The following is a 72089-nucleotide window of genomic DNA, read 5'->3' on the forward strand; positions in this document are numbered from 1 at the left end:
GTAAAAGAAATTATTCAGGTAGTGAAGGGAGACGAAAATTTAATAGTCATGGGTGACTGGAAATCGAGTGTAGGAAAAGGGAGAGAAGAAAACGTAGTAGGTGAATATGGATTAGGGCTAAGAAATGAAAGAGGAAGCCGCCTGGTAGAGTTTTGCACAGAGCACAACTTAATCATAGCTAACACTTGGTTTAAGAATCATGATAGAAGGTTGTATACATGGAAGAACCCAGGAGATATTAAAAGGTATCAGATAGATTATATAATAGTAAGACAGAGATTTAGGAACCAGGTTTTAAATTGTAAGACATTTCCAGGGGCAGATGTGGACTCTGACCGCAATCTGTTGGTTATGACATGTAGATTAAAACTGAAGAAACTGCAAAAAGGTTGGAATTTAAGGAGATGGGACCTGAATAAACTGAAAGAACCAGAGGTTGTACAGAGTTTCAGGGAGAGCATAAGGGAACAATTGACAGGAATGGGGGAAAGAAATACAGTAGAAGAAGAATGGGCAGCTTTGAGGGATGAAGTAGTGAAGGCAGCAGAGGATCAAGTAGGTAAAAAGAAGAGGGCTATTAGAAACCCTTGGGTAACAGAAGAAATATTGAATTTAATTGATGAAAGGAGAAAATATAAAAATGCAGTAAATGAAGCAGGCAAAAAGGAATACAAACGTCTCAAAAATGAGATCGACAGGAAGTGAAAAATGGCTAAGCAGGGATGGCTCGAGGACAAATGTAAGGATGTAGAGGCTTATCTCACTAGGGGTAAGATAGATACCGCGTACAGGAAAATTAAAGACACCTTTGAAGAAAAGAGAACCACTTGCATGAACATCAAGAGCTCAGATGGAAACCCAGTTCTAAGCAAAGAAGGGAAAGCAGAAAGGTGGAAGGAGTATATAGAGGGTCTATACAAGGGCGATGTACTTGAGGACAATATTATGGAAATGGAAGAAGATGTAGAGGAAGATGAAATGGGAGATGCGATACTGCGTGAAGAGTTTGACAGAGCACTGAAAGACCTGAGTCGAAACAAGGCCCCCGGAGTAGACAACATTCCATTGGAACTACTGACGGCCTTGGGAGAGCCAATCCTGACAAAACTCTACCATCTGGTGAGCAAGATGTATGATACAGGCTAAATGCTCTCAGACTTCAAGAAGAATATAATAATTCCAATCCCAAAGAAAGCAGGTGTTGACAGATGTGAGAATTACCGAACAATCAGTTTAATAAGCCACAGCTGCAAAATACTAACACGAATTCTTTACAGACGAATGGAAAAACTAGTAGAAGCCGACCTCGGGGAAGATCAGTTTGGATTCCGTAGAAATACTGGAACACGTGAGGCAATACTGACCTTACGACTTATCTTAGAAGAAAGATTAAGGAAAGGCAAACCTACGTTTCTAGCATTTGTAGAGAAAGCTTTTGACAATGTTGACTGGAATACTCTCTTTCAAATTCTGAAGGTGGCAGGGGTAAAATACAGGGAGCGAAAGGCTATTTACAATTTGTACAGAAACCAGATGGCAATTATAAGAGTCGAGGGACATGAAAGGGAAGCAGTGGTTGGGAAGGGAGTAAGACAGGGTTGTAGCCTCTCCCCAATGTTATTCAATCTGTATATTGAGCAAGCAGTAAAGGAAACAAAAGATAAATTCGGAGTAGGTATTAAAATCCATGGCGAAAAATAAAAACTTTGAGGTTCGCCGATGACATTGTAATTCTGTCGGAGACAGCAAAGGACTTGGAAGAGCAGTTGAACGGAATGGATGGTGTCTTGAAGGGAGGATATAAGATGAACATCAACAAAAGCAAAACGAGGATAATGGAATGTAGTCGAATTAAGTCGGGTGATGCTGAGGGAATTAGATTAGGAAATGAGACACTTAAATTAGTAAAGGAGTTTTGCTATTTGGGGAGCAAAATAACTGATGATGGTCGAAGTAGAGAGGATATAAAATGTAGACTGGCAATGGCAAGGAAAGCGTTTCTGAAGAAGAGAAATTTTTTGTCATCGAGTATAGATTTAAATGTCAGGAAGTTGTTCCTGAAAGTATTTGTATGGAGTGTGGCCATGTATGGAAGTGAAACATGGACGATAACTAGTTTGGACAAGAAGAGAATAGAGGCTTTCGAAATGTGGTGGTACAGAAGAATGCTGAAGATTAGATGGGTAGATCACATAACTAATGAGGAGGTACTGAATAGGACTGGGGAGAAGAGGAGTTTGTGGCACAACTTGACCAGAAGAAGGGATTGGTTGGTAATACATATTCTGAGGCATCAAGGGATCACCAATTTAGTATTGGAGGGCAGCGTGGAGGGTAAAAATCGTAGGGGGAGACCAAGAGATGAATACACTAAGCAGATTCAGAAGGATGTAGGTTGCAGTAGGTACTGGGAGATGAAGAAGCTTGCACAGGATAGAGTAGCATGGAGATCTGCATCAAACCAGTCTCAGGACTGAAGACCACAACAACAACAACAACAAGTCCATGTAGCTTTCCGATCAAACAATACCCTCAAATTGTTTTTCGTGATAGGATTGGGCGCCCGATGGCGTCCCAGATATTTTACATCGGATTCACATCAGGGGAATTTGGTGTGATATACATGAACGTGATACACAGTCATACTCTTCAAACTACTGTAAAGCAGTTCTCGTCTACTGGCAGAGAGAGTTCTTCTGCTCAATGATGCCATCACTGTCGAGAAGACATCATGCATGAAGGGTTACAGGTGGTCCGCAATAATGATCACTCAGTCCTCAGCTATCATTGTACCTTCGATTATTATCACAGGTATCACAGATGCCTAGCTGAATGCTGATTGTCCTCATAACATAATATTACCATCACCTGCCTGCGTCCGTGTCACGGGTATGGTTCGAGCAACCGATCGCCGAAACGACGGCTTATCTGGACACTACCATCGACTTGGTTTCCCAAGAAACGTGATTCAGCAGATCAAACGACAAATATAACTTGATAGATGATCCAATACAGATTGTCTCTTCCCCTGCAGTAGCAACTGACGATGTCGTTGGGTCAAGTAATTTTCTCACGGAGACTAGGGAAATTGAAACACTGGATTTCCATAGCTCCTAATCAGAAAGAAATTAAAGTTTACTTCCACATATAATTGAATGGCCACGCCCATGTATAATCTCTGTGCCTTAGGAACGACTGTCCGATTGACTACACAGTCATGTTTACATATCACTTACTCTGTATTTCTGGGAAACATTGTGTAACTAGAAGATAACAAGGCACTCTACATCAAATTAGTGTACTTCTACTGTTCTTAATCTTATTCTATCAACATACTTTATAGGTGTCGTGCGTTAGCATATATGTTGTTGTTACTTGTGGCCAGCTACTTCGTGGTCTACATTGTAATATTAACCCTTATATTTAAATGTAATGTCTAGGCTGTCAGACTGACTGACTGCACATCATCAACCAGCCCAAAACGCTAAGGACCGAAACCTGAAATTTGGAAACGGTTTTGATCTTTGTATTGAAGGTATCGTTTAGTAAGAGAGTGCCAGAAATTACTCGGCTAAGGGGGTAAAGAAGGGAATGAAATGCTTTTTGAACAATGTTGCAATTAAGGCAATTTTTAAGCTAGATCTAAGAAAATTTGTGTTTAATTTCTTTGTTAGAAATACAAAAAGTATGGTTCCATATTTTCGGCAATTCAGCAACTAAGGGGGTAACATAGTGGGAGACAATTTTCTAAATAAATCATTCTTAAAATACTAATTAGGATACTTCTATGAAAAGTGGTATTTGACTTCTCAATTAGAAACAAATAATACTTGCGTCATTTTTTTCAGAAATTCAGTTCCTAAGGGGGTGAAATAACAGATCAAAGTTTTTATGGGAGCATTTCATTACGAAAGGTTTTTTTGAAAATAGAGTACTGAAATTTTGTATTTTGCTTCTCGGTCAGAAATAAAAGAAATACGTGTTTTAGCGTTTTTTGGAAATTCTACTTTTAAGGAGATTAAATAGGAGTCGACATTTATTATGAAAACATTTGGTTGTAATAAAACATTTTTAAATTCAAATCCATGAAATCGGTGATTTGGCTTCTAAGGAAATATGTTTTAGGGGATGAATGCTTCTAGAGGATTATCACCAAAAGAACTCAAAAGATAGGATAAACAAATATACTCGAGTCCAGATACTAGAAACGCTTTTTGATCAGACGTTTATCAGGAAAATACCATGATTCTATTGCCTTAAATAGCGTGCAAAATTAAGGAAATGTTGCAGTTTGTGAACAACATAAAAATTCGATTAAAGGAAAACAAGAAAACCTATGCAGACTACACAGTCTACACGAGCAAAGCAGCGGGCGCTAAGCTATTTTTTTATAATTGTTATATACTGTACTAGTCAAATTTAAACAACAACATAATAATAATTACTACATGTGATGCTTTTATCTCAGCCTGTGTGGCGGTATATGAAATCAGAAAAAAAAAATGTATAGCATGGACCAAAGAAATTCAACTTCTCCACTACATTTTAGCTAACAACAGTAATCATGAAACCATAATAAACAAAGCTATGTTAAAGGACGTGGAATATGAGTTAATATAAAAAAGGGATATATTAGTTTTATCAGAACTGCGGCAACGAAATTGAGCATCAAAATTAAAACAAAAATATTCCTACAGGACAGAGCGGGGAAAATATACAGCCGGAGCCCTGATTTGCAGCAAGACCATTAAAAACTATATCACGTGTAGTAAATAGACAAACAACCACATCTTTTTATTTGCCGACAATCGGTTTCAAACTGCGTTTCAAGTCATCTCCAGGTCTAGGTTGGAACAAAAACGGCGGGAACAATAATGATTTTACGCAAGTGCGACATTATGGACATTTGCCTTACAGTTAGTAGAAATAAAAACAAAGCTTTATGAACTCACACATACCTGGCTCCCCAAGGAGCAGTTTTTCAATGTCATTTGAAACTAACATAAAAACCAATGATATGGTGGGAAAAAATTTTCGTACAATCATGTGACATTGCGTAAATCATGCATGAATACCTTAGAACAGTGTAAAACGATTTCTACAAATATAATTAAATTAAAAATTATTAGCAATTCATTCTTACTGTAAGTTAAAGAGAAAAGTATCCTTCACATTCTGACTACGAGGCGGAGATACAGATGACCTCTACGAAGAGATTAACAGATGTTAACCTACAGGAGGAAGTAGTGACAAAGGATCTTCTGGCAATGTACTCAGTGCTCCTTTAGTTTTCTGGCTTGACTCAGTAATACACTACGGAAATATGTTTGATCAGTTCACAACAAAAAACACCCGATATCTTCAATTTAGTGATAGTAGATATACAAGTTTATTATGACATCAATTGGCCATTGTTATTAACTAATGGTTAATAAAGCTAGTAAAACTTTTTTACCCAAGATGTACGGCGAGAAAACGATTGTAAGAAGCTTCTGATGTAAGCAGTTTCACTTCAGTCACTAGGAGAGAATTTGTTATCTGTCTCATAAAATTCATATGTAGTGTACCCCTCGTGTTCGTCAGTTTGTCCCGTGGCAGGTAGTGAGGAATGCGATTGACATGTCGTGGTCAAAACCTTTAGGGCCCTGCATGACATGTGTGTCAGACTCCGTTTGAAGTGCTGCAAAGACTACAAAGCGCATCTTTTGTGCTTAACGCCTGGTGTGACACATCAGTTGACGCCTCCCTAGCGATTTCTCGTGGCGTTCATATGAATCAGTGGAGCGAACAAAGCGCACCGAAGAAATGTCCCCCTAACATGCTTGTTTCTGATGAAAATGATGCTGAAGGCTGCTTAGCTGTAGAAGCTGAGGAACCCGTATAGGTGTACGACAACGTCGCAGAAAAGTTTGATCGACTACAGTGGAAGAAGGGAGATTTTGCACCAGTCATTCAGTCCTTTGTTCTTCTTCCTATATCAGTTACTACTGCATTAATGAGTCTTCCGGAATATTTCAAAACTTTGGAGCCGGATGATATGGTTCACGACTTGGTAGACCAGTCAATGCAGAACTACATGACTTACGAAAATGTCTAGCTCTCGCTGCTACTATAAGACCACGTAGACCACTCATTGGTTTGTGACGTTATGGCACGAAATATATTTTGAAAATTGTTGAGCGTCTCCCACTTCGAAAATAATTTATTAGCACCTGATGAAACTAAAACTAATGATAAGCTTTGGAAAATTCGACCACGGCTGAATCAGTTCTGAAAAAACTGTATGAAAGAAGTTCCAGAAGAGCCACAGTGTCTAAGAAGTAATGATTGCTTTTAATGGCAGAAGCACTTTGAAACAATTTATGCGTAAAAAAACCACAAGATGTCAAACCAAATGCCAGGTAGAACAGGCTCTTATGGCTACTTACATAACTTTGCCATTTATCAGGACCAAGCAGGAAAAAAATCTAAAAGGGAAGAAAGGAGATGGGAAAGGGCTCGCATATGATGTGGTCATAAAATTAGCAGACACGTTACCAGAAAACCACAATTTCAAGGTATATGTCGAAAACTGTTTTATGGGCGATTTACTTGTTCATTACCTGTTGAATTGAGGTATCTATTTCATTAGAACAGTAAGAGCAAATAGGCTGAAAGACTGTGACCTGCCCAACGAAAAAGACATGAAGACCAACGGACGAGGAGCAATAGCCAGGCTAGTAGACCACACAGAACGAGTCATTGTAATGATGTGATTCGACAACAAACCTGTTACTCTGCTGTCTCCTTTCGTTGGTGTTAAGCACCAGGAAAAGGCAGATAAGTGGGACAAGTAACAAAAAGAATATGTGCAAGTCCTTATCCCAGCTTTGTTCGTGGCATTGATCTGATAGACGTGTCATAACTATAGAAATACCGCATAAACTCCAGAAGGTGGTATTTATACATCTTCTGGGACGCAGTTACATTTTCGGTAGTCAACAGTTGGCTCAAATACTGTAAGGATACAAGACTTCAAAAACAATACATTCCACAGCCGAAATTCTAAGCAGAAATTGCGGTTTCACTGCTACCGGCAAGGCAAGACAAATCAAAGTAAAGACGATGTGTGAGAAAAGAAGAAGCTGAAGAAGACTGCCACAACAGTTCTGCCAACTGCAACCTGCCATAAGGAAAAGTATGATCATTAGCCTATATTGAAGGGAATAAGAGGACGATGCAAGATATGTATCAAAACGGTGTCATGGATGTCGTATGATATATGTGATGTATTTTTGCGCTAAAATGAAGATAAAAATTGTTTCCGGAGATTTCACACATAAAAGCTGACAAACTAAATTCGCTAGTAATTTCAGATGCTTTTATATCTTCTTTTCTGAAAAGGAATTAACAATTTTGCATAATGTACTCTTTAGTGAATCAGACGTGGTTTCACAGCCTATAACAACGTGACTGTGCAGAACTGATAAACTGTTATACATATGGTGACTTGCTGCTGTACGATAATAATCAATCATTTACTTCATCGTATATGTATTAATTATAAATAAATGGGTTTAAAGGTAAGTTGATATTAACACAATCATTCTTGAAAACAGAATTTTCCATAAAAAGTAGAAAAAACAGCTTTTGCTAATAAAACCTATAAATTAAATTAAGAACATAAGAGAATGTCCTCCCATCCAATATTTTATACTGTACATTTCCCAGTGTGACAAATATGTCGTATTAAAATTATCAGTTGTAAAATGTTAAGAATTAGATCTGTACAAGAAGTAGTAAAAAGAGGCCATAATAAGAGGTTTTGGTGAAATAAAATTTTTTGGGACTATGCTACACGGTAGATACAAAATAAATCAAAAAATAGAAGTTTGATGAAGGCATATATGTTGTGAAGACAACTGTACTATGAGCGCTACATGAATTCGAAATCCACATCATCCTAAAAATTTGTCAGAAAACCTTTAACATACTTGGTTTCACGTAAAACCTGTAAATGGAACAAAGTCCTGTATCAGGAACGTTGATTTTGACGGCAACGAGAAGAAAGACGATAAACTGAAGACTGTATACTAAATTCAATCTCCTGAAATTGTTTAACTAAAGTTCACACTGCAGTTCGTACAATGCTTCTTCCAATAGGCATCTCACGTAATAGATAATACAGCAAAATCAGAGAACGTTGTGCTAATGCAGTGGCAGCAGATGTGCTTCTCCCGCTTCTCATTTGCGAATGGAATTAAAAAAAAAAAAAAAAAAAAAAAGAGAGCTGAAGCGTATGAGTCGGTCCATCATCTACTGCCTACCACAAACCACACAGTAAGTTGTGGAGAGAAATTACAGAATACGATTAATATCGGCAAATTCCACTACCAAAGGTACGTTTCAAATGTTAGTGCGCAAGGAGGACAATCATCAAAATTTATTACATATTAGCGACAACAAGTAATATTTCGGAAACTTTCCCTACTGATTTTCCAGAATTAACATAACTTCAGAACACACTATGATTCGTTCGACCATGTACCATTCCTGTCCGAAAACGATTATAAAGAAGCTCACAAAGTGTATGTTCACGTAAACTTGATTTATCTGTGTGTCCGTTTCGGTAATGACCGACCCATCTTCTGTCAAGAAAGCTCGTCGCAACAGCATAATGATAACGCGGGAGATGGGCGTCATCCGGACAGTTGTTTACATCTGCTGTCCTTTGCTCTGGCTGAGGCATATAACGGCTACGATCGGTATCTGGCACAGGCCGTTAAGATGCAATCCTAGGGGGGCGGGTGTGAAAATTACAACCGCGCGATCCGTGTAGGAGGATAGGAGCCGCGCTTTTACCCAGCTGTACATCTTCCAATTCTGCAACACCCTGTCGCTCTGTGTACGTAACGACTGTGCGCTGCTGCAGGATGGCAGCCTTTGGAAACTGCGCCGGTCAAAATAAAACACACAGTCGTAAAATAACAATACTACTTTGTTTACGTAGCCATCGTCCGCAACAAGTACAGAAATATTAGTTTTGTAAGAAACAAAAGAACAAAATGATCTCTTTTTCTTCCTGGAATGTATTTCATTTGTTCGAGGCGTGTTTCGCTATTTACTTTAAGGCATCGTCGGTGGAATTTATGATGATACTCTTGTGTTTTGATATGCGATATTTGCAGATAATAAAACAGTTCATGTCTTGTTCTCTACGTAATTAAGTAATTACTTACACTTATTCGAGTTTTTGGTTGGCATCTGCGTTTCCTCTCATTTAGTCAGACGCTGGGGTCGCACTATAACTTCAGTTATGAGCCATCAGTACATTTTCATGATACGACCTTTTTCTTCACGATTTTCATGTTCTTTGCGCTAACTGTTGTGGAGCAATATTCGTCTTCTGTCACTAATTGTAAATATTTTACCGAAAACTGTTATTTAAAGTCTAACCACTGTGTGTTCACTTCATGTCTCTTCCTGTGTAGTTTGTTTACGTATGTATTTCCAGCCAAACGAAGTATATGCTGAAATTAACGTCTGTTCATATCGATATCTCTCTCTCTCTCTCTCTCTCTCTCTCTCTCTCTCTCTCTCTCTCTCTCTCTCTCAAGCGCCAATCTAATCTCATCTCTCTCATATATACTCAGAAGTGCCAAAGGCATGTGTATATGCAGAGATATGTAAACAGGCGGAATACGGCGCTGCGGTCGGCAACGCCTATGTAAGACAGTAAGTTTCTGGTGCAGTTGTTAGGTCGATTACTGCTGCTACAATGGCAGGTTATCAAAATTTAAGTGAATTTGAACGTGGTTTTATAGCCGGCGCACGAGTGGAGGGACATAGAATCTCCGAGGTAGCGAAGCAGTGGGGAACTTCCCGTACGACCATTTCACGAGTGAACCGTAAATATAAGGAATCCGGTAAAACACCAAATCTCCGACATCGTCGCGGACTGAAAAAGATCCTGCAAGTACGGAACCAGCGACCACCGAAGAGAATCGTTCAATGTGAAAGAAGTGCAACCCTTCCGCAAATTGCTGGGCCATCAACAAGTGTCAGCGTGTGAACCATTCAACGAAACATTATCGATATCGACTTTCGGAGCCGAAGGCCCACTCGTATACCCTTGATGACTGCGCAACAAAAAGCTTTATGCCTTGCCTGGGCCCGTCAACACCGACTGGGGACTGTTGATGACTGCAAACATGTTGCCTGGTCGGACGAGTCTCAAATTGTATCGAGACGATGGACATGTACGGGTATGGAGACAACTTCATGAATCCATGGGCCTTACGTATCAGTACTGGAGTAATGTGGGACCCTTGATACGTCTAGATACGACTCTGACAGGTGACACGTACCTAAGCATCCTGTCTGATCATCTGCTTCCATTCATGTCCATCGTGCATTCCGACGGATGGACGGACGGCACTTCCAGGCCTAATGCGACACCCGACACGTACAGTATGGCTACAGAGTGGCTCCAGGAACATTTTACTGTGTTTAAACACTTCCGCTGACAAACCAAACTCTCAAGACATGAACATTATTGGGCATACATGGGATGCCTTGCAACGTGCTTTTCAGAAGAGATCTCCACCCCCTCTTACTATCAGGGATTTAGGACAGCCGTGCTGGATGTATGGTGTCAGTTCCCTCGAGGACTGCTTCAGACATTATTTGAGTCCATGCCACGTCCGGTTGTGGTACTTCTGCGTGCTCACGGAGGCGCTACACGAAATTAGGCATGTGCATTAGTTTCTTTGGCTCTTCACTGTAGATTGTGTGTGTGTGTGTGTGTGTGTGTGTGTGTGTGTGTGTGTGTGTGTGTGTGTGCGCACGCGCGTGTGTGTGCGCGCACGCGCGTGTGCATGTGTGTGGGTCAGTGGGTAAGTGGTACCTTAGCGCGAGTTGTCGAAAGTTGAATATGTATGTAGTAGCTGTCAGAGAATGGTTGAAAATTTTGATTTTCAACTGATTTGGGATTTCGTTTAAATGTTTTGTGTTGGGGTTCATGGATGTTATACTAAAAGAGATTGGGCGTATTATCATGATAATAAGCCTCTGTTGAAATGTTACTCAACAATTTTATCTATGAATGTAAACAGTGAGTTGTTTGTCATGTGTATTTGATCATTGAACATGATTTCCTTTCAGCTTTAGTTTCTCATATGTGTTAATTTTCTTACAGGATTAGGATTAGGAGGTGTTTTTATTGTAATTTCTAACTTTTTTCATAATTCCTTCTCTAGAGATTGGTTTATGGTTGTCTTCTCTTAGATAATCTGCAAAGGCGGAATGTTGTAGCCCATACTTCCATTCTACCATGTGTTCTTTGAATCTGATATCAAACTTTCTTCCTGCTTGTCCTATGTATTTTCCATCACAAATGTTACACTGCGATTGATATATACCTACTTTCTGGTATATGTCTATGACTTTCGTCAGTTTTGACATGTATTTTTGGAAAGAACTGTCTGTAGTGTATGTTATGTTTGTGCTCTTTGTTTTGAAAATGCTAGTGATTGTATGTGAGAGTTTTGGGTTTGTATGTCATTGTGAACCATCTTGATTCATCTCTTTTTTTTTTATTGTTCTTTGTAGTTGTTATGGTACTGAGCGTTTCTGATTGTGTTTGGTTCTGTTGTGTTGTTGCCTGTTGTTTTGTGTTTCCTGTTTCTTCCTTTTAATTTTGTTGTTTCAAATGGCTCTGAGCACTATGGGACTTAACTTCTGAGGTCATCAGTCCCCTAGAACTTAGAACTACTTAAACCTACCTAACCTAAGGATATCACAAACATCCATGCCGGAGGCAGGATTCGAACCTGCAACTGTAGCGGTCGCGCGGTTCCCGACTGTAGCGCCTACAACCGCTCGGCCACCACGGCTGGCTGTTGTTTAACTTTGGAAATATATGACTATTGTAACCATTTTTTCAGTTACCTGCATTATTATGTCAGATTCTTTTTGTTAGTTTTCTTTGTTGAGTGGCACTGTGTTGACTCTATGGAACATGTGTCAGAGTTCTGCTTGGATTGTTCAAGGATTGAGGAATGATAAAGTCAGTTGCTGTTGTTTATTGTAAATTTCAGAGATTTACTTATTGTTTTGTTTTTTGATTGTTATATTGCAAAAGTTAATTTGGTTATTATGTTCTTCTTCAGTTGTGAACTTTATATTTTTATGTAATCAATTGATATTAGCATGCAGTTTTGCAGATTTTGTTTGTGGTTTGTGTATTAAGCAGGGTTTGTCATCCATCTATGTGAACCAATATACTATGTTGAATTCTATTGTTCCTATGTTTATGAAAATCATCTGTTAAATATGGCTTATAAAAATATTTGGTAGGGCTCCTGAAACTTAGGAGCCCATTGGTAACCCATCATCTTGTAAATTCAATTCATCATTGGAATGGAAATCCTTTGTCTTGTTATGAGCTTCATTAATGTGACTATTTCATTAATCTTTTCAGCGAGTTGACTGTTTTCTTGCTTATATCCTTGAACCCTCTTGTTTCTGGTACCAGTATGTTGGAATTCATGCTTCCTGTATCAAGTGAGAGGACTATTGCCCTGTCTGAGATTTTTATATCTTTTATTTGTAATATTAACTTTGTATCATTCTTAATGTTTCTGTCTCTTTGTACTTTGAATTTATCAGACACTAATTTTAACATGTACCCTGCAAGCTTTTAAGTGAGAGTTTCTCTGATTTCCAGTATCACTATAACAGGGATATTTGGTTCATAGAACTTAGGTTGGCTCTGGAGGACAGTTGCAGTGGAGTTGTTGTGTGTTGACTTCATTTTATGCATGTTATCCATTATGATTTCTATATTTTACAGAGTGTTATTTACTTTAGTCTGGAATCTTTTTGTTGGGTTTGATTTTACTATTGTAATGTTATTTTCTTCTAGTACTAGTGTGTTCCCCCTGTCTGCTTTTAAAATGATGACTTTTCATTTTGAAGTTTTTCCTAAGTGTTCTGAGTGTTATGGATTCTGTGTTTGTGTTGTATTTGTCTTGTACGTTTTTCATGTTGGTTACTGTATTATAGATTTCTTGTTTTATTAGTTATCCACTTATTCCACTGTTTACACTGCTGTTTTCTCCCCTATCTTCCTTTGTTAATAGACTTTTTGCTTCTATAATTAGATTTTACATGTAACCTTCATCAATTTCTGAATCTGTATTGTCCTTTAATCCTTCCTTCAACAGCTGCCTTTCTTTATTGTTTATTTGTGTGTACATAATGTTCACTATTCTGGATAGAGTTTGTGTGTGTGTGTGTGTGTGTGTGTGTGTGTGTGTGTGTGTGTGTGTGTGTGTGTGTGTGTGTGTATGTGTGTCTTTGTTAGCTGCGTGTTGTTGTTGTTGTTGAATTTCTGGGTAGACTAATGTTTCTTCTAAGAACTGTTTCCATTCTTTATGTATCAATTTTTGTGTGACTTTCGATCTTGTTAACCAGATGAGAGGAAACTGCCATACTATAATGGTTTTTGCAAGTTTCTAATATATCTTATATAATTCACAAATTAGCTCTTGTTTTGTACAGTACAGGGATTTGATGTCGAATTTTAACCACATTTTCTGAGTAGCATGAATTGTTGTTTAATCGCTGGGTGAATTGTTTTTAAACTTTACATTGGTGAATGTAGGTAAAAGATCAATACTTTTGCATTTGGTGTTGAGTTTTACGTGTTTTGTGGTTTTATGAATATTCAGGTGAAGTCTTCCGAATTTATGGTGTAGACCATATGTGTATGTCCGACATGGTATGAGTAACAAGTTTTTTGCATGGCAATCATCTGCAGCAGAAACAGAAATATTAGTTCATTTTTTAAAAAACTCCTTTTTCTTGCTGCAATGTATTTCAATTGATAAACACATATTTCTTCTTTAACTTTAAGGCAAGTTCTGTGAAATCTAGACTGATACAGTTTTGCTTTCATCTCCGAAACTTGTAGATTATAAAACAGTTCATCTATTGTATTTTACGTAAATAAGTCACGTTTTTGGCTGACATCTGTATTTTCCAGCAACTTCACAATAAAAAAAATTTCCAAAGCAGACAGTAAATTGGAAAAGCACAGTATTTCACAAAATAACACTGTAAAATGAAAATCAGACCCAAGAGACAGATTACAGACAAAAGTAAAAATCACTCTGAAATGTAAAGACATCTTACTGGATAACATGGATACAACAGAGTTGACATAGAATAATAGCAGTACACCTGTCCTCTGAGCCAACCATTGACACAAGAACTGAAGATCTCTGTGAGGCAGATACTGGATTTCAGAAAATCCCCCACATGCAAGTTTTCATAGTGGATATTAAAACTACTGTGTGGAAAATTCAAAGTACAAGACGATAGAACCATTAATCCCCTACTCAGCTAATAAATAAAATAAAAGATATCAAAATCTCAGAAACAGCCACACTGACCCCATTCATACAGAAAACATGTATTCCAACATATCAGCACCAGAAACAATAGACATCATAGACATAAACCAGGAAACACGTAGTCAACTCGCTGAATAGATTAATGAAATACATTAGTAAAGCTTATAACAGAACAAAATTACTTTCAGTTAAATAATGAATCTTATTTACAAGAAAATGTCTTTTGTGGGCAAGCGCTCTGAAGTGTGAGCTACCCAAGCACGACCCACGGCCCATCCTCACAGGTTCAATTCCGCCAGTACCTGGTATGCTACCCGCCAAATTTCACAGGACCTGTCCTGCAGACGTTGCAGTATTAGCATTCCCGAAAGAAAAGATACTTCGGAGACGTGGCTTAGCCACAGTCTGAGGGATGTTTTCAGAGTGAAATGTAACTTCCTGGAAAATTAAAACTGTGCGCCGGACCGAGACTCCAACTCGGGAACTTTGCCTTTGATGGGCAAGCTGTGAGGATGGGTCTTGAGTCATGCCTGGGTAGTTTAGATGGTAGAGCACTTGTCCACAAAAGGCAAATGTCCTGAGTTCGGATCTCGGTCCGGCACACAGTTTTAATCTGCAGTAAGTTCATATCAGAGCATACCCCCCCACAGAGAGGAAATTTCGTCTACTGGAAAATAGATTACCAATGGGGTTCACAGTTTCAGGAGCCTTACCAATTACTTTTATAAACCACATTCAACAGATCATTTTCACAAATATGGTACCAAAGAATAAAACATAATTTATTGGTTCAGGTATTTGGATGACACCCTATGCATAATACACAAACCTCAAACAAAAATTAAAATGCTACATGCTAATATCAAAAAGGTACATAGAAATCTACATTTTATATCCTCTTTACTTCAACCATCATCAGTTAGTTTCCTCCTCAAACAGCAATATTCATCTACCACTTTAAGTGTCTCATTTCCTAACCTAATTCCCTCAGTATCATCTGACTTAATTTGACTATATTCAATTATCCTCGTTTTGCTTTTGTTGATGTTCACCTTATATCCGCCTTTCAAGGCACTGTCCATTGCGTTCGACTGCTCTTCCAGGACTTTTGCTGCCTCTGACAGAATTACTATGTCATCGGCGAACCTCATGGTTTTTATTTCTTCTCCGTGGATTTTAATTCCTACTCCGAATTTTTCTTTTGTTTCCTTTACTGCTTGCTCACTATAAAGATTGAATAATATCGGGGATGGGCTACAACCCTGTCTCACTCCCTTCCCAACCACTCCTTCCCTTTCATGCCTCTCGACTCTTATGACTGCCATCTGGTTTCTGTACAAATTGTAAATAGCCTTTCGATCCCAGTATTTTATTCCTGCCACCTTCAGAATTTGAAATAGGGTGTTCCAATCAACATTTTCGAAAGCTTTCTCTAAGTCTACAAATGCTTGAAACGTAGGTTTGCCTTTCCTTAATCTATCTTCTAAGATAAGTCGTAGGGTCATTATTACCTGTCGTGTTCCAACATTCCTACGGAATCGAAACTGATCTTCCCCGACGTCGCATTCTACCAGTTTTTCCATTCGTCTGTAATGTATTCGTGTTAGTATTTTGCAGTTGTGACTTATTTAACTGCCAGTTCGGTTGTTTTCACACCTGCAACACCTGATTTCATTGGAATTGGAATAGCCATATTGTACTTGAAGTCTGACGGTATTTCACATGTTTGACACACGTTGCTCACCAGATGGTAGAGTTTTGTCATGGCTGGCTTTCCCGAGGCTGTCAGCAGTTCTAATGGAATGTTGTCTATTTCCAGGGACTTGCTTCGACTTAGGTCTTCCAGTGATTTGTCAAATTCTTCTCGCAGTATCATATCTCAAGTACATCGTCCTTGTATAGACGCTCTATATACTACTTCTACCATTCTGCTTTCCCTTCTTTGCTTAAGACTGCGCTCTTGATATTCATGGAGGTGGTTCTCTTTTCTCCGAAGGTCTCTGTAAGTTTCTTTATATCTATCTTACCTCTACTGATATATGCCTCTAAACCTTACATTGCAAAAACAGACATCATGTAAGATGGGATAAAGCAATCACTGACTATACAACGTTCCTTATAATCCGCCTTGATTGCAAAAATGTTTATTCACATGAGTAAACATTTTTGCATTCAAGACGGATTATAAGTAACATTGTATCCTTACAGTTGTCCTCTAGCCATCCATGCTTAGCCGTTTTGCACTTACTGTCGATGCATTTTCGAGACGTTTGTATTCATTTTCACCAGCTTTATTTACTGCATTTATATTATCGAAATTACGAGAGAGCACATTCCGGGAAGAGATGGGCAACATATTACTACCGCCCACATATATCTCGCGTAATGATCACAACGAAAAGATCCGAGAAATTAGAGCAAATACGGAGACTTACAAGCAGTCGTTCTTTCCACGCACAATTCGTGAATGGAACAGGGAAGGGGGGATCAGATAGTGGTACAATAAGTACCCTCCGCCACACACCGTAAGGTGGCTCGCGGAGTATAGATGTAGATGTAGATGTAGATGTATATATTTTCTCCTTTCGTGTCGATCCCATTTTCGAGACGTTTGTATTCCTTTTCACCTGGTTTATTTACTGCATTTTTATATTTTCTGCTTTCATCTTTTAAATTCAATCTCTCTTCTGTTACTCAAGAATTTCCACTAGCCCTTGCCTTTTTACCTACTTGGTTATCTGCTACCTTCACTATTTTATCTCTCAAAGCTACCCATTCTTCTTCTACCGTATTTTTTTCCCTGTTGTTGTCAATCTTTCCCTAATGGTCTCTCTAAAACTCTCTACAACCTCTAGTTCTTTCAGTTTATCCAGACCCCATATCCTGTCTTACCATTACATAATCTATGTGAAACTTTCCAGTGTCTCCAAGCCTCTTCCGCGTATACGACCTTCTTTCATGTTTCTTAAACCAAGTGTTAGTTATGATTAGGTTATGCTCCGTGCAAAATTCTACAAAGTGGATTTCTCTTTCATGCCTTACTCCCAGTCCATATTCACCTACTACTTTTCCTTCTCTTCCTTTTTTTTTACTATCAAATTCCGGTCTCCCATGATTATCAGATTTTTGTCTCGCTTAACTCTCTGAATAATTTCTTCTATCGCATTATACATTTCCTCAATCTCTTCATCATCTCTGGAACTAGTTGGTATATAAACTTGTACTGCTGTGGTAAGTGTGGGCTTCGTGTCTATCTTGACTACAATAATGCGTTCACTATGCTGTTCACAGTAGCTTATCAGCTATCTTACTTTTTTTATTCATTATTAAACCAACTCCTGCATTACCCCTATTGGATTTTGTATTTATGACCGTGTATTAACCTGACCAGAAGTCTTGTTCCTCCTGTCATCTAATTTCGCTAATTCCCTCTATGTGTAACTGTAACCTATCCATTTCCCTTTTTAAACTTTCTAACCTGCCTGTCCGATTAAGGGATCTTACAGTCCACGCTCCGATGCGTAGAAAGCCAGTTTTCTTTCTCATGACAACAACGTTCTCCTGAGTAGCCCCCGCCCGGAGATCCGAATGGGGGACTATTTTACCTCCGGTATATTTTACCCAAGAGGACGCCATCATCATTTAACCACACAGTGAAGCAGCATGCCCTCGGGAAAAATTACGGCTATAGTTTCCCCTTGCCTTCAACCGTTCGCAGTACTGGTACAGCAAGGTCGTTAGATAAAAGGGCCAATCAGCATACATTTAGACTAACCAAACCGAATCGGGTTACACAATCACTTGCTGCTATTTTGGGACAGACACATCTGGCCATCTTCAGGTGTGTACTGGTGAAAGTACTCTGATCTCGCCTGTTTAAGTTCCCGCTGTCGCGTACATGGGGTGCTCAGTTGTCAGTGTACATGCGTCGCTGAAGCGGTCCTGCTGCAGGACTGTGCGCTGATGTGACCGCCCTCCGTGGTTAAAGCACATCCCTGTGATATCAGATGGAAGTCCTCACACTGTAAAATCACAGAACGACGCCGAATATGCAGACCACAAAGTTCTTATATAACAGCATTCCATGCATTATCAAACTGGAAACCGCCGGCCAGATTGATATAAGTGTCGGAGAGTCGCATTTCTCCTGATTCATTGAAAACATAAGTGTGAGCTATAAATTTACTATAGTTCATCGAATGTCCAGCAGAAATCTGCTATAGTGCATTTGCTGGATTGGAGGAGGTGACTATACCGCGTGTGTCCCAAGATGCGCTCCTGAATGGAGTGCGTCATTTGTCCTATACGTATAATTTGACGCATTCACGTGGACTCTTATGAACACTTGCCTTGCGCAGCTGTCAGTCGTCTTTGATCCCAGAAGAATCGAAATTTGATGAGGGAAGAAAGATCACGTTTATTTTCAGAGCACTTCGAAGATGTAACACGTCTACTAAAGAAACTGTCTACACTTCTCTCATACGTTCTCTTCTGGATTATTTCTCCGCAGTATGGGGTCCTTACCTCATAGGATTGGCGGAGGACATCGAAATAGTTCAAAGAAGGGCAGGCTATTTTCTATTATTTTGAAACTGGGGAGAGAATGTCAAGGAACGGATACGTCAGTTGTGGTGCCAATCACTAAAACAAAGTCGTTCTTCAAAGCGGCGAGACCTTGTCACGAAATTTCAATCACCAACTTTCTCTCCGAATGCGAAAATATTTTTTTAACGCCTACCTCAATACAGAGGCATTATCATCCCAATAAAATAGGGGAAATCAGAGCTTGCACGAGAAGATGTATGTGTTGGTTTTTACCGCGCGCTGTTCGAGACACTAGAATGGCAAGAAACGGTGGAAATGATATGTTTTCTTAGTACTCTGCCCATTTTAGCTCAAACATTTCCAACGCATGGCAGGTTGGCTGTCGTCTTGAAGCTCCCGTCTTATTCCTTGGTGTGCCGTTGTTTGTTTGAAGCACTAACCCTTTCCGCTGAAATTTACATCCATTTTTCAAGAACACAATTTGGAAGTATTCCGATTCCGCTTGCAGGTTATCGGCAACTGACATGGTACGAGCTCGGCGAATTAAGATCTTCAGAATGCCCATTGTCTGAACCAGATGATGACAACTAGCTGCTTGTAAACAGAGATATGTATGAGTGGACTTTTTAAATAGCGAATGTCCAAATATACCATCGATGTTACGTCGCAAAAAGACGTATAAAAACGGCAAACAACTTTCTTTCTCCACCTACTTAGTAAATTTTACATTTTTCGTGTGTGGAGTTTAGATGATTAATAGACCTAGGAGACTTTCCAAACCGTAAGACAAACTACAAAAGGACCATCAACGGATCGTCAAAAGACTTTGTTTTAAAACTGCTAAGTCGAGTGCCCACTCCCCAAAATCTTCCATAAAAACGTTGGGCGCTGGGAGAAACCAACGACTGCTTATGGCGAATCTGTCGTACTTTTCATAAAACTCGTTGTTAAATAGAAATTTAAATGTCCAAAATTTCTTGGAACAATCTGTACGCCTCGAAAGGTTTAAATTTCACACCTTTGATGGATGATTTGTTATTATCGCTAACAAGCGCATAGCTAGTAATGTAAGTACGTATTTTATGCGTCTTTGATGAACCAAGTTGGCGCATTACCGTGTGAGAAGGAATCCACGGTGGGAAATGTCAAATGAGGCTGTAGAAGCGCAGTGCATCGGAAGCCGAATGAAGATGCCGATCGGTCAATGGCCTGACGTCACAGTGAATGGTCCCCAACACCGGCGCTCCGCAATGAAAGGACGCCTCACTGACGGTGCCGCAGCGCTTGAGGTGAGGAACGACGGCAGAATCGAGGTCTGCTAGGTTTCAAGGTGAGCATGTCTCCATTTGTTTCCTGTTATGCTTTCTATCTTCAATGAATTTGTTAACTCTATAATTATCTGTTGTCCGAGAGACATCGTTTATTTGTTCTAATTCTCTAGGGAAAAATATTTCTCTTTCATTTTCTCTAGCGTCTGTTGAAATGCCAAACTTTGATTTTCATCTTCATAAATGGGATCACAAATACTTGTTAGAAACTCTGGACGCGGATTCATGAAACCAAAACAAGAATATAATTTTAAAACACATTCCCGAAACGCCTCCTGGTCTATAGGATCTCCTAACACGTCTTACAGGTGATGTCTACAACGAAATTCTACATCTACGTGACCAATGTGGAATTCATATCTAAGTGCCTGGCAGAGGGTTAATCGAACCATATTTATTTCGACTAATTTTCAACCGATCCATTCTCCAACGCTGGGGAAGTCGCACACTTAAAACTTTTCGTGAAAGCTCTGGTTTCTCTCATTTTATTACGATGATGATTTCTCCCTGTGTAGGTGGGAGTCAACAAAATATTTTAGCATTCGGAGCACAAATCGGGTAATTGAATTTTTGTGAAAAGGTCGCGTTGCAACGAAGAACGCCTTTGTTTTAATTATTGACACCACAACTTGCATATAAGATCAGCGACTTTCTCTGCCCTGTTTCACAACAATACAGAACGAGCTGTCCTCTTCTGAACTTTTTTGATGTCCTCCGTCAGTCCTCTCAGGTAAGGATCTCATACTGCGCAGCGGTACTCCAGTAGAGGCACAAAAGCATGATGTAGACAACCTCTTCAGCAAACATGATATATTTTCTTAGTTTTATGTTGATAAAACGCAGTCTTTTGTCCGCCTTCGTCGCAAATTTATCTACGTCATCGATTCCATTTTAAGTTTTTTGTATTTGTAATTTCAAGGTATTTAGTTGAATTAAGAAACATCAGAGTTGTTTTATTTCTCTTGTAGCCGACGTTTAACTGATTCCGGTTAGTATTCATGTGGACGACTTCACAATTTTTATTATTTGTGATCAACGGGCCCTTTTAACACCATATAGATATCTTGAGTAAATCATTTTGCAGTTGCTTTTGATCGTCTGATGACCCTAATACACGGTAAATGACAGTATTATCGACAAACAATGTAAGAGGTCCCCTAGTATTGTCTCCTAAACCACCTCAATAAATTAACAACCGCAGACAGCCTATAACACTTCCTGGGGAACGCTATGTACCACGTTGTTTCACTTAATGACTTCCCTTCAGTTACTACGAATCGTAATTTTTTGTCAGTAATATTATGAGAACATTCTTTAGGAACTGCTACACGATGTGCCTCTGCACTTAAGATGCATAGTTGAGCTACAGAAGATTTCAGTCATTTTGTTAAAAATGTGCTGAGCTGTTTCTACCAATTGTGATGGACGCGTACGAGACCTATAGTCACAGCAAACAGCCGCACTTGCCAAACCTTTACCCTCGGCACCACAACATTTGCCGTTGACTGTCCTATGATAACGGCCATTCACGCTAGATTTTGTTTCCATTGTTACTTCTGCACGCTTAATATTTTATCTCTTATTGTTATTCTCTATTGTGTGTCACGTCATACTGAACGAAGGCAGGAGCAAGTTCGTCAGATATTCACAGGAAAAATTCTAAGGGGTTCTCTCGATCAGAGGATTGCCGTACGAGTTCATTCAAGAGAATTGGTTTGCGGGTTTCATTCCTAAACCGTCAATGACTGTTCTTGAAAACGCTTCCATCCATTCTGTTGTTGCTGACAAGATGCCGCCCGCTGGAAAACGAAAGTCGGTGAAGATTGACTGGCTTCATCTTCGCATCGTCGAAGCCAAAAAGTTGGAGCTTACAGAACAAAAAACCTCTCGATAAGTGGGGTTCCTAGGACACGAAACCAACGATCTGACGAAACCGTGCGGACATGCAGGCATTAGGCTGCTGCCTTATTAATACGATTTCAAACCCCTCGTATTAATAGTTACGTTGCCATCAATAAGAACGAAGCTATTTAGAAAAATCAGTAGAGGATATGATTATGCCACTGTTTATCTACAGTGATATCGTCACTTCAGGAATAAATTATTATGGTGAGATTAGTGCCAGTAAAACTTTACAATGTAACCTCATTAGGAGATGGAGGAGGAGGAGGAGATCAGTGTTAATGTCCCGTCGACAACGAGGTCATTGGAGACGGAGCGCAAGCTCGGGTTAGGGAAGGACGGGGAAGGAAATCGGCCGCGCCCGTTCAAAGGAACCATCCCGACATTTGCCTGAAACGATATAGGGAAATCACGGAAAACCTAAATCAGGACGGCCGGAGACGGGATTGAACCGTCGTCCTCCCGAATGTGAGTCCAGTGTGCTAACCACTGTGCCACCTTGCTCGGACATTAGGAGATGATGAGTTCTCATCAATATTTAGAGAGTGAGGATGAATTATCAACATAGCAAAATTATGTCTTAGAATTTTCGGACTGTTAATATGATGTCTCTTATGAGTAACTGACTCTGAATGGAGCTCCTCACAGGAATTCAGCTTTTATCACAAGAAAAAATCTCTCTCACTGTTTGCAAATAAAATTGTTGTAAACTTAATTTTGCAATGCTAATTCTGTCACCTCCAAATCCACAGCCTGATCACGTTGAATAACAGATGTAATCTTTGATTCAGTCTGCAATAAGTAAGAATTTTTAACAGCAAATCTAATAATAAGTCGCTTAAAAGTCTAGCGATCTCTTTCTCTTCATGAAACTAAACCAGCCAACTCCCAGCTTTTGCCGTGGAAGGGTAGCATTGCACGTAACATTTCACTCAAGTTATCCCGTGTAAATGATCTCTGACAGAGTTCCTATTTGGGAGAGATTAAAATATGGCATATTCTTCAGGTCTCATTCGTATGCCGTGTTCAGCTGAAGTGAGTAACAGAAGTTTACCGAACTTCGAAATACCGTTAACGACGTCAGGAAATTCACTTGCTTAAACTGCTCGTATAACATCTTAATAATTTGATGACGTAAATAAAACTAAATTCGTAGTGCAGATTTTCCAGAGCACGTCGATACCAGCTCCATCTTTATGTTACGAACTGTTTGAACGAGTCTCAACCAGTTAAATGATATGTAAGATAACGCGTGCATTCTGGCGAAACATGGCGACTGTGCTCCAAGCCTCCTGTTGCTGTTGCCGAAATGTCAACCCTAAAGTGATTTTTAACAGAGTATAGTTTCATGGCCTGCATGTTCCCCTAAGTGCTCTAAATTAATAAAAATGATAACACGTAAAATAGCTGGTTCAGACGGCTGACGCTTCTGATGTAGAGACACTTCAAAAACGTATCGTAGAAGCATGTGATGCAGTTCGACATTGTCCAAGGGTGTTTGAAAAGGTGCGACAGTCCACGACAGGACGATTTCACGTATGCGCAGAAGCCAGCGTAGGTCACTATGGACATATGTTACGAAATTTTCTGAAAGATGATTGTGATGCCTCTTGGACGTAATTTATTGATATCTGACAGCAACTGGCTCTGATTTCTATAATAGTATTTAAATTTTCTTTGCACATTTACAGACGATGTGTTATTAACCGACGTTTAATTATAAAAAATCTCACCTAGGGTGAAAACCTTACTTGCACTTATGTCTTAAAATGACGTACTGCCATAGCAAGCAACGTACAACACGGGAACAACCGAAATATGATGAACCCAATACGGCGTCTCAAACGTAGCGAGCGAGGAACGTCACTTGATCGCCTTCCAGTTACAGCCAAATACCAGACGTACTTCCAATCTTTGGTCACTCGCGTACAAATCAAGCGCATGCCGCCAATTTTCTGTCAACATACACAGCGTTTGCTATAAGTGTGTCCCTCTCACAGAAGATCTCACACATTCTTAGGTCTGTTGTCTTACATTCGCTGTAACTGCAGTGAGGATCACAATGATTTTACGAATGCAGTGAGCTATTGGCAACGAATAAGTACGTGTTTTTGTTCGATATACCATAATACTTTATCGCAATGTTGCAGTGTATCAGGAGCACAATGAAATGCCTACACTCAGTACAAATTGAGCAGAAACGCACCGTCGCGCTATTTGTGTCTATCTCAGTTCATGTTCCTGCTCAGACCATCGTGTATCCTCAGAACTGACGCCACTCTTTGGTGTGAAACTGATATGGAATCTCTGTCCTCGAATTCTGTCAAATAAAGGGTCCGGGAAGGCAAGACCTCCTTATGAAGGCGTGCGGTGGGCAGCCAATGGAAGATGAGGAAACTTATTTATCTGTCTTTTCACGTAATCGCTCATCCGCACACCACGCGAACAGGTTGCAGTACGTTTCCCACAGGGATTTAACCCATAATGCATAACATTTCATATCCCATAGGCGACACTTAACCATCATTATTAGGCTAGCATTTTTGTGAATTAAAGATCACAATATCTACAAAAAATAAGCTATTAAGACAAACAATTTACAAAAATATACACAATAACATCAAAATTCTGATACAACAATATGAAAATAGGTAACATTTCTGCCGGAAAATTATTTGGTATATCAGTACGTAGAAGCTTGTGTTCGTAGCAATGTATGACCAAACATCCAGCGTCACGTCTAATCTGACAATGAACTTCTGAAGTAAGTATGTCGCGAGCCATGTTGTGTTTCGACATCTACATCTCTCATAAATGTGATTGGTCTTTTCCAACCTGTTCTCTGTGACAAATCTTAAGGCCACATAATCTCACGTGATCGTACGAGCGACTTACATGGAGCCTGAATTAAGGATCAGTGAAGAGCAACAATACAGAATAACGCTTCACAGACGATGGGCTTACTGATCAAAGTAGCGAAGACGAAGTTCACGCAGTATTCAAGGAGCTTCGGGAAACAATGCAAGTAACTACCCGACAGTATGAAAATTAAAGTACTAAAACAATATGAGAACTAATTCTTTGTTGCAATAAGGATGAAAAGAATATCCACAGAATCAACAATCTGATTGTAGGTGTTCTTACAAGTAGTAAAGCAATAATACGAAGACTCATAAAATGAAGAAAGATCGTAAGTAATATACTGATTTTACAGCTACATAACTACCAAAACACCGTTTCGTGGACGAAGAAGTGAAAATTAAGAATTCACTATCTTGTTTCGAATAGCAACAAAACACAGGTAAGACTATGCACTTTGGGTTAAGTGTATTCAACTCGAATATTTGAAAGTCATTGTCCCAACAGCGTTAAAAATTGACATATCTCTAATTTAACCTAATTTATTATCAGATGTTTATTTTCTACCTTTTTATATATTTGTGAATTTAAAAATCAATCTTCAGTATTGCGTATTAGAAGATCTCATCATCATTTACGACTTCATAGAGAATCGACTGCGTTATCTTAGCTCTCGATCCCTACTTACCATATTTTTTTGTCTTAATGTTCCCTTGCAGACTATTTTGCTCTTTACGATGGTGCTATGAGATTCAAAATATAATAAAAATAATATATTAATAAATTACATCAGCATCGAACTCGTCATTATGGCTGTTATCTTATGAGGTGGATGCTAAATTCAGTAACCACAAATTATATTCGTATAGCCTATAAATAAATTACTATAAAACATTTCCCAAATCACAGTAAAGAAACTGCCTTTGCTTCGTTTTAAACAGTTAATGGTATCTTCGTAAGAAACTTTATTACCATTCCAAGTGGCAGTCGTATTAAGATTATTGCTCAGAGCATGTGGAGCTAAGCTAATTCATATAGATATTGCCTCACTTTATAAACTGAGGCAATTTACGACCTTGTGTAATTCGGGCCTTCATCAGTGTGATCCAGAAAAAAATCCCTATAAATAAGTTACTAAACGGGAACTCCGTCGGGAGCTGTTAACAAGTAGTTTAGGCGTAGGCAATAACTTGTTCCTCTCTCTTGATCGAGAATATTGCTGGTACTGTCAACATCTGTTCACGTGTTTCGAGCCATGTAATAAATATAGAAGTACTTCAGTAGTTGTGTAATAGCGTGTACCATGTCAGTCAGGCGAAAGGGGGAAGTAACTCTTTCCGAAATATTTGCTTACCCTGATGTAAGTCATTCAATTCAATTCAAAACCCAGTATTTCCCACTTTCCATTTTACTACGCTGCTTTATGACTTGGCCTGCAATCTTAAAATGTTGCTAGGCGAACGATTGCTTATGTTATAGTTAGTATTTTTCATAATCGATGTTTTGGAAAACCTGAACTCTATGTCATAGACGATTTAAATAATGAAAAACTTCATCAAATGCGTAAATATTTACGCTCAGTACAACGCCTTATGAGAATTTGTTCTCATATTCCAGTATATTTGTTTTGCCAAAAAATTTTTTAGGTTTCCATTTGTGATTTTCCGGCGCTCTTGCATTGTGGTTGCCTTTTAGAGGTTATACTACAATCGCAAAATTGGTTAAATAAATATTAGGATGTTTCTTACATGATAATGCTATAAATCGTATTTTGTGTATTTACAAACATAGTGCCTCCTCCGTTACACAGATTGTGACATTCACACAAATCATCACTCAACACTGTTAGGTTTCGTAATTTAAGCATTTACAGAGCTATAACGACAGAGTAGTTTTACGAAGACTTTGTATATTGTCAGGATTGTTACATTTTCTGTGGATTCCATAATTAACACAAAGTTGTCAATTATAAAACTTGTTATTCATTGGTTGACTGTTATATTATTAACTACGTTTTTATTCTATTTTTGTTGTGGATGTTGAGTGGAGTCTATGAGCAACATAAGGAACTAGGTAACTTTTCAATTGTTCCGATGTATATAATAACTAGACTAATTTCAAAAGATGATATAGACTGTACTCAACATTTACAACAAAGATCAAGTAGACATAATCAATAACTAAACAAATGTTATGATTGACAACATTTTGTAAATAATGTGATTTACGGAAAATGTAAGAACTCTGACTGTATACAAACTCTTGGAGAAACCATCCTGTCGTAATACCTCCATAACATGTTATGATTACCAAAAGAAACTGTTAAAGTGATGATTTGCACATATGTTCATTGTGTGTAATGGAGGCCCCACAGTAATTGTAAAAAGACAGAAAACACTGTTTTTAAAACTGGAACATAAAAAATCCCTAGATTTGTTTGTCCGATTTTACGAATGCAGTGTAACCTCAAAAACACATATACAGGGCAACAGGGGCAGAAAATCACACATTAAAACATAAAAAAATATTCATGTAAACAAATGAAATATTTCGAATCGGGTTGTGCTAAGCGTATAATATATTACGTAACTGGCGCAGTTTTTCGTTATGTAAACCGTAAGACTTTTTGAAACTATAGGTAAGGTGATATAGGTAAAGATACCATGTATTACACACTACAGCTATTCATCGTGGTGGGTCCTCGTTTGCGATTAATTGACGAAAAAAATCAGAAATTCGTGTGACAAACAATAACGTTAAAAAGAGGTCCATTATTAGCATGGTTGTTTGGTGCAACGAATTGCCCGCATGGTAGCTCAGCGTGGTAGGACCCCTCTGTAAAAAAAGAAAAAAAAAAAAAAAAAAGAAAAAAAAAGATAGAGTGAATGGATCAACGATGAATTCATGTACGTCCACCTCGAACAAATGCAACGAACAATAACGAACAAAATAAGACAAAAAGTATAGGATAACAGCATCCCTTGCAGAAAGATATGGCTTCGAACCTCGTCAGGTGCAATAATCTTTTCTTACCCTTAAATCTTTATCGAAATGACTTTGATCATAATTTTTATTCAGTTAATTCATAAAAATGTAACTTTTCAATTACTTTTCTTTGTCACATAGTTTTAATCATAAGATCAACATCTTCATTCCCTCTCATTTTTCTTGCCATCATTCTTTCCCCACCTAAAGTCATTGTTTGTGTGTTTTCTGTTAATCTTGTGTATTAACTTGAATTTAATTTCATTTGTTTTATCACCCTATTTTTTCGTTCACATTATTATGTGAATTACATCTATTTCTCATTTTGCTTGAATTTCGTTTTACTTATTAACACGTCTTCCACTAAAATTTTAATTTGCGTTATTTTGCCCACAGTGCAACAGGTAGTTAGGTTATGTTTTAAATGTTTGCATGACGATTAGTAATTCAAAAAATTGCACGTCTGGCAACAAAAATACGTTTTTCACACCATTGCACAAACATAGATAGATTATTTCGTCTTTTATTTTGTAACTGATAGATCGGAATTTTTAAAGAAATTAATATTATAACTGATGAATGTAATTAAATTCATATTCACAGAAATTTCGACTGGAAACACAATGATATAAAGAAAAAATGAAACTCGAAAAAGTGCATACGCTGATTAAAATGATGTGACAAAGGAAAAGAAATAAAGTATTACATTTGAACCAATTAACTGAATAAAAATAGTAATCGAAGTATTTTCCATAAGGATTAAAAAAGTAAAAAGCAAACAGATTAAAAACCCACAACCTCCTGCATGCAGAGCTTCTATCCTAACTATTACACAGTGGCGGCCTAATGCTCAGCCCGTGTGAACGTGAGGTACGACGCTCCGCGTTGTAGCTGGCTGGTTACGTGAACTGTTACTACGGTACGTGTGTATTGCGTTCCTTGTGCAGCTACCGAACGTGTTAAGTAGTTATTCTTCCTGTTCATCGCCTTCATAGTCTTTATGTGTAGTAAGCGAAGCGGAGGTTCCGCCCAAGGATTCTAACAAGAAAAATACTTTGAGGTTCCCCTTTGATAGGAATACAAGACATGTGCAACGCACGGCTTTTGAAGTTCATGACTGGCTACAAGAAAATTTCGGCATCTCTAATGATGATGCAGAGTTCATTCAAATGGATCATGAGAAATATTGCATTGTCGCTAAATTTGATAGTTCTGTTATGTTATATTACGGAAAACCTAGAGAAAATTTGAATTCTGTCATCGTGATGATTATGTCAGTGCCATTGATGTCAGTAACGCTAACAGCGAAATGGAAACCGTCAGGGTACTAAATCTTCACCCAGAGCCAGACAACAAGGACTTAATAGAGGCACTTTATAACTAGCGACAAGTAAGGAAAATAGAAACATCGAATTCGAAAAGTGGTCTACTAGATGTAAGATCCAGTGCTACAACGGGATTAGATTTGTACGATGGCTTGTCACTTCCGACATCCCCTCCTATATTCTTGTAGGCGGCTGCAAGGCGCACCCAATGCATGTAGCTCCGTAAGCTTTCCGCGCGTAATAATTGATTGTATTCATGTCGGGTTTCCTGCCGGAACACGTCATCATCAGGACAGATTATATGTTCCGGCTGGAAACCCGACATGAATACAACCACACACAATGTGTCTTGGGCAAACTCCCACATGTCGAGTGTGCAATGAACTTGGAGGGCTTCCAATAAACTGCCCACGGCGCCTGTTTATTCTACGAAATAATCTGCAACAGTGGACAAAATTACAGGCACAAGAATTGATTACTTCAAGTACTGCAACGGGCATCACCGATAATACTCACTTGGATTCCACTGGTCACTCTGCTAGTTTAGCTGAAGAGGAATTCCCACCGTTGAACAAGAGACTAGCAGCAAATAAAGTACACATGAGCGCAGACAACGATAAAAAGGATGAAAGTGATAAAGACCAGTCTGCAAATATTATTCGGGAATACAGCTATAGAGTAGTCCATAAGGCTCCAACTCAGCCAAACGTTCTAAGGCGCTGCAGTCATGGACTGTGCGGCTGGTCCCGGCGGAGGTTCGAGTCCTCTCTCGGGCATGGGTGTGTGTGTTTGTCCTTAGGATAATTTAGGTTAAGTAGTGTGTAAGCTTAGGGACTGATGACGTTAGCAGTTAAGTCTCATAAGATTTCACACACATTTGAACATTTTGAACTCCAACTCAAGGAAAGCAAAAACACCAACCACTGGAGGAAACAGCACGCCAGGCAACAACACAGGAACAGCTGAGTGCAACCACATCAGCTGTGGCTGGGGCATGAAAATGGAAAGAAAAGTAGGGGACTGTGAGGAAACAGCTCTCAGTGCCACCACACGATCTGTAAAACACTCTGTTAAGGCAGCAGAGGGAAGTATAAATTCAAAGTGTTGAGAAGACACCGAGAAAGAAAGCATAACCAGATCGGAACGCGACATGTCGGAAAAATTAGAAAGATGCGGAAAGAGAAAACCAAGACGACGAGAAAGGAGAAATGAAATGTGAAATTCCTGGAAACGAATCCGGACAAGACAACTAACCAGGGGAATATGAATGGACGCGAAAACTGACAAATCGCTCGCAGTAGACAGTAGGTGGGTGCTTACTCTACTCAAGCCAAATATCTGTGGAATAATAAGGGAAAAATAGATGAGGATTCTGGGAAATTTTCTTAAAAACTAGTGACTTGGAGATTGCTTTCCTTCAGGAAGTACCTTGCGAAGAGAAGAATCAGCAGCAGTAATAAAATGTACACATCAGCATAAACTCTGGCGGTAGGGGTTGCGACGTTTCAAATGGCTCTGTACACTATGCGACTTAACTTCTGAGGTCATCAGTCGCCTAGAACTCAGAACTAATTAAACCTAACTAACCTAAGGACATCACACACATCCATGCCCGAGGCAGGATTCGAACCTACGACCGTAGCGGTCGCCCGGTTCCAGACTGTAGCGCCTAGAACCACGAGGTCACTTCGGCAGGCGACGTTTCAACCAGAATGGGGCTGGAACTACAGAACTTGGAAAAGCTTGCAAATGAACGCGTTAACATTTGAAACTAAATGAAATAACAATATTAAATCTTTATGCGCCATCAGGAAAATATAACAGAACTAGTAGAGAAAAGTTTTTTATTGAAGCTATCCCGTAGTTTACGAGACACGCAAAGAATGACATAATAATGGGAAGACGTTTCAATTGTTTTGTAAGACCGACCGACACAACAGGATAAACCCCTAATTGCGGCCCCTTAGACACCATGACTAGAGAACTGAAACAGGTAGAAGTCATAAATCGACTAGCCATCAAGCGATCAGAATATACGCACGTACGAGAGTTGGAACTTAAATAGTGGCAACTATTTATTTACAACCGATACAAAAGAATTACATGTTTTCACCTGTTACTGTCCTTCAAAGTAGACACCAGCGTCGTGAGGAACCCGTTTCCAGCGATGTGAAAGGCGTAGTATACCGTTAGCAGAGCCTGTTCTGTTGATGGTGCGAATGGAGCATTCAAAAATTTTGGTGATTCTCGTGTACGACTGTGATGGTGTTAACCTAACGCATTACGTTCCACCACGGCAGACCGTCAATACACAGTATTACTGTTCCGTTTTTGGAGCATCACCTGCTACCCGCTTTGCGAAAGAAGCGGAGACACTTTCTGCGCAACCCACCCATCATTTTGCACGATAATATGCGGGCGCATACAGCGCAAACTGCGGTTGCTCTGTTCGGTCGTTGGGACTGGGAAGTACTGCACCATGCACCATATGCCCCGGACTTGGGGCTTTGATTTGATTCCGAAGATGAAGGAATCACTTCGTGGCAATCGCTTCTAAACTGTTCCAGAGATTCGACAGGCAGTAGACCGCTCCATTAGCATTATCAACAGCACAGGCTCTGCTAACGGTATACTATGCCTTCCACATCGCTGACAACGGGTTCTACACAACGCTGGTGACTAATTTGAAGGATAGTAACAGGTGCAAACATGTAACTCTTTTGTATCCGTTGTGAATAAATAATTCCCAATATATAAGTTCCAACCCTTGTATCTCCACTGTCAGTTCCGAGATTGGACAGATTTTATACCACAATGGGAACAGCTGTACAGGACTATGAAGTAATCCTCGTCAGCTTCTCGGATCACCATGCAGTTATGAATAAAATAAAAGGCTTACCCCGGCCCGTCGTAATGGAAAAAGAATACTGGAAGTTAAAATGCAACATGTTCAACGTCGAGTGCACAAAAACAGGATTCTGTGAATTCTATCGAACATGGGCTCATCGGAAGCAGTTGTTTAACAGTGTTTTTGAATAGTGGGATAACCTGGTGAAACCTGGAATTCGTAAACTGTTCAGAAACGTAGCGTGTAGGATCAGTGAGACTACAATGAAAAATATCAAGTTGTATTATGTGATTGTTCGAGAGCTCCAAGAAAAGTGGATAAGGGAGAAGACCGATCTCGCGAATTGAAGAAATTCAAAATGAAGATCCAAAAACTACAGGAAAACGAACTCGAAGGCAAAACAATCACTTGGAAATATAAGGGAAACATTGTAGGCGAAAAATGGAGCATCTACCACTTCTGTAGAGAACGGAAACGGTGCAGGCATGGATTTATCGGAAATCTAACGGCTTCCGATGGCAATCACGACGTTAATATGGAAGATATTAAGAAACATTTCCGGAGACTGTTCGGAGAACAAACATCAGATCCTACCAAGACCGCAAGTTTCCTACAGTAAAATGGTCCAAATGGTTCTAATCACTTTGGGACTTAACATCTGAAGTCATCAGTCCCCTAGACTTCGAACTACTTAAACCTAACTGACCTAAGGACATCACACACATCCATGCCAGAGGCAGGATTCGAACCTGCGACCGTAGCAGCAGCGCGGCTCCGGACTGAAGCGCCTAGAACCGCTCGACCACAGCGGACGGCTTTCCTGCAACACCGCACGACTTCCCTCACGAACGAAAACATCACTGCGTTCATAGAGCCCATATCCGAAGAAAAAATTGCAGACATTATAAAGCAATTACCACGAAATAGGAGTCTGGACATTGACGGCATACCGTACGAATTTTACGAAGTATTCTGATCAGTTATAAAGCGCAGTTCACGGAGTTTATGAAGGAGAAATAAAGACTGGGTTAAATATATTCAAAAACTGAACCAGGAATTATAGTCCTTGTACCAAAAACTTCTAAACCCGGAGGAATAACTTATTATTGGTCAATAACTTTGTTCTATGACGACTCAAATACAATGGTCCACATAATATCCGCAAAACTAAAAGAAACTCTTCCTGAGATAAGCGGGTCTGCCCAGACGTATAGTGTTCCCAGCAGGAAGGTCATTGATGGACTTTGCTCTCTGAAAGTGTGTGTGTGGTTTGAGGTTTTCGGGCGCTAAACAGCGTGGTCATCAGCGCCCAAACGCATAGAAACAGGAACACATGCAGTGAAGGGACGAAGACGGACAGCGAACAAGGAGAACGGTTAAAAGGTACAGGCCTGAGGCAGTTACAAATCCTCACATACAGAGGCAAAACAAGAGGAGAAGAAACACACTAAAAAAGGAAAGGAAACACAAGGAAAAGAGAACAGAAATCGAAGTGAAACAAGTAGGTAATCGTGACTGGCGGACCTCTTACCTAAAGCCTGGGTGAGCCAGTCACCCAGAAGCACATTAAAATCCTCTCCCTAAAATCCGAGGCAACAAATTGGACAGGACACAAAACCGTAAGACCTTAACCACAGTCGTTGCGTCGTCTTGCAAAATAGAGGGCAAATCCGGTGGCAAGGAAACCACCGCCCTCTGGTCAGATAATAAAGGACAGTCAAGTAAAATGTGGCGGACAGTTATCTGGACGCCACAAGCACTACAGATTGGAGGGTCTACCCGCCGGAATAAAAAACCGTGCGTTAAGGGACTGTGCCCGATGCGGAGGCGGGTGAGGAGAACCTCATCCCGCCTGCATGACTGGTAGGACGTACGCCATGGCCGCGTGGTGGCCTTGACCAGACGCAGCTTATTTTCACCGACTGCCAGCCACTCCTCTTCCCATTGACGCATAACACGAGAACGCAAAAGGGAGGTAACAGCATGGAGGGGGACGGCACATTCAACAACGTGAGGGAGGGAACATGCATCTTTGGCAGCCACATCCGCCAGTTCGTTTCCCCTAATACCCACGTGCCCCGGCACCCAGCAGAAAGAAACCTCCTTCCCCTGCCGTTGCAGGTGGAGTAGGGCATCATGGATGTTCTGGACGACCGTATCCGCTGGGTACAAGTGTTGCATGGTCTGAAGGGCACTCAGAGAGTCAGAACAGATGAGAAACTTAAGACTGGGAACACATCTCATCTGCTCCAATGCCCGCAAGATCGCAAACAATTCGGCATCAAAGATGGTAAACGCTGCAGGAAGCCATAATTTGATGACTCGATCAGGGAAAACCACAGCACAACCTACAGAGTCCCCCTGTTTAGAGCCATCCGTAAATACTGGTACATGGTCAGGATGCTGGTTTAAAATATCGTAAAATAAGGAGGTAAAAACAAACGCAGGAGTGCAGCTCCTCCGGTACTCTGACAAGTCTAAAAGGACGCTGGGCCTCTGAAGCAACCAGGGAGGCAGGCGGGTAAAACCCTGGAGTTGGGGTGCCACACGCTCCACACCAAGGGACTCAAGCAAATGCTTGGCACGAATCCCAAATGGTCTCGTTGCCCTTGGACGACTGGAAAAGAGACGTTCCATAGGCGGTCGGGCAACAGTAGGGTATGCAGGGGAGGTAGGACAGGCAAGGAATTGACACACTCGTCGCACCATGAGGAGTTTCCGCCGGATGGCGAGCGGCGGTTCCCCTGCCTCAGCACACAGGCTGGGGATGGGACTGGTACGGAAGACACCAGTAGCCAGCCTGATACCCTCATGGTGTACTGCGTCAAGAATCTTCAGATACGAAGGCCTCGCTGACCCATACACAGTGCATCCATAGTCAAGACGCGACCGGACGAAAGCCCTATAAAACAGCAGCAGACGCACCCGATCTGCTCCCCAGGACCGATGGCTCAAACACTTCAAAATATTCAGCGCCTTCAGGGCCCGCACCTTGAGGTCTTTAAGGTGCGGCAACCACGACAACTTGGAATCAAAAGTGAGGCCCAGGAACCTCACAGTGTCTCTAAAAGGAAGAATGGTGCCCCTCAGACGCAATTCAGGGGAGGTAAAAGCACGTCGAGAACGATTAAAATGAACACACACACATTTGTCTGCAGAAAAGGTAAAACCCGTCTTCGCAGTCCATGCCTCTAATCGCTTTATCGTAAGCTGCAGCTGCCGACTAGCAGTGACAAGACTGGTGGAAGAACAGAAAACAGCAACATCGTCCACAAACAAGGAGCACTGGGCAGGACTCCGGATAGTGGACGTGATACTGTTAATGGCGACGGCAAAGAGGGTGACACTTAAAACGCTTCCCTGAGGAACACCATTCCCCTGCACGAACAAATCAGATAGCACATTACCAACCCGATATCGAAAGACGCGGCGGGAAAGAAAGGACCGAATGAAGATGGGGAGATGGCCACGAAAGCCCCACTGATGGAGTTGATTGAGGATAAGGCGGCGCCAAGTAGTGTCATACGCCTTATTAATGTCAAAGAATACACCTAGACAATGCTGGTTACGTAAGAAGGCCTGCTGGATGACCGCCTCAAGCAGGGTCAAGTTGTCTATAGTTGAACGACATCTCCGAAAGCCACACTGAGAGTGGCTAAGGAGCTGCCTGGTCTCGAGCAGCCAAACCAGGCGACGGTTGACCATGCGTTCCAATGTCTTCCCGACACAGCTCGTCAAAGCAATACTCCGATAACTACTGGGATGCATTCGGTCCTTTCCCGGTTTGAGGAGGGGAACCAAAATCGCCTCCCTCCACGAGTCAGGGAACGTGCCGGATGACCATATCATATTAAAACAATTCAGGAGAACTTCCTTGGATGGCAGCAACAAGTGCTGCAGCATGCTGTACAGGATTTGATCATCACCTGGCGCAGTATCATGAGCCACAGACAGCGCCGAATCCAGTTCCCACATTGTGAAGGGGCAGTTGTAGGGTTCAGAATTTGGAGACCGGAAGTCCAAGTGATCCCTCTCGATGGCAGTGCGGTAGCGGCAGAAATCTGGATCACAGTTAATAGTGGCAGTAGATTCGGCAAAATACATGGCCAGTGTCCGGGCAATGTCTCTCGGCGCCGTGAGTAGACTACCCTGATGCTGCGATGCCGTGACAGGTAGTTGGCTGCGTTTCCCGGAGATCCTCCTGATGGCTTCCCACACTTTTGTAGAACTAGTGGAGCGGGAGATGGAGTTCAGGAACGATTGCCATGACCGTCGTTTGCTCTCTTTAATCACTCGCCGCGCCTTGGCCCTTGCCACCCGAAAGGCCGCAAGATTGTCAGCTGAGGGACGGCACTTGAAGCGGCGCAGAGCTGCACGGCGGGCTCGGATGGCTGAGCGGCACTTAGTGGTCCACCAAGGGACAAGGCGCCTCTTGGGATGACTTGAGGACCGTGGGATCGACAATTCAGCAGCATGGGAGATCACGGCTGTAACATGGTCGACCCATTCGTGAACGCTGGCACGGTGTTCCAAAACAGCTAAATCGCTGAAAAGTGTCCAGTCAGCTCTGCAGAGGTTCCACCTGGGCGGCACTGGTAGTGCCACAGTCTCATCCAGGAGGCGAATCCAAAGGGGGAAGTGGTCACTAGAATGGAGGTCAGCGGCAACCTCCCACAGAGCAGAATCCGCGAGTGCTGGAGAGCAAAAGGAAAGGTCTATAGCTGACGACGACCCAGAAGGAGTACAGAAATGAGTGGGAGCACCAGAGTTGAGAATGCACAGTTCTTCGGATGCCATGAGGCTTTCCAGAATGCGACCCCTGGCGCAAGTAGTCGTAGAGCCCCATAAGACATTATGAGCATTGAAGTCCCCCAGAAGGAGAAATGGGCGGGGGAGTTGGGTAATAAGGTCTGTGAGAACCTCAGAGTCTATGGCGTCCTGAGGCGGTAAGTAAACGGAACAGATTGTGAGCCTCTGCCCCACAAGAAGGTCAACTGCAACTGCTTGCAAGTCCGTAACGAGAGGGAGCTCAGATGAGTGGTGCATGTCATGGACAAAAACCGCAACACCACCCTTTGCCCTTTCCCCCATCAGATCATCTTTTCGATACACGGTATAGCCCCGTAAAGAAGGAGCATCAGTGGCCTGGAAATGTGTCTCTTGGAGACATAAGCACAAGGGGCGCTCTCGTACAAGGAGTTGTAATTCGGCCACATGCGTCCTGAACCCATTCAGGTTCCACTGTAATATGGGAGCCAGTGATCAGGGTGGCTGAATTTTCACCCTGCCCCTGTGCTTTGGAGGAGAGCCCGCACTGGCCGGAGATTTATTCCTGGGGCGAGAAGATCGCCCCCAGTCGACATCAATGTCCATCAGCTCCGATGGCGACCCAAGGGAGATGTCAGATAGTACGATGGCATCGTCATCGGACTGACCCTGACTAGTCTCCTCAGGTGGCAAAACCTTCACCTTCGGCGTCTTCGTCTTGGGGGGGCTTAGAATGCAGAACCTTGTCAACAGTTGGAGCTTTACTCGCCTGGGCAGAAGGTGCCATATGGGGAGGGGCAGGAAGTACCCCAATGTCAGCAACCACGGCCTTGTCCGACGTTGTGGGGAGAGCTGCAGGTGGCAAGACAACCGCAGCAGCACAAGTGCACTGGCAAATGCAGGTATTAGTGCTGACACTAGCAACCTCCGTTTGTGTAGCAACAGTGGCCAACCGTACCGGTTTGTGCAGAGTGGAAGCGAAAGATGTTGTAAACACAGGAGGCTGCATGGCCTTAAAGAGCTTCTTGGCCTCACCATAGGGGATGCGCTTAGATGTTTTGATCTCCTGTATCTTCCGTTCCTCGAGATAGATGGGGCAGACCCGGCTCCAGACAGGGTGACTCCCAGAGCAATTCACGCACTTCACAGGCGATGAACAATCGGCTCCTTCATGGGCCGTCTGACCACATTTACCACAAGTGGCTATCCCATTGCACCCCAACGTAGTATGCCCAAAGCGCTGACATTTAAAACATCGCATTGGATTGGGGAAATATGGCTGTACTGGCAAACGTAAGAAACCCGCTTTAACATGCTCTGGGAGTCTCGGGCGATTGAACGTGAGAATAAACGAGTCGGATTTGACTAGGTCCCCATCGACTCGTTTCATAATATTCTGCACGTCGACAATACCTTCGTCAGCCCACTCAGATTTCAACTCGTCCTTGGGGATATCCACCAAGTCCCTACACGTCACAACACCCTTACTATAGTTCAAAGTGGAGTGGAGCTCGGTCTCGATAGCGTACTCTCCGAGACAGGTTGCTTTCCTAAGAGAAGTGACTTGATGGGAACTAGAAGTTTCAACTAACAGAGTCCCATTGCGCAGACGCTTCACAGATTTCAGTGTTCCTGCAATTTCCTCAAGACCCTTGTGGACGTAAAAGGGAGAAACTCTCTCAAAGCTACCTTCCTTCCGTTTGACAATCAAAAACACATTCTGGATATCAGCATGTGCTCTGTTACGACAGTCTGATAAATCTCTAGTAACACCGGGCGCTGGAGGACTCGCAGCACGAAGTCGCTTTTTCGATTGGGTGTGTTTTCCTACCAGTGGCCCACCCAATCCACTGGTAGGGGGAAACCTAGAGGCCGAAGGGTCCATTGTGGTCCCACGAGCAGCTAGGGAACTAAAGGTCCGCTCAGACAGAGCCCCGCGTGCCTGAGTAAGCCTTATACAACTGGGGTGCGGCAGGTGCCCCAGAGGTTGCCTGCTTGCGACTGTTCCACCCCAACAGCCATACATCTTATAGGCGCACAGCACACCATAAGATTGAGGGGTTTTTATAGAGGTTTACCTTCCTCGCAATCCAGGCGGTCAAGCCAAGATTACCATTCCCCGCAGCATACAACATTCCACCGCTGCGCCATGCGGTGGTCGCTGAAGCATGTCCGGGGTTTACGGTGGCAGGAGACTGGCGGCGTTGACCAGTCCCCAGCTCAGGACCCCGGGGTCGCCAAGCCCGTACTCAGCAAATGAATGCTGAGCCCCTGGGGGGGCTCTCTGAAAGACATGACCTCTTCTCATGGACGTACCAAACTGGAACAATGGCTTTGCTGAACATCGACCTAGCAAATACCTTTGACAAAGTCAGTCACCGACATCTAAGAAACGTGGTACAGCACTATGACTTCCCATAGATCAAAATAGATCCTCTACTACCAGATTGGAATCTAATGGTCTCCAAAATACAAATAAAGGGCCCTCAGTTCGTCAGGGATGCTCGTTATCAAAGTTATTATTTATAATTTCCTTGGAGGCAGTGATTCGCTGAATCACCAACCAGATTTCTGGAATAAATATTGCCCTTAACGCTTATACCGACGATATAACAATTGTACTCACACAGGATCAAGACATTGGGAAGATATTAGAAATAAGGGAATCTTATAATGAAGCAGCGAGAGCAATAATAAACAACGACAAAATCCGGCTGCTATACTTGACCAAACTTCACAACTCACGCCACATTCGTTCACACAATGCGCGAAATGGAACTGCTGGTGGAGAAAGTAAGAGGCACATTAACAATGTACAGCACTAGAAACTTAAATCTTATTCAGAGGATACAAACTGTCAATATGCTGGTCCTTTCACAAATGTGGTGTACAACTCAAATAATGCCCATAGAGCGACAATATATTGCTCAAATAAGGAAATACATAGGATGGGTCATATGGAGAGGGGTGTTACTCTGTGTAGCCAGAGACCAGCTAACAAAACCGTCAAATGAAAGTGGTGTAGGCTTAATAGATTGTGAAAAAAAATGCACCGCCCTTATAGTTAATTCTTATAAAATCCTTGATACAACCAGCAAGTCAGTCGAATTACCACAAGTAGTAGAACTCAACGACGGACAACCACATATATTGAAACTTCCTGACAGATTAAAACTGTGTGCTGGACCGGGACTCGAACTCGAGACCTTTGCATTTCGTGGGCAAGTGCTCTACCAATTGAGCTACCCAAGCACGACTCACGCCCCGTCCTCCCAGCTTTACTTCTGCCAGTAGCTAGGCCCCGACCTTCCAAGCCTTACAGAAGCTCTCCTGCTAAGCCGTGTCTCCGCAATATCCTTTCTTCCAGGAGTGCTAGTTCTGCAAGGTTCTCAGGAGAGCTTCTGTAAAGTTTGGAAGGTAGGAGACGAGATACTGGCAGAAGTAAGGCCGTGAGGACGGGGCATGAGTCGTGCTTGGGTAGCTCAGTTGGTAGAGCACTTGCCCACGAAAGGCAAAGGTCTCGAGTTCGAGTCCCGGTCCGGCACACAGTTTTAATCTGTCATGAAGTTTCATGTCAGCGCACACTCCGCTGCAGAGTGAAAATCTCATTCTGGAACCACGTGTATTACTTGTACTCTTAAAATAACTACAGGAATTGTAGAAAAACTCCAGAAAGAAAAGAGTTCACCACGAAAAAGATTGCGGGTGAACTACAGCAAGAATCAGTCCACACACCAATCAGCCAAATAAAACACAAAGATCTTCACTGTAAGCAAGTGTGGTCTAGTTCGTCAAGTGCGACTATAAGTTCAGTGCTGCATGTGGCAGCTTACATGTTCTTAAACGATCTGTTTCCGGCAGCATCACGGCGACGCCACCTGAGACTCACGGGGAAGCTTTACTGTGAACATTGTGGCTTGACTGACACGGAGCTGCAACGAACTATAGGCTGTTCACAAATCCCACTCTTCTGGAACCGAATTATTATTTATTTTCTCTTTATTGAATTTCAATTCCCCATCCGGGGCGTGCTGGCAGCAGCATATGCGCTGCTCTTCAGCCAAAAGACAATAATGATACAACAGAAGACAATTAAAATTACAAAGGAGAAAATAAGGAGGACAAAAATATAAAAAAGGGGGACCATAATGCGTGAGAACAGACGAAAAGGGGACGACTGTAAAATGGAGACAAAAACCTTAAAAAGTATTGTGCACAAAAAACCACACACTGAGACTACTAAAAGAACACAAGGCGAAGTATGGCTGCAGCATAAAAGTATCGATGGACGGCGTAACACATAATGATCACTGACAGTAACACTATGTACAAGTCCAGCACACAATTACAATCACATCTCTCGACACACTGGAGAACAGCACCAAACACAACACTGACGTAGCACACTGATGATGATGAGCAAAACACAGGATATGCCAGGAGCATGGAGATGAGGGAGAAGGGTAGAAGGGGGGGTTAGGGGGGGGTGAGACGGGCGGGGGTGCGACGAAGTGGGCTGGGGAGGGAAGGACATGGGAGGGACACAGTTGAGGAGGGGGTGCAGAGACTCAAGAGGGAAACGTGGAAAATCCGCTCTGGGAGAAGGAGGGGAGAGGAAAAGTGGGCCCTGGGGAGGGGAGGGAACGAGACCAGGTTACAGTTGGAAGGAAGGGTAGATGTCATGGCGAAGTTCAACATCCAGGAGGGGGAGGTACTGGAAAATGTCCTGATGAAGGAGATGGAGAGAGGGAGGGATACAGCGATAGAAGCATGGATATGGTCACAGAGGGGGGATGGAGAGGAAGGAGATAACCAGGGGGTAGGGGGCTGAAATGGTTCAAATGGCTCTAAGCACTATGGGACTTAACATCTGAGGTCATCAGCCCCCTAGACTTAGAACTACTGCGACCATAAAAGCAGCGCATTTCCGGACTGAAGCGCCTAGAACCACTCTCCCACAGTGGTTGGCGGGGTGGGAGGGATCAAGCCTGAAGACAGTTTAAAGGATGCGGAGATGTTGGAGGAAAAGGAGGTGGTGTGGGCAGGGCATGAGGTCGTACAGGAGCCGTGTGGGAGAAGGAAGGCCGATACAGAAGGTGAGGCAGAGCGCATGGCGTTCGAGGATTAGGAGGGCCTTGTAAAAGCGGGTGGGTGCAGAGGTCGAGGCAACGCTGGCATAATAGAGGATAGGATGGATGAGGGATTTGTAGGTGTGGAGGATGGTGGAAGTATGTAATCCCCATGCCTGGCCAGACAGGAGTTTCAGGAGGCGGAGGCGGGAATGGGCTTTCTGCTGGATGGTCAGAAGGAGAGGGGTCAAGGTGAGGTGTCGGTCGAGGGTGAGGCCAAGGCATCTCAGGGTGGGGGTGAGCTGGAGAGGATGATCATAAAGGGTGAGGTAGAAGTCATAGAGACGGAAGGAGCGGGTGATGCAGCCTATGATGAGTGCCTGGGTTTTGGAGTGAATTAGTTTTAAATGTGCCATGCTATTAAAAGACGAAAACGGCTGAAGTTAGCGCAGAGAAGATAATATTCACGGATTTCAGAACGTTCCCGGCTTCAAAGACGAGACCTATCACCTGACTTCTACGAGGGTTACCCAGAAAGTAAAGCACAGCATTTCTTTTCTCAGCCGAAAACAATGCTACGATTGCGAAACAGTATGTATGTATTATTTGAAATCTCCTGAGTGAGTGCGTCAAGTTCCCGTCACATCTGACAGATAGCGTGGTTGCAGGACAGTTCCAAAATGGCGTCTGTAGCTGATGTACGTTACAAGCAACGTACCGTCATTGAATTACTCACTGCAGAGAAAGAAACTGTGGGAAATATTCACAAACGCGGTGGAGCATCTGCTGTCGACAGAAGTACAATTAGGGAGACCATCCACAGCTGTTACACCTGACATGTTGCAGCGAACTTCCACTTGTTTGAGCTATTAAAGGATGGCATTTGTGGAAGACATTTTGAGGGTCCTGAGGAGGTGATTCACAGAGTGAAGCACTGGCTCCGCCATTAGGATAGGGATTGGTACCAATAGGGCTCACACGGCTTTGTTTAGATAAAACACCATTATTTCATGTGTGTAATTCTCATTGTGTTCAATAAAGAATTGCTGAAGAAAAAATGCGGTGCATTACTTTCTGGGCAACCCTCGCATATTCCCATGTAAACTACGTCATTAACGATGAAGAAGAATCTGTAGCAAAATTCAAAATATACTTGCACTAAGAGAGTGACTAAATCGTCAGAAGGTACTGGTAAAAGGAAAAATTTGGCCAATTCATACACTTTTTATAAGAACAAAGATGTTTAAAAAGGAAAACACCAAATAATGACTTTTTGTATGAAATCTCAGGTTTAAGTAGATGGGTAGCTTAGTTCCCCTATTTCAAATGTAGTTAGTACAAAAATTTAGTTGTTCTAAAACGCCACGAATTACACAACAACATAACCTTAGAAGGAGGAGGTATTCGTCGCGAGACGAAATAGGAATAGTCCACAAACAAAATGATAATAAGAGACAATAATGTTGTATACCTTTGCAACTTTCAAAAATTACTAAATTTTACTTTTTATAATTTACAACTGTAAATTTGTCACAAATTTTAAGTAAAATATATGTTCTTAAAAGGAATTACCCCAAGAAACAAACTATATAATGCAGCTTCTTTAATGGTATTGAGAGTTATTCAAAATTCCAAATTTTTTCGTCAATTACTAGCAAACGAGCCCCTACTAGGGTGAATGACAGCTGTGTGTGATACCCGGGATCTTAACATACATCACCGTATAGACGGTTTCAAAAAGTCGATCGCACCGCTTAGGACCTCTCCTTGCAAGAATGAATCACCAAAATTCTCTGCAAGCTGCTATGGTCTAGATTAAAATCCGTTATTTCCTATTTACTGGCTTAGTTTCAGCTCAAGATCCCTAAAATTGGTTAACCAATTCTCACTGCTCTGCTAGAATCATGTCATTTCGTTTACAAGCCCACGTTAGGAGATGAATGACTCGAATCGTCAAACACAGGTATTCACCTTTTTCTTTTAAGCTCACATTTCTCATATTATGCTTATCTCCTTTTTATTCACCTCTAGCGTCATAGCAGGGTTACTTGTATTGTATAATTTGACTACAAAGCGGCCCAGACAGACGTAGCCTGAGTAAGTGCAGGTGAAATGCAGTGAAGTAACAGAAACGAAGAGCTGAAATGAACGTACCATTTATTTACAATGAAAAATACATTTATAGAAGATACTGAAAGCTACCCTCTGCAACATCAATACACACTTCTGCACGTCTAAGCATATCCAGATACACGCGTCTACAGTTCGGATATCGATGACAGCAACTTCAGGGCTGCTGATGTCTTTCGATTCCTGTATTGTGTGTGGACGTATTTCATAACCCTAACTCTTCAAGTGTCGCCACAGGATATAAAACTAAATGTTGTTAGATCCGGGGAATGTGATGGCCATAAATGTTTGCTTACAGTTTGTTCCTCGGTGAAAAATGGTTCAAATGGCTCTGAGCACTATGGGACTCAACTGCTGAGGTCATTAGTCCCCTAGAACTTAGAACTAGTTAAACCTAACTAACCTAAGGACATCACAAACATCCATGCCCGAGGCAGGATTCGAACCTGCGACCGTAGCGGTCTTGCGGTTCCAGACTGCAGCGCCTTTAACCGCACGGCCACTTCGGCCGGCTCCTCGGTGAAGACATCATGGATTCATTCTAGGCTTAACTTAGACGGGTGGCATGTTGCCCCATCTTCTTGGAAGAAGAAGTATTGTCTTTCATATTCAGTGAGTGGAGCACAAAATGTATCAAAAATTTCCATATGGGCAACCGTGTGGTATTAAAAATATCGGTCCAGTGATGCGCGTTCCTGTTGCACCCCACCAAACGTCGATTTTTTCATCACGGAGTGGTTGCTGACACACAATGGTCAGTACCTCATGTTCTGTGAATCCTCATGACCGGAAAGGTGAAACCATGCTTCATCGCTTATGATGTAATGGGAAGGGTATAACAACCCAGAGTTGATGTTATTCAAAAGCCAGTGTAGTAATCTACACGTTTCTGACTGTCATCGTCCCGTAGTTGCTGCGCAACCATCACACGGTATGGCTTCAAATTAAGATTGTTTCAATATCCGCTGGCAACTTTTCCTACTTACTCGCTCCTGTTGGGTCAGTTTACGTACAGAAGTCGACGGCTGCGGTAAAGATGTACACAAACTACGATCTGGACAACCTACAACAGCAATATGTCCAGCGAACTTGGGAACCGTTTTACAGTCACTCGCTCACCGTAGAAGTCTATGAAACAGTGTGCCTGTGAAACCAGATTGAGTCACTCAAGTGTTCAGCCTGTTTTGAAGCCTTTGAAGTTGAAATGCTACTCCGATAGATCTCTAGATGCAGTGAACGGAGTACTGCGAATGATTTAATGCAATGGTGCACAACAATGAAGAATTTGCAGAGATGGTTGTAAGGTCTTATAAGGCGTAATTTAAACTCAATGCTGCAACAACCGCCGCAATTGCGTTAACTGGGCCTCCGCAAATCCGCATGCCAAAGTTGACAAATCCGTGGGTTTACTGGGAGTGAATGTGTGGTATGAGCTATCCTATATGGGTTTCATTGGGCCATTCATGTTCGACGGCTCTGTTTCCAGTGAAGTGTACCTCGAGAGGTGCAAGCCATCCACTTTACCTGCCATCCGCGAACTGTATGGGGACGAGAAGTTTTACTTTCAACAACATATTTCACCATTCCACAAATATAATCATGTCGGGGAGTACGTCCACAAAGTCTAAGCGCACGACTGATACGTCGAAGAAGTGCTATCGAGTATCCACTATCTTCTCCAGACTTAGCACCTCTGGACTTTTACCTAAGTGGAACACTAAACGATGTCGTTTATCGAGACATCCACTTTATCTGCCACGCACACTGAATGAACTTCGAGAATACATCGAACACTCCTAGGCTGATATCCAGCTGGACACGTTTCATCCCCTGGTTAGAGCGACATTCCAGCGTTATTGCCTGGGTATGGGTACTAATTGTAGCCGTTTAGAACACCCACGCCGATTTCAATAATTTGAACTTTAAGCTACATATTCATCGAAAATGTGACGTATCCGAAAATTAATTCCGAAGTTCTTAGAAATTAAATAGCTTGCATATTTTTTGGGGCGTCTTGAGTGTTTTAAGTACGGTAAAGTTTGCGCGCCCGGCTAGCCACGCGGTCTATTGCGCTGCTTCCCGAGTGGGAAGGCGTGCTGGTCCCTGGCACGAATCCGCCCGGTTGCTTAGTGTCGAGGTCCGGTGTGTCGGCCAGTCTGTGGATGGTTTTTTGGCGGTTTTCCATTTGCCTTGCCAAATGCGGGCTGGTTCCCTTTAATTCCGCCTCAGTTACACTATGTCGGCGATTGTTGCACATACAGTGTTAACGTATCCGTACACTATAATTACTCTACCACGCAAACATTTGGGGTACACTCGTTGGTATGAAATGGAGGGGGGGGGGGGGGGGGGGGGCTACTGTGGGCCGAACCGCACAATAGCCCTGTGACCGGTGTGGGGCGGTGGTGGGGTGCCGGCCGAAGTGGCCGAGCGGTTCTATGCGCTGCAGTCTGGAATCGCGAGACCGCTACGGTCGCAGGTTCGAATCCTGCCTCGAGCATGGATGTGTGTATTGTCCTTAGGTTAGTTATGTTCTAGGGGACTGATGATCTCAGAAGTTAAGTCACATAGTGGTCAGAGCCATTTTTTTTTTTTTTGGTGGTGGGGTGGGTGGACTACTGTGGCCTGTTGTGGGATTGTGAACCACTGAGGGCTACGGCGGAACGAAGCCTCTCCGTCGTTTCTAGGTCCCTGGTTCAATACACACAATACATGGTAAAGTTTAAGTAAAATCTCGAAGAAGGATGGACAGCTGTTATTCAGGCCTAAGCAACAGAATTTACTACATCAGGACTTCACTTTTTCCACGAGTAACTGAGACAAGTGAAAATGTTTCCACTATTCCAGTGACCAGTAGTATGTGGATTCACATGATTGAAACAGGGCACAAGCGTTTGAATTTAGACATTGAAAATAGAGTACCATACTTCCCAGATACTGCTTGTGTTTTAAAACTGAAGAACAGTAAAGCGTACAATAGTTTAAATGTGGACATCATGAAGTTCAAATAAGCGTTCCAGAAAATTATATATTATAGAACATCAAACGAATATAATTTACCAACGTTGACAGTAACGTTGCAATGACGCTGTATTCTTTGGCATGAACGGGAAACGGAACAATGACTTAAAATATGTAGCTATATGTACTTGTTGTGCTGTCACCAGTTAATGAAAACAGGAGTTTTCCAACATAATCACCATGGTGATTGATACATTCGTCTCAAAATATATTACCTTCCCACCTTACATACCGACCCCTCCCATCTCCCACCGTCCGCCGTCACACCAGTAAGAAAATTTAAAACAAGAGAAACATGTGTTTTCGCAGAGAGGCAGGGAATTGAAGTACTGTCAACATATGATGGCTGTATTTCGGCATGAAGTCATTCTGAGAACGCCACTTGTTGAAATATCTGGCACAATCAGAAGTCAAAAAATAGCCTTCTAACGAAGTTAAAGCACCTCAATTTTACACTGTTGAAGCTTTCAGTGTTTGGAGAAGAGTACCGTCTAAGTTGCGATACACATAGAGTAAAATTGATTCCGTTTGTTCCTTACGATTGGCCAACGAAAATTAATTTCTCATAGAAGACAGCATCATCAGCGAACCACTTGCTCGTACACTCGATAATTCCATTACACATATTCAGAATATTACATGATCTATTACTCTTCCTTGGAGTACATCCGAGATCCCTAATTATAGCAATAGCAGATCCCATGCTGAGATTCAGTGAATGAATCTCATGAAAATGAATTCATTGACGAAAGAAGACGCTTATAAATCTCTCGTGTGAGCATTTATTGAGTACTGATTATCAGTCTGCAAGCCTTACGACGTTACATTAATAAAACAGACAGAGAAGTTTCAAAGAAAAGCGGCATGTTACGTCACGGGATCGATTGGTATGCGTGAAGAATACAGGAGAGGCTTGGAGTATCACGGAGAGGTGCACTGCTGAAATTCTGAGAGTGCACTTCCAAGGAAGCGTCAGATGACGTACGACTTCCCCCCAGACACGCCTCGCGAAATGATCAAGGCGAGAAAATCAGAGAAATTTTAGAGCTCGTAAGGAAGTTCATCAACAGACGTTCCTCTCAAGCAGTATTCGCGTGTCCAAAAGGGAAGCTGACAAATAGTGGTGGTGTCAGAAGTACCCTTAACTGCGCACCCTAAGTTGGTTTGTGGACTGTAGGTGTAGATTATTTTCATTTCCGATGTACATTGACTGTCCAACATCCCATGGTGTACCTCCGAAGAAACTCCATATGAACGTAACGTAATTTAAAGCTGGCCCTGTGTTACAGTGGCAGATAGAAACCACCCTTTCATATGTATCTACTACACTGTCCAGTCACATTAATGTGACCATATGTCGGAAGCCTGAATAACCATATTTTGCTGCCTCTAACTATGCGAGATGTGTAGAAAAAGAGTCATCGAGGTTCTGAAACGTACCGACAGGGAGGTGGAGCCATGTCAAATCCAACATCGTGACCAGATACGCTAGGTTCCTCGGCTGAATGGCCGAGCGGTTCTAGGCGCTACAGTCTGGAACCGCGCGACCGCTACGGTCGCAGGTTCGAATCCTGCCTCGGGCATGGATGAGTGTGATGTCCTTAGGTTAGTTAGGTTTAAGTAGTTCTAAGTTCTAGGGGACTGATGACCTAAGATGTTAAGTCCCATAGTGCTCAGAGCCATTTGAACCATTTTGAAGCCATGGTGCGAACCAGCACCATTCAGGTGGCACCACGGATTATCAAGTTGGTTTAATGGTTTCAGAAAGACTTTGCAGACATCAGTGTGTTCGAGCAGTTTCCGATGTCACCTGTTATGATCCTGCTAATCAGATCTTGGATCAGCTGTGCGAGATGTGCGCGCATCGGTCGGACCTCAGATGTGTATCAGCTTGTTTTGGGCAGCGAATAAGCACTCTTGACAGCAGCTCAACAGTTCAGTTTTATGGAGAACATGCTACCACGCGTATCCCGTCTCCAGTACTGTTTTGAGCACTTTAATAAGAGATGATACTTATGAGTATCCGTTCAGGTAAACACACTTCTTCAGAGATCTACCAGCTCCATGACGGCACATTTGTTTTTTATATGTTTTACCGTGCCTCATCATCTCATCACCGCATCGAGTCTTTCAAAGACCAATGAAGGTGTCGCTTGCGCAACTCTGATAGACATGTCGCATTCGTATTTGTGCCAACATCTTCTGGAGCATTCTATAGCCATCTCGACGGATCTGTCTGTCTCAGATCTGTTTAGAGTTCACTGGTTCCCGACTGTTGACCTTTCATGCATCTACAGCAGTTTCTCCGTTTCTGGCTCCACGCCACGTAAATTTTTTTGGAAACCTCTGTTAGGAAAGGTCCGGTCTTATGGACCAGTAAAATAAAGCTCCGTCTGAACTCTGACTACCGCGTGGGCTCGTACATACTACCCCGCTGATTTTCTTCTTAAGTCGACCTGTAATGGTCCAGAGACTATTTCAATAGGCGCTTTGTACCCTCGGAAGCAGAGCCTGATAAAACACAGAGTGCGTTGATTACTGAGATACCTGCACTCTTTTGTTCACATTACGTAGCAATATAGGCTACTTAGTCTAGTACTAGAGCGCTTTTAGGTTATTGTGCAAAGATCTGTTTAAGCTGGCACAGTCTCAACCGATCAGTAACGGGGCAAAACTTCATGATATACATCTGGCTATAATTTATATTTTACGAAGTCCTTAAAAAGGTGAAAATCAGAAAACTGTGTCCAAGACCTTAGTTCTATTGTCAGACCAATCAAGCTGAAGTACTGTAGCGGATGATATAGAAAAAATACACCAAAGTGAAGATTAGCTGCATCTAGCAGTACATACGATAAACAAAATGTGTACAGGATACAATTTTAAAATATTATTCCATAAAATGAAAGTTAAACGCTCAGTATTACTGAAAAGAGTAATTAAAAACCAAATAATAGAACATATACGGGGTGTTACAGAACGATATCGACAAGCTTCGAGGCGTTGTCGAGAGTGCCATGAGAAATAAATTGAGGACAGGAACCCTTGTCTGGAAAAGTCATCCAACACGCTACAGGGCGTCGAAGTTACAGGAGCCGCTGCCTGCCATTAGACCACCACTTCGGCAGCAAACGTTACTCAGTACGCCAACGGACCATAGACGGAATGTCTCGCAACGTTGTTTGTTGTTTAGTGATAGCGATTGATTGTCACGATCACCAGTGGAGAAGATCGAATTAGCTACTGCGTAGACACGCCTTGTCTATCAACGCCTAGGTGGATGAAGATTTCCGATACATTTTTGTATCGCAGTTTATTTTTCTGCTGTATACAGAATAACACTAGGCAACGGCCTTGCCGCAGTGGATACACCGGTTCCTGTGAGATCACCGAAGTTAAGCGCTGTCGGGGGTGGTTGGCACTTGGAGGGTGACAATCCAGGCCGCCATGCGCTGTTGCCATTTTTCGGGGTGCACTCAGCCTCGTGATGCCAATTGAGGAGCCACTCGACCGAATAGTTGCGGTTTCGGTCAAGAATACCATCTTACGACCGGGAGAGCGGTGTGCTGACCCCACGCCTCTCCTATCCGCATTCTCCACCGAGGATGACACGGAGGTCGGATGTCCCGGTAGGCAATTCGTGGCCTGAAGACAGAGTGCTTAAACAGAATAACACTGGAGATTTTAGAGGGTTCCAGGAGAAAAATAAACATCCAATACAAACCTGTGTGTGAAACCGCCTTCCACTGAGGCAAGAGAGAATCGCATTCATAGATGACGGGCTTGTGTACGTAGCAGCTACCTCCATTTTCTACCTGGCGATCGTGGCAATCAATTACCATCACCGAATAACAAACAATATTGTAAGACGTTACACCTATGGTCCATCAGCGTACGAAGTCTCGTTTGCTATCGACGTAGTTGACGAGCGCCAGGCGACGACGCCTATCACTTCGCTGTTCTGTAGTGTCGATGGATGACGTTTCTGAACTAGGTTTCCTGTCCCAATTTGTTCTCACGACATCCTCTACAACCCCTTCAGGCTTGTAGGTATCTTTTGTTAACACCCTGTGTATGATTATAATAGTGATATATATTAAATTCACCATAAATTTCAAGCAATAAAAAGATCAGTTAACTATGAAACATCAGCGAATGCAACAAATAAATTTAGTGAAAATGTGACTAAACCGTTACTGCAACATAGGAATTAGAGTTAGATGAATAAAAAGAGAAATGACGGCGAAACCAAAGCAACAGAGGTGAAATTCTTGAAGAGAGTGGAATATCGCATAAGGACATGGAAACGTTTGCGACAAGTCAGAAGTATATACTGTTATGCGGGAAGTAAAACACAGATACAGGACGCACAGCATGTCATCAGAATGAGACATAAATGACTACCCAAGAAAATCCTGAAATACAATCCGAAAGGGCGGAAAGGCATAAGTTGGCTACGGAAACGGTCGACAAAATCTTTCTTGAAGAAGGAACTGGCAGTTTTTGTTCAAAAGGAGCTGTCGACGGCGACGACGATCTGATAAATGTACAGGGTGTTACAAAAAGGTACGGCCAAACTTTCGGGAAACATTCCTCACACACAAATAAAGAAAAGATGTTATGTGGACATGTGTCCGGAAACGCTTAATTTCCATGTTAGAGCTCATTTTTGTTTCGTCAGTATGTACTGTACTTCCTCGATTCACCGCCAGTTGGCCCAATTGAAGGAAGGAAATGTTGACTTCGGTGCTTGTGTTGACATGCGACTCATTACTCTTCTGTGAATGGTTCATCCAACAATGTGTCAATCCTCATTTCAGTGCAAATGTTCTCTTTACGGATGAGGCTTCATTCCAACGTGATCAAATTGTCAATTTTCACAATCAACATGTGTGGGCTGACGAGAATCCGCACGCAATTGTGCAATCATGTCATCAACACAGATTGTCTGTGAACGTTTGGGCAGGCATTGTTGGTGATGTCTTGATTGGGCCCCATGTTCTTCCACCTACGCTCAATGGAGCACGTTATCATGATTTCATACGGGATACTCTACCTCTGCTGCTAGAACATGTGCCTTTACAAGTACGACACAACATGTGGTTCATGCACGATGGAGCTCCTGCACATTTCAGTCGAAGTGTTCGTACGCTTCTCAACAACAGGTTCGGTGACCGATGGATTGGTAGAGGGGGACCAATTCCATGACCTCCACGCTCTCCTGACCTCAACCCTCTTGACTTTCATGTGGGGGGGGGGGCATTTGAAAGCTCTTGTCTACGCAACCCCGGTACCAAATGTAGAGACTCTTCGTGCTCGTATTGTGGACGGCTGTGATACAATACGCCATTCTCCAGGGCTGCATCAGCGCATCAGGGATTCCATGCGACGGAGGGTGGATGCATGTATCTTCGCTAACGGAGGACATTTTGAACATTTCCTGTAACAAAGTGTTTGAAGTCACGCTGGTACGTTCTGTTGCTGTGTGTTTCCATTCCATGGTTAATGTGATTTGAAGAGAAGTAATAAAATGAGCTCTAACATGGAAAGTAAGCGTTTCCAGACACATGTCCACGTAACATATTTTCTTTCTTTGTGTGTGAGGAATGTTTCCTGAAAGTTTGGCCGTACCTTTTTGTAACACCCTATATAAGCTTAAGGCACCTAAAGAAAATAACGGGAATAAAACAACGTGTAGTTAAACGCAGTGACTCTGTAGCACAAAACATGTAATTAGGGAAGAGCTGAAGAGTAGGGGAGAGAATAGTACCTTGAAACAATTTTCAGTCTTTCACCCCTACCCAGCCCTGTAATAGAAGTTTTATATACTTTCTTATTCCATTTTAAAATGATAGTATTCATTTTATGAATGCTGTAGTCACTTTCTGAAATTACGAAAATTCTCTGAAAAAAAAGGCTTTTCTAAATGTGAAAAACTGTTCCCAGATAGAACATGGTCATGTACAGAGGAGCAAACATCTTGCTCAAACTTAAAAGTGTTGCAATGGAGACAATCTTGTCAATACAGCATTTTAGAGTCTGTGTTACATTATTACTCAAGTACGTAACAATAATCAGTGAGTTAGTAAGAAGTGTTGCCAGAAAAAAGTTACAGGCTACAAAATTTTGAAATAGAAGCTATCGGCAACTAATACAAAACTTCCATTTCCATGACAGGAATTCGTGGTAGAAGACCTCTTTCCGTTTCGAGGTGCAATACATGCACAACTGCTGAAGTATGTCTTAACTGTCCATATGTTGTGTAACTACTATTAAAAATGAACAAAATATTACTCAACATAAGTAGCTGTAACTGAAGAATTAACTGTATGTTCAAAATACCTATAATATGTTATACAGCACTTAAATATGTAGTGCTCGCAACATTTACAAACACAGCAACAAAAACAGCAGAAATTGGCGAAACCTTCTTATGGATCCCCCTAGTGTTCATTCCTTCATCTGATTCTAAAATCGGTCACTATACAAACAGTCAGCATGAAATATCATAAATTTTCTAGTTGAACTACCCTCCATGAGAAGCTATCCTCCTGGAGGAACAAAACTTTCTCCCACATCATATTGTACTGAACTCATGTGGTAAACACGATCGTACTTTTGTTGCTCACTCCTTTCAGCGGATAAAACTGGTCTTTGACGATCAAGACTTGCAAATATCCGAGGCGATCAGATATTCACTTATGTGACACAATAAATTACTAATGCCGACGCGAGATTCAAAGTCGTCTGGAGGCGCTGCGGGCATGTGACGTGATAAAGAAAATTACGAGTATGTAAGTGGAGCGGAGACTAATAGGAAATCATTCTAACAACGATATTCGCCACAAATGGTGAAATCCAACGACAGACGCGACTTTGACAAGGGACGGCAGACTGTTATGGCTTCGGTGCCGAGGAACGAACATCTCGGAAACGTTGGAGCTAGTCGGTTGTTCGCTCGCCACTGCCCTGTTCATATACTGAAAGCGGGTGATATGGACAAGTACGGATCGTCACAGAACATGGAGGTTGAAGAAATGCCTGCTCGGTGTAGCAAGACAGACAGTGATCTACAGTCAGATTGACGACACAAGGCAATAGTGGTACACTCACAAGTGTTTCGGAGCACACCGGCGCTCATTGTTGAAAATGGAACACCTCTACCAGTACGTATGTTGACTATGTTGACCCAGCGACTCCATAAATTAGTATTCCGTCTTCTTTCGGGTGCTCATTCGGGACAGCATCGTTTCTTCGGATATTTATGCCAAGGACCGCACAGCCAACTTCATGGGAGACTAGAGATAGGGCAGTGAATCAGTCGGAACGTGTCACCTAGTTCGATGAATCAGGTTTCTTGTTACGCCAGTTCGATGGTCGTGTCTGGGTACGCCGTTACCATAGCGAACGGCTGCTCGAAACCCGCACCGTGCTACGAGCAGATTGATAGGAGTAGTATTGTGCAATGAAGGACATTCACCTGGACTTTCATGGGGCCAGTGACAGTAACATGGAAAAATAACGACAGCCGTGGACCACACGAACATTATCGTATATCACCTGCATCCCTTCCTGCACGATATCGTACCTGAAGGCGATGGCAGGATAACTTTCCGCGTTACAATGTCAGAATCGCGTTGCATTGATTTGAGAAGCACGATAACGAACTCAACGTTGACGTCGTGGCAATCGAATTCGGCTGATCTGGGACCAACGAAACCCATACGTGCGCGTAATCATAGACCTACGAATAGACTACATCGTTGACATCACTGAATCAGGGACCGTATCTTATTAAGAAAAATTACTTTGGAGAATGAAAATCTCCAATGTAAATACTGACGTAACCTGCCGCGTGCCCGAGGTCATTAATGCACGCTTGTGCGGTAGCTGTAGACCCAGGGGTAAGCCGGTTCTAGTAGTGATGTGAAAAAATTTTCTCTGCCAGAACTTCGCAAACCTTTCCGCAGTGTCTTATGAAGTGAGAGCATGAGGCATTGCTGATGGCGATCCGTTCGTTCGATAAGGATGTTAAGCTTGGTGGCCCCCTTGGTTTGCAAGGAGTAGACTATGTGCCGGCACCGGCTTCCACCCTCTCTCTTCCCTCATAATCATCATCATCATCATCATCATCATCATGTCCGCGGCTCGTGGTCTTGCGGTAGGGTTCTCGCTCCCCGCACACGGGGTCCCGGGTTCGATTCCCGGCGGGGTCAGGGATTTTCTCTGCCTCGAGATGACTGGGGTTGTGTGCCTTTCATCATCATTTCATCCTCATTCACTCGCAATTCGCCGTAGTGGCGTTAAAGAACTTGTGGAGCGGCGGCCGAACCGCCCTGCGAGGCGTCTCCCGGCCACCAATGCCATACGCTCATTACTATTATCATCACCATCATCCAACACACACACACACACACACACACACACACACACACACACACACACACACAATTTACACACAGAGTGACAGCTATTGAAGTATATGAGATAAAATCGTCATAACTTCTGAACAGTTTACGTTAGGGCGTTAAAATTGTACGGTTGGCGAACTGCAACGAGAGCACGAGTGGCTTAGCGACGAAGCTCACTTTCAAAATTGGTGCATCAGGGGGACTGAGAATCCAGATTTTTTGATTGAGAAGTCTCTTCCCACTCAACGGGTGACTGTGTGCTGTGCAATGTCCAGTCACGGATTAATCTGCGCGATATTGTTTGATGTCACGGTGACTACCGAACGGTACGTGAGGGTTTTGAAAAATGATTTCATCCTCATTATCCAAAGTACCCTGATTTTGACAAGATGTGGTTCACGCAAGACGAAGCCCGATCCCATCGAAGCCGGAGAGTGTTTGATGCCTTGGAAGAGCACTTTGGGAACTGCATTCTGACTCTGGGGCACTGAGAGGCCACTGGAATGGGCCTTAATTGGCCGCCATATTCTCTGGATCTGAACACATGGGACTCCTTTTTGTGGGGCTATATTAAAGACAAGGTGCACAGCAATAACCCCAAAATCAGTGCTGAGCTGGAAACAGTCATTCAGGAGGTCATCGACAGCATCGATGTTCCGACACTTCAGCGGCTCATGCAGAATTTCGCTATTCGTCTGCGCCAAATCACCGCCAATGACGGCAAGCATACCGAACACGTCGTAACCTAAATCCGAATATCTGTAGTGACATTTACGTGTTGATTAAGTGTGTGTACGTCGTAGTATGTAACTAATGTATGTTATTTTCGTACAGTGTAGTAATTATCACCCTGCACATGTGGTATTACAGATAGTGTGTAATGTAGCATATTGTAAATAAACAAACAAACCATAGAATGAAGGCTTTCACGGCAGTTGTTGTTATCACTTAACACTTCCGGGCTGAGGTGCCGTGGTCGATCCATAATACTCTCCCCTGACGTTTCTCCTTCGACTGCGGAAGGCATCCTCCGAGGACAATCGGCGAACTGCAACGAAAGCGCGAGTGAGCGCTGTATACAGGGTGTTACAAAAAGGTACGGCCAAACTTTCGGGAAACATTACTCACATACAAATAAAGAAAAGACGATATGTGGACATGTGTCCGGAAACGCTTAATTTCCATGTTATAGCTCATTTTAGTTTCGTCAGTATGTACTGTACTTCCTCGATTCACCGCCGTGATTTCATACGGGGTACTCTACCTGTACTGCTAGAACATGTGCCTTTACAAGTACGACACAACATGTGGTTCATGCACGATGGAGCTCCTGCACATTTCAGTCGAAGTGTTCGTACGCTTCTCCACAACAGATTCGGAGACCGATGGATTGGTAGAGGCGGACCAATCCCATGGCCTCCACGCTCTCCTGACCTCAACCCTCTTGACTTTTATGTATGAGGGCATTTGAAAGCTCTTGTCTACGCAACCCCGGTACCAAATGTAGAGACTCTTCGTGCTCGTATTGTGGACGGCTGTGATACAATACGCCATTCTCCAGGGCAGCATCAGCGCATCAGGGATTCCATGCGACGGAGGGTGGATGCATGTATCCTCGCCAACGGAAGACATTTTGAACATTTCCTGTAACAAAGTGTTTGAAGTCACGCTGGTACTTTCTGTTGCTGTGTGTTTCCATTCCATGATTAATGTGATCTGAAGAGAAGTAATAAAATGAGCTCTAACATGGAAAACAAGCGTTTCCGGACACATGTCCACATGACATATTGTCTTTCTTTGTGTGTGAGGAATGTTTCCTGAAAGTTTGGCCGTACCTTTTTGTAACACCCTGTATATAACCATCCAGAGGGCGCCGCTGTCAGTCACGTTACGTCGGCTATGCTATGATCTCTGATATTGCCAACTTTCTCAATTGAAATTAATCCATTGTCACGCTGTTGCTGCAATGTTGACATCCATCTTATCCAGCTTAATGCCTTCATCTTTTCCATTAAAATTATTGCAGTGTTCGGCAATCTCAATGACCTCTCTGTACACTCGCGCACAATAATGCGACGTCTTTGCTATGTCAGTCGTCTCACTAAACTTTATTTCATTATCACTTTCCTCAAACACATGTTCCGCTACAGCCGATTTATCAATATGTCCTAGGCGGCAGTTCCTTTTATGTTCACCCAGACGGGTGTTGACGCTTCTTTTTATTGTGCCTATATAGACCATTCCACAACTGCATGGAATTTTATAGACACCTGGTGTAGCTTGAATGTTGTTCATCTATCTGGGATCCTTACCAAGCAGCACTGACAGAAGAAATAGAGACAATCCAACGAAGAACTGCGCATTTCGTCACAAGATCGTTTAGTCGGCACGAGAGCGTTACAGAGATGCTCAACCAACTCCAGTGGCATACAGTCCAATACGGGCGTTTTACACCACGGAGAGGTTTGCTGTTGAAAATTGGAAGGAGCATCTTCCAGAATTATAGGACGACATGTTATTTCCTCCCACACATGCCTCGCTAAACCATCACGACGAGAATATTCAAGAAATTAGAGCCAATACGGGGGCTTAACGACACTCATTCTTCCCAAGCGTCAAATCGCGAGGGGATCTGGGACGGGGCTGGGGGTTGCAGTTAGTGCTAGCAGAAGTACCCTTCACCACACACCGTTAGATGGCCTGCAGAGTATGATGTAGATGTAAACACGTCTTGGATGCGGTCAGGCATACAGAAATAGATGAGAACTCAGAATTAGCTCAGGCTGATACACTTTCTTACTACACAAATACAATGATCAGCCAGAACATCATGACAACCAACCAAATAGTCGGTATGTCCACCTCTGGCACGGATAACAGCGGCGACGCGTCGTGGCATGGAAACAATGGGGCCTTGGTAGGTCGCTGGATGGAGTTAGCACAATACCTGCGTACACACGTCACATAATTCCCGGAAATTCCCTGGAGGGGGACGATGAGCTCTGACGCCTCGCTCAATCGCATCTCAGATGTGATCGATCCGATTCAGATCTGGCGAGTTGGGGGGGGGGGGGGGGGCAGCTTGGCTATTGGAACTCATCACTGCGTTTCTTGAACAACTCTAGCACACTCCTGGCGATGTAACAAAGCGCATTAAAATGGTTCAAATGGCTCTGAGCACTATGGGACTTAACATCTGCGGTCATCAGTCCCCTAGAACGTAGAACTACGAAAACTCCTAAGGACATCACACACATCCATGCCCGAGGCAGCTCGAACCTGCGACCGTAGCGGTCGAGCGGTTCCAGACTGAAGCGCCTAGAACTTGAAGGTCACCGCCGATTAAATCGTTGCTTGAAGTAACCTAAAACTATTTCCGTCACTCCGCAGGACAACTTCGTGGTTAATACACACCTCGCTACTCAAACACGCTAGAACGTTTACAGTCACCTACCACCACCATACTTTTACAGGGTGGTCGTCTCTCTGAACGCCGTCGGGGATTAGTTACTGGAATTGGCTCAACACCTTAAACCAAGTGCATCCGCTTTGTTCCCATATGCAGCCAACGCATGTGACAGCCATGCTCCAGTCTGGCTCCTAATGTTTATTAACCCAACCCATGAACCTCGTTAGAACGTTTACTGTCACCTGGCACCACCATATTTTTACAAGATGGTCGTCTCCCTGAATGCTGTTGGAGATTTTTTGCTGGAAATGTGTCAGCGCCTTAAACCAAATGCATCGATTTTGCTTCCGTATGCAGCCAATGCCAACGCATGTGTTGCCCATCCCAATGTCTGACTGCTAATGTTTACTAACCCAGCGCGATGTGGGGATGTCGTGCAGAATCCGTGAAGTGGTTTGAGATGAAGGATTGGACGGAAAAATTTTTTGTACCGGTATCGTATTGTCATTTCTTTCTGTACTACCTAACTACGATGAGTGGCTTTATAGGTGTTTTAGAGTAAGAAATTCTGTAGAGATTAAAGCAAATAATACGATTTTCTTTTAAAGAAAAAAACAGAGTAGGTACAGAGTATGGATGTAAAAACGCTCAGAATCCATTGTTAGTAAAGGAGTTGCAAGAAAAGTCAGGAAATGTGTATTGAAATTAGTGGCACGAGGGTCTCTAGTTTGTGTCAGAGTAACTGCAGTGTGAAGTAAGCATAAATGGATTACCTACACAGCATCAGTATCTAAATAGTATCAGTACATTAGTTAATACCGTTTTCATAATGTAGTAAAAGGAACAGTATTAAGAGAAGGACTGTGAAGCAAAAGGAGGGGGGGCGGGGGTGAGGGGGCTCAAAGGCAGGTGATTGTAGCGGGAAACCCTGAAGAGGAGACAAGCGCAGCAGATCGACATGGGGTTACAGCTGAGCGCCCTCAAGCGCTGACTTGTCACCCAGCGACTGTATGACGCGGGTGCTGGGCGACGCTTTACGCCCCCGCGTCGTGATAAATTACGCGAGTAAGCCATTAGCGGAATGAGTCAGGGCGAGGCTTCAGCGTCAGGAGACTCATCTCGCAACCTAACGACGCGTTTCAAGTACACCGAACGCTATATTCATTTGTGGCTAGCAAAAGAACGGCAGTACAAGAAATCTATTGCATACAATGTGTCAGATACGAGTGTCACTCGCTACCATCGAACTGAGTAAGTCAGAGCTAATTCTCGAGACGTGATAGCATTTAGAGGTGAAATTATTTTGTTGAGAGATTAACACTCGCAACATTTTGATCTACCGATATACTGAATGAACAATGAACTTCCCCTTTATTCTTTAAAATTAATGCAGTAATTTTGAACTTCACTCGACAGCAGTGACAGAAACGTTTTTAGTGAGATTCTGAAAGATTACAGTATGAACACGTGGGTTATGGTTTGAGCGGACGTGTAATTAGAGTGCGGAGAACGATTTTCTGAATAGTTTAGACAGGCGTTCCAAGTCAAGCTGGGGAAACTCCTGTGTGCTGGTTTCAGCGTGTTGAAAAATTAAAACGAACACTAGTACTTATACAAGCACTTAAGAGTACGAATTTTAAAGCTTGATTTCGCAGCCTGGACTAGAAAAATTTTGTGCCTCTTGCTTTAGAAATATGGCGACATAGAAGGTACATCTATGTAAATGTGACTTAGGTATTTTCTGTTCAGAAACGTGAAAGTCATGCAGTTTTACCGAGCAAGCCATTAAAGCTTAACGGCTGTATCAGGTACACGGCAGGTAACCTGAGCTGACCCACGCGGCTTAGCCATTATATTAGTCTTCGCAAAGAAATCGCCAAGCGTGGCAGAGGTCTGATTCACACAGAATAATACTAACAAGTATTTAATGTGTAATGTAAACTTTTGCTGCTGGAATGTCACAATTAATAAATTATTCCCCGTTATTATGCTGTGGTCGGATTGATTTTGCATTAGAGCCTAACGTTTCGTCCCCATCTGCGGAGGACCTTTCCAACGGCGATCGCCGCTTCTTTAAATGCCCGATTCCCACCCTGGCTCGTTCGTTACTGACTGCAGCAAAATTCCGTTTACGCGTGCTCTCGCGCAGTGGCGTGACGTCACATGATTTAAATACCGGGGCGCAATTGGCTTTTGTCTGTTGGCGTCGTCCAATGCTGTTGTCACCTCATGGTTCTCAGACTCGTACACATCTTCTTCGGCACCAGTATGTCATTCAATTTCACATCCTCCACACCTCGATTCAAGAAAGGTGGTCGCGTAGGTCACTCAGTTTACGGAAAACCCACGGACACAGACCGTTCGAACCACCACACACAACAAAGGCGAGACATCATAAAAACGTTGATGGGGAGAGCAAGGAACATTTTTTAACAAGATCTGCTTGATGGAGAATTAAAATACCTTACTGATCCATTGCTTAATAACCGTTATTCGTCCGCTGAGGTAAAAGGGGCGTTAAGACCGCAGCACAAAAATCATAGTGATGCACAAACGCCTGTGAAATAGAAAGTTTTGCCACCTGCCACCTTTCGGTGAAGACGTTACTAGCCACATAGGAAAATTCTTGCCAGAACGAAAAATGATGGTGTGTGTGTGTGGGGGGGGGGGGGGGGGGGGGGAACATCGTTTGCAGCCAGGAGACCACCAGATTCATTTTGATAGGAATCAAGTACCGACAGCCACAAACGGATACCGTGAAATGCCACTGACATTGTTAAATTTCAGTAGGAAATGGAATGGTGTGAAACTGAATGAGTTCTGGATCGCGGTGCTGAAGATGTGTAAGAATCTTCCAACATGGGTAATAGAGCAACAGCGGACGTCGGCAACCGATAACGGCCAATAATTTGCGATTAGGTATTCAAAGCGGGGCCCGTGAGATAAACGATCCCTGGAAAGACCTTGTGACATCACAGTAGTCGGATTGTCCACCACACCTCTTGACTGCTCGGCTCCGTGCAGGGCCAACGGGAAATCAATATTTAATTGAACCAGGTACCCACTATATATATATATATATATATATATATATATATATATATATATATATATATATATATATATATGTGTGTGTGTGTGTGTGTGTGTGTGTGTGTGTGTGTGTGTGTGTGTGTCTTCATTTTGTCGTGTGCTATCGAGAAACTACATGCGTTTAGACAGGCAATCAAGAATCAGTAAACTCTTCTGAAATAGTTACTCGCTTCCCGACGGAGACGACTGCTGGCACTCGTAAGACCTGCAGTGTCACGTGCTGTGACGTACGCACCACGGTATTTCCTTCTCTTAGGCCCCGATTCAGAGCTTGTGTCGCCACGCCACCGTATAGGAGCAAGCGTGAACCGAATTTTGCTGCAATCAGCAACGAGCCACGGTGGGAATCGGGCATTTAAAAAAGCTACGATCCCCGTTGGAAACGTTCTCAGCAGATGGTGGTGGAACGTTGGGTTTTCGTGGGAAATCCATCCGACCATGGGATAGTAGACCTGATTTGATTTTCATTGGCAGTACCTGAAACATTTAATGCACAAATTACAGCATGCAAAACTAAAACGTGTTATTCTCTAAACTTCAGCATCAGTACTTAATATTAAAGCATTTTCAGAGTAATAATGTCTTAAGTTAGAAACAAAAAATTCACAGTAACGTAATGTCTTATGAGTAGATATTAATTTTAAATTTGTAGTGTCGATGTATTTTGATAAGCATTTGAGAGCTATTTATTACGATACATTTAATGATTTTGACCAGTCGTTTCAATAGTTTATATACTTGTAGGATAATGCATATCACTAAGGAGGATTGGTGTGGTAAAGAAGTGACAACAGCGGCAGCCAATTGAAGCAAATTAAAAGAGGTAGTGGGGGCAAGGCATATTTAGCTGGGATTTGGTGTCGAAAATAGAGAAACATTGTGCCGAGTTTCGAAATGGTGAGGAGTTCCGTCTGCAGGACGCAAGTTGGTAACATCTGTGAGACTGAATTTTGGGTGACAAGTGGCCGCATAGTGTAACTATTGCGACTTCAAGTTTTCGTGATACAGTTCACATGTCGACTAAGAATTTTTCTTCGAGTGAGATCATATCTTCCTCTTCTTCCGAAAGGTTAAGCGTTTGCTCTGCATCCAATGATTCTTCTCCTCAGTAATCATCCTCATCTCCATGTATAAAGAAAGTCATATGTCACCAGTCTTATTTTTCAGATAGGAAGTTCTCATTCATCCCCTCGCCTTCCTCCCTACGATCTTGCCTCGAAAATTTTGTGTAGAAAAATTTCAGGTCTAATTAAGTGTGCGATGAGTTTTGATTTACATTGGCCTATAACTTCCAGCAGTTTTTTTTCCCTTCTATTTCTTGTAGAATCATCCCACTCGCTTTTCTGTCAGTGCAGCTACTTCTTGTAATTCTCCTCCACAACCGCATTTCCGCAGCTAGGAGGTGAGATTTCTCCTGCTCTGCCGATGTTCGGGTTTCATATTCGTATTTCGTATGTTGGGACACTCTGCCCAAATATTTTCACATCTCATTTTAGTGTGGAAACTAATATGCTTGTTCATTAGAAGGTTCTTCCTATTCCGGAAGGCACTCTTGGCAAATACTATTCTTCTCTTCTTTTCCTTGCGACATCTATAATTTGCCTACACAATGGTACTGATATACAGGAGCATTAAAGTTTTCATAGGAAGCTGCGTTAATAAACATTGTGGAAGTAACAGTTTGACCATTTATTCGTAAGCAAGCTGAGTACCAGGTGCTGCCCGGCTACGTAAATATTTCAGTTCTCCATTTGTCCATCCCCTCCTTCACCGATTCTTTGTGCATCTCCTCCTTCCCCCCTCTATTCATCTCCTGAACCCCCTTTCTCGTCCCCCTACTTCTGCTTCTGTCCCTGTTTATTTCTTTCTACACCTCTCTCTGTCCATCTGATCATGCCTCCTGTCTCTGCCCCTCTGCCCATCCCTCTGTCTGTTCATCTCCTCTTGCCCCTCTCAGGCTTCGCCTTCCCCTCCATCCTTCCACTGTTCATCTCCTTTCCTCCTCTCTCCCAGTCCATCTCCTCCTCTACCCTTTCTCAGTTCACTTCCTTATCCCATACTCTCTGTCCATCTCCTCCTTATCCCTCTCTCCACCCAGCTTTTCCTCCCCCTGTCTTTGGCCATCTCCACCTCTTTCGTTTCTCTGTCCATCTCCTCGTCTGCCCTCTGTGCATTTGCATCTCCCCACTCTCCATCCATTTGCCTCTCCCTCCCTATCTTTGTCTATCTCTTCCTCCCTCTATGTGTCTGTCCCTCTCGTCCTCCTTCCTCCCCCCCCCCCCCCCCCCGCCCACATTATCGTCCGCATCCCAATAGGGGTCTGGTGGTCATCACCCCTGCAGTATTTCCTTCCAGGTTGTAATTAATATGTTCCAGTTGTATAGTATAAACTTGTTACCCATGCCTTTGCCCACGTACACAACATGAAATAATTTTGCTGCATATTTCACCTGTATTTGTGTTCGTATTTCAACTCTTATCTCTAGCGATATTCTCCCTGCGTTTTCCCTTTCACGCAGCTCAGTATTTATGAAGTCATATGTCCTGTACTATTCGCCGTACGGTGATATAATTTTGCTGGTACATGTGAATACTGCCTGCAAAATGTGTCGCGAACACAGTTAGAAGTAAGAAAGTAATAAATTGAAACGTTATGTATCGAGCGGCAGTTTTACTGCACGAATGGCAAAAATGTAGTAGCGATAAACCTTTTCCTTTCATCGTTTTGTAGGTGTTGTCAGGGAGAAAAAGTTCCATAAGGGTCTGGAACCATACGTTAACTTTCTTCTACACCTACATCTACATATGCGTGGATACTCTGAAAATCACATTCAAGTGCCTGGCAGAGGGTTCATCGAACCACCTTGACAATTCTCTATAATTCCAATCTCGTATGACGCGCGGAAAGAATGAACACTTGTATCTTTCCGTACGAGCTCTGATTTCCCTTATTTTAACGTGGTGATCGTTCCTCCCTATGTAGGTCGGTGTCAACAAAATATTTTCGCATTCGAAGGACAAAGTTGGTGATTAGAATTTCGTGAGAAGATTCCGTCGCAACGAAAAACTCCGTTCTTTTAATGATTTCCAGCACAAATCCTGTAGCATTTCTGTGACTCTCTCTCCCATATTTCGCGATAATACAAAACGTACTTCCTTTCTTTGACCTTTTTCGATGTACTCTGTCAGTCCTATCTGGTAAGGATCCCACACCGCGCAGCAGTATTCTAAAAGAGGACGGACAAGCGTATTGTAGGCGCTCTCCTTAGTAGGTCTGTTACATTTTCTAAGTATCCCGCCAATGAAACGCAGTCTTTGATCTTTGGAACTCTCTATTTACTCTCGTTGTCAAATACTGGTTCAATGAAGTATGCGTATTTGTGCGTCGTCAAGTACACTGCCACAATACCGCAGCTTTGTTAGGCAGGAGGTTCTTGCCCCTCACAGCGATTCTTTCCACGCAGTAAGTGATGTGTACAGATTTGTTTGAAATCGGTCCAGTGATTTAGGAGGAGATGTGGAGCATTCATGCGTACACATAAACGTACATCCATTTTTAAAATACGTTTGGATTTCGTGGAACACTGGGCCTACTTCTTGTGAATTTGGCCCCTACGCAGACTCATTAACTTGCCCATCGCTCCTACAGAGGCCACTGGTGCTTGCACAAGACTATGTCCTTCCTCGCACCTTTCTGCTTGCTGCCTACGTCCGGTGACGACTCCTCGGACAGTCACACGTACACAGACAACTGTGGTCACCACACGAAAAACTGGCTGGCGCCGCCTCACAACCTGTCAGCTGTTGCCTCAGTGATCGGCGGCGCTGGCCCCAAATGGTTCAAATGGCTCTGAGCACTATAAGACTTAAATTCTGAGGTCATCAGTCGCCTAGAACATAGAACTAATTAAATCTAACTAACCTAAGGACATGACACACATCCATGCCCGAGGCAGGATTCGGGCCTGCAACTGTAGCGGTCGCGCGGTTCCAGACTGCAGCGCCTAGAACCGCTCGCTGGCCCCAGTCACCTGGTCGATCCTGTGCAGTACACTGATTCTTGTAAGTGACGCCTCCTCAGGAAGATCGAAGCGGTGTCGCTGCTGCTTACATGGTACCAGACATCCACCGAGTGTACCACAACGTGCCATATTAGCCACATGGTTGGTAAGGAGGTCTCGCATTACTAGCGCGGGTGACAGTTCCTAGATGATCTTTGATGCATATGGACGTGCTGCAATACGTCTCTCCAGAGCACCCCGCAGGTTTGCTATGGGATTTAAGTCGGGAGAACGCCCAGTCGAGTCTGTTCGATGAATTATCACTCGTTCAAAGATTTCCTCCATATACGCTGTTCGATGAGAGTGCGCATTGTCATCAATATCAATGTAGTCAGGACCAAATGTTTAGACACCAAAACGATCATGTTCAACAATTGTGTATGTATCCTTGCATGGAGAGAGATGGGAACACGCAATAGACTCAGAAATATTGTCGGACTCGATAGTTTTGGTGTTCCAGACGTTATGGCGTGGAGAGTCATAATGCTGTATAGGCGTATTGACATGCAGATCTTCAAATACGGTTCACTCAGCAGTCAACGTTATTGTAACGCTATACTCGTTCCAAATGTGTGTCTTTCCTGGGGTGCATTCGGATTTGACTTCATTTTCATGGGTAACAAGGTGCGATCGCATCGAACAGCGCAGATGGAGAAACTCTTGGAACCAGAGGGTATTCGGCGAATTGTCTAGCCTACCCCTTCCCCCGGTTTATATCTCGTAGAGTACCTGCAGGTTACTTAGGGAGACTTATTGCAGCGTATCCACATGCACCATCGACCATCGAGCAGTTGTCAACCGGATTGCTGAGGGAATGGAAAGCTCGTCTACAAGAACTCCTTAACAGCCTTGTGGCCAGCATGAGAGCACTTTGCAGAGCATGCACTGTAATCGGTGATGGTTACAAGCCATATTAACGACCTTCTGTAACATGTGACATCCGGTGGACTATCATAAATCTCGGTGTCTTCAGTGTAGCTATTGTCTTTGCTTTTCCACCGCGTATATCTTTTAATTACCTTTTGTACATTCCGTAGGATTTCGTTCTACGTATGGTCCATCAAGCTATGTTACTTGATAGTGAATCGTGTTGTGAAAATCTATTTCCTTCTGCAAACCAGTATGTTCGTTAAATGACTCTTTCTATAAGCTGTAGAAAAGTAATGTGTTCTTTCTTTGTTTCCTGTAGGCAAGTGAGTGTGTGTGTGTGTGTGTGTGTGTGTGTGTGTGTGTGTGTGTGTGTGTACGTATTGTCCATTATCGGGATCAATTTGTATGCATATCACGATGCAGTGTAATTGAAACTGATATTCCATCTGATGACGAGCCTCCAGTAGCTCGAAAACTAGTTTAAGGACAATAAAACCTATCAGTTCCAAAAAGCGACTGGCTATATATTTTAGCTACATAAACCGCCAATTTAGATTGCAGTGGCAGTTTATCAATCGCAGTATATATAATAAATTATCTTTTAGTTTTCTCTAGAAAATGTCGCGAACTGCTATAATCCCGCTGAGACACAGTGAACGTTGAACGACAGCGTAAGACTGATAAGATCCACGGCCCACTGGAAGTTTCTCAGGAAATGTGGTATCACTTAGTTTGTCTGCGAAAGCTGGAACATACCTGTAGATAAAGGAATGAATGTTCTCGAATATGGCAGTAATTTCTAACCAGAATATCTTAAAATGATTTCGATAGCCGTTTTTAATTTTATAATGTCCTAAACAGTCTATTAATTTGTACATTGCCTGACAAAAAAGTCTAACATCCAGAACACATGGTCAGACGTTAATGTAATTTCGTACAAGCACACACGATTGGCAGGTATGTAGATGACTAAGAGCTGCAGTTTCAGTGACAGATAGAACGTCCACCAGAATGCATTAGTATTGGTTTTGCTTAGTGTGGTTACTAGGCAGGATATATAAGAGGCGTGAACAGTGTTAGATGTTGAGTCATCACTGCAAAGGGCAAGGAGATGCCATGTAGTCATGTGGAAACGCGTTATCAACACCTGACAGAGATTGAGATGGGCCTCATTGTTGGCCTCCATTTGGCTGGTTGCTTGAATCGTGAAATATTCAGCAATATCCAGATTTATTGGGCACTCAGAGCTGTTAGTGTCTCGATCATTTACATAATAACGTGAACTGTGTGACAGATAGGAAAGCCTAAACTGCATTTTTACCATCTACAAAATTCCTTTCACTATACATTCTAAAAAAAGTTAATAGCAGATATGGTACGACACATCTATATTACAAAGGAGGTAAAATGGCGCACGGACCTATTCTAAGAAAAAAGAAATTGCCGCAACACTAAGGAGTTATGTATATTGGTCACAAGTTGATTTTCATTTAGGTAGCGTCGGAAAATGCGGAAATGTAAACATTGGCGACCGATGGATGAATACGTGATGCTGCAGGGTAGTTTCACCGGGCAGCTGGTAGGGATGGTAAACAGGGGACATGACGATACGAGGGCAAGAATTCTTTGTGAATTTCATTCCGTGTACTCAGTTTGACAGCAACTGTGTCTCGCAGGTGCTTAAAAGATATACGCCAATGTTCACATCTGAGAGAGGACATGTAGTCGTAATTGGGATCAAAGAAGCCGATTGAGTGATCGGCGAATCGCTCGACGCTTGAATTGGAGCGATGCCACTATTCTATGATGTTGGCAGGAATAGCTGAACCATGGGCGAACACATAGTCCAGAAGGCAGCGGTCGACCTAGAGAGATGACAGAAAGTGACGACCGAGCAATCATAGAAAGGCACTCAGAGCCCCGGATTCATCACTATCATCGATACGACGTGCAACTGATGCCTCAGTGGCCAGAAGCCCCATTAATAAGAGCCTGATAGAAGGGGGACTGAGTTCACGACTCCCGTTGCACCAGCTACCACTGACCTCAGTGCACCAACAAACCGGTTTGCAGTGGTGTGGGGCACACTATGCCTGGAATATAATTGCTGTACCAGAATTGTCTTTAGTGATGAGTTCCGCTTCGAACTGAGGCTCAAATGACCATCGAAAACCTGTCTGTAGAGGCCCAGAGCAGCAGAGGGACACCAACCTGACTGCAGTCCGCCACATGACCCGACAATCAGGAGTAATGGTCTGATTTGCCATTTCATGTCATAGCATGAGCCCTTTTCACGCCATCAGCGGCACTTTTATAGCACAGCGGTAGGTGGACAATATTCTAAACCACGTTTTGTTGCCCTTCATGTCGATCCATCCTGAGCTTATATTTCACCAAGATAATGTCCGCCCGCACACGGCGAGAGTTTGCACTACTCGTCTTCGTGCTTGCCAAACACTGCCTTGGCCTCCATGGTCGCAGGGTCTCTCCCCAATCGTGAAAGTTTGGAGCGTTACGGGCGGGGGTCCTCGAACCAGGTTGCGATTCTGGCGATCTAACTCTCTAATTGGACAGAATTTGTCACAAAATCCGTCAGGAGTACATCCGACAACTGTGTCAATCAATGCCAAGACGAATAAATGCTTGCATAGGGGTCAGAGGAGGAACAAAGCGTTATTGACATGATCAATTTGTAAATCTCATTCTGCTAAAGAATTCACCTAGTTTTTCTGATATTGTAACCATTTGTTTCTCTGTAAATTTACGTCACATTTTTATTATTTTTATGTATTTTTTTTATTTGTGTAGACTGTACTAAAGCAAGAAACTGTGTATATGAGCAGTACACACCATTCTTCGCAAATTACTCAGATTACAGTCATTCAGTATTTGAGAATTAGAACACTTAAAGACTGCCGAACAACTTTACACACAATTCAGAACCTTTACGAAACCTTCCCTTTGAACCCCCCCCCCCCCTTCCCAAACAATAAACAAAGAAAGCTTATCGCCTATTACATTTTAGCTGTTCTTCCAATACGTAATGTAACGAGCCTAGAGAGAAACACTAGATTGGAACCAGTTATAAGAAGTATTTAAAGTTTGTTGAGATTTATTAGTAAGGTCCTGACTCCTAGTGAATGCTGATCCTACAAGCGGATTTATACGTAAATAAAGTTAGCTACTGAAGTACATCAAGAGCCCTTGAATTATTTACGTATAAAACTGCTTGTAGGATCAGCATTCACTAGGAGTTTGGACCTTACTAATAAATCGGTTTTTTAAAGTTAAATCTACAGTATCACCTATTTTTATTACAAATATTTCCTTCACGTTTACGTTCATTATTCTATAATTACAGTAATCTGTCTACTCTCAATTATTGAACCACAGGATCTCCCTTTGGTAATTTATTTCGCTAAGACAGCAACAGGATGTAAAGCAGAATGTGTACGTCTCTTCCATAGAACATTTATGAGCTAAGTTTTATTCACAGCCGTACATTCGTCCCCGTGTCACATTAAATGCAGAACAGTAGAGTCACAAAACTTCAGTACCATGAAAGACGTTTTCATTTATAACTTCGTTGCCACTAACTCTATTCGCAAAAAGTTTTGCAGACGGTATCCACATGTACCACTGAATGTCACTGTAAGACACATTATTAACAAAATATGACGTCTTAAACAAGGAGCTGCTCCAAAAATTACTTTTCTTAAAATGGTGCCCAAATTATTCAGTCTGTACTCACCTCATCCAGTATTTCTTAATGAGAGGAATTTGACACCTTCAACAAACTTTAAACATAATTTACAGCTGTTTTCTATGTGGGAGATAGATTCTCTTAGGAATCGGTGGGTGAGTTACTAAAATGGTTCCAATGGCTCTGAGCACTATGGGACTCAACTGCTGTGGTCATCAGTCCTCTAGAACTTAGAACTACTTAAACCTAACTAACCTAAGGACATCACACACAGCCATGCCCGAGGAAGGATTCGAACCTGCGACCGTAGCAGCAACGCGGCTCCGGACTGTAGCGCCTAGAACCGCACGGCCACCGCGGCCGGCTGTGAGTTACTAGTGGAAGACTAATGTATTTAGGCCTGTTGTTTGTTGCAAATGAGCACGTGGCTGAGTTCGCTAACGCACGCTTGTGCGGATGCGGTTCAGACGGGGGTTAGCCTGTTCGATTTATGGTGGTGGAAAAAATTTCGCTGCCAGTATTTGGTCAACAACGGGAAAGAAAAAAAATACTCAAATGTGTGTGAATTCCTAAGGGACCAAACTGTTTAGGTCATCGGTCCCTAGATTTACACACTACTTAAACTGACTTATGGTAAGAACAATACACACATCCATGCCCGAGGGAGGACTCGAACCTCCGGCGGGAGGGGCCGCGCAGTTCGTGACATGACGCCTCTAACCGCGCGGCCACTCCGCGCGGCTCAACAGGAAAGAGGTGGTTTTTTTTTTTTTTTTTTTTTTTTTGGTAGGGTTTAAGGGCGCTCAACTGCTGAGGTCATTAGCGCCCAATCACTGGTGTTAGAGCACAAGGAACCTGCTAAAACTCAAGGGGATGGGGGGACATCAGAAGGACCTGACAAAGATGCAGATGAAATAAGTAAAAAGGTTAAATGTCTTTGGTCAAGCCAGTTAAAGTTATAAAACGCAGAAGACGAGCAGCTGCTCGAGCGTCATCAGCTAAAACATCCGGTAAGGTAGATGGCAGGGACAGGACAACACGAAATTGACTAAAATGGGGACACGACAATAAAACATGGCGCACCGTTAATGCCTGACCACGAGGGCACTGCGGGGCTGAGTCACCAGAGAGCAGGTAGCGGTGGCTAAACCGGCAATGCCCAATCCGCAACCTGGTCAGAAGGACCTCCTCGCGCCGAGATGGTCGGGAGGAAGTTGTCCAAGCAGTTGGGAGCGGTTTTACTGCCTGGAGCTTGTTTCCTTGGAGGGATGACCAAGCATCCCACCACAAGGACACAAGCCTCTTACATACATCCCCACAAACGTCAGATGACGGGACACAATGGGAGGCTGGCCGAGGCTGGAGGA

Source organism: Schistocerca americana, chromosome 7 (genome assembly GCF_021461395.2).
Source record: "Schistocerca americana isolate TAMUIC-IGC-003095 chromosome 7, iqSchAmer2.1, whole genome shotgun sequence".
Classification (NCBI taxonomy): domain Eukaryota; kingdom Metazoa; phylum Arthropoda; class Insecta; order Orthoptera; family Acrididae; genus Schistocerca; species Schistocerca americana.